The sequence below is a fragment of the Hemiscyllium ocellatum genome, assembly GCF_020745735.1.
Source record: "Hemiscyllium ocellatum isolate sHemOce1 chromosome 27 unlocalized genomic scaffold, sHemOce1.pat.X.cur. SUPER_27_unloc_43, whole genome shotgun sequence".
Lineage (NCBI taxonomy): Eukaryota > Metazoa > Chordata > Chondrichthyes > Orectolobiformes > Hemiscylliidae > Hemiscyllium > Hemiscyllium ocellatum.
This window is the reverse complement of record NW_026867513.1, coordinates 17,802-89,890: the sequence shown is the minus strand read 5'-3', so window position 1 is coordinate 89,890 and position 72,089 is coordinate 17,802. Positions and strand designations below refer to the sequence as shown.

Here is a 72,089-nt window from a genome sequence, read left to right as displayed (position 1 = left end):
CTATAGGATCTCCAAGTAGAAAATGAGGCGTTGGTCTTCAATCAGGGGCTGAACTTTGCTGGAATATTGCTGCATGCCTGAGACAGAGAAGTAGGCCAGGGTACAGAGTGGAGTGTTAAAGTGACAGGCAACCAGAAGCTCAGGGCCTTTTTTTCGGCAGAACCGAGATATTCTGCGAAGCAGTCACCCAGTTTATGCTTCATGCTACTTTGGGGAAACCACACCGTGAGCAACGAATGCAGTGGACTAGTTTGTGACAAATGTGCAGGTAAAGTGCTGCTTCACCTGGAAGGTATGTTCGATCCCTTGGATATTCAGGATGGAGCAGGTAAATGGGCAGGTGTTACACATTCGGCGGTTGCAGGGGCAAGTGCCTTGGGACAATGGGAGGTGGTTGTGGGGTGTGAGAGTGAAGGACGAGTGGACCCGAGGTGTAAGCCCTGCCCATTTTCCTCCTCTCATATATAAATCCGTGAAGTTGAAAGAACACTCCATAGAATGATTCAGTACCACGTGACTCATGAACTAATTCGTATTCATGTTCCGGGGCCAGCACCATTATTGCGTCACAGCAGCTGCAGGCCATCACCGGGGGCTCGCACTATGACGTCATGGTGCGACTGGAAGTCCCCGGGACAGTTTATCAAAGAAACCTCCCTGTGGGTCAGCGCAGCCATGCATCGGGAAGCACTGGGATGGCTAACCACTATCAGTTTACATGGGGAACACATCTCCACATTACACAGCCTCGAGGCAAATTTCCCTTCCTTTGACTTAAAGTTCAAGAGCACTCAAACCGAAATTCCCAAGGTACGTTTGGCAGAATTCCTTCCAGGTGTTCGCTAAATATATCTATGAGCACTTTGTTAAAGTTTGAACATTGCGAGTGTTGAAATTTTGTGCTTTTGAGCGAAATCACAGTTCAGAAAAACAGAATGTGGGAATTTAGACAGAGTTTATACTGGTACAACGGCGATATGTCTGCGGGTGTGTGATGGAAGCATCACCCAGAAGGGAAACCATCTCTCCTATTCAGTCAATGTCGTCTTCAGCAACTTTCCCGTCTAACGGCGCACTGTTCTGCACCTCGCCTTCTCATCTCTTTCACAAAAAACTTCGACATAAATATTTCACATTGATATACTGTCCCAATGTGCACAGTTGAGATGACAGCCTCGCGGAGGTCTGACTGGTCTTCTGTTGTTCTCTGTATCCTGTGTTGAGGAGGGCAATGCTTATCACTGGTCACTCCGGTGTTACAGAAAAGTTTAGAAACAAAATGTTTTAAAATTCTACCAGTAGAGAGGACCCGGGACAAACAGCAGCAGGGAGACAGAATGAGAAGCAGCTGTTCTGGAAACTCTTTGCCGCTTGCAATTCTCAGAGCAATGTCAAATGTATTTCACACCGAGCAAGACTCAGCTGGCTGAAGAGGAACAGCGGGGGGGCTTGCGCAGTCTCGGTGTTGCTCGTTGGTCTCTGGGTATGATTCGCGGTTTGGGCCTTCTATTGTGCAGGCTTGCAGGAGATCCAGGGTTCGAATCTCTGATGAGCCTGCGTTTCCAGGTTTGTGCAAGAGTGCCCGCTTAACTTTCTCAAAACCCACTCTTGCTAAAGTAGGTTGGGCTGCTTGGAGTACAAATTGAGCAGAAAGCCAGGAAGTGAAATGATGGAATATTGCGCTGACGTCAGTGGTGCCGTGTTTAGGGAATGTTAGCGATGAGGGCAGATTGGAAAATTGGGACAGCTCTCCTCGGAGAACAGAAGTTTGAAATCTGGCGTGTTTGAAGTTTTCCAAGTCATGCGGGGTCCAGACAGGGAAAGTAATGCAGTTGAAATGCTCCCACACCTGAAAGGATCGGCAGAGTTTTAAAGTCATCAGGAAAAGAACTAAAAGAGAGATTAGAAAGGTGAGGTTAGGGTCAGCAAATCTTCTGACATTGACAAAGAGGCAGATTCAATAGACGCATAAGGTAATTCGCTGGTCATGTTTAAAGTAACAATGTGCAGAAATACACGGGGAAGGCAAGCGAATGCTACGAATAGAGACACACGTTTACTTACTGTGTCGAATCAGCAGAGGGAAGGTGGGCCGCATGGCCTCCGTCTGCGCTGTGACACATGCTGTGATTCAGAATGAAATCACAGTTCGATCAACACAATGTGGGAAGTGAGAAAAAAGTTTTTATTTACACAGCCTCCATACGTCTGCGCACCAGCATATTACACGACAGCAGCGGAGGTCATTGACATCAGTCTCGAACGTGCATGCCGCGTGCCCGACGAAAGGCTGAAGGGACCTGGGGAAAACAGGAGCGGGTTGGGCCCATAACGCAGAGATCGATGGATTGAAACCATCCTCTGCTGTTGTTCGATGTCTCCTTGAGCAGCTTCCTTTTGTAATGGTGCTGTGCTCTGTTCTGTATCTTGCCTTTGCACCTACTGCCTGAGTGTCTGAATGCCCTGTATCATACCGATACACTCGCGAACCCCACACAGTTCAAGTAACATGCTTTTGGAGGTCTGAGTGGTCTTCTCCTGTTCTTCATCAGTTTCCTATGAACTGATTCGCAAAACCACTTCTCTGAGATGCCAATGAGCTGAAAAAGTTGAAACGCATGCCTTGCGGTTTCGCCCATTCCCTGCAGTAATTCGCCACGCCGGGCCGGACGTGAATGACAAGACGATCAGCATGTCAGAAACTGTATCACCATTCAGACACAGTCCCTTACTATTAGGACAGATATCACTGATTGTGAATCACCTCAGAAAGAGACAAGTGGCAGACAGTCGCGGTGGACTCGATGGACTTAACAGCCTCTGTCGGCGGGAGAATTGCAAGTAGAAACGAAATGGTTCAATTATCCACCAGTGGAGACAGCCTGGTTCCTGGGGACGGAACAAACAGCAGCGTCCTGGGAGCAGGGAGGCAGAATGAGAAGCAGATGTTCTTGAAACTCTCTGCTGCTTGTAATTCTGGGAGCAATGTACAATGTATTTCGGACTGAGCAACTCCCAGTTGCTTCAGGAGCTGGGCGCGCACATGGTTTTTGGCTCATTGGTCTCGGGGTATGATGTCAGTTTTGGGTTTTCTAGCTTATACAGACGGGTGGGAGGTGCCGGGTTCCAATCCCAGGCGAACCCTCATTTCTTAAATTGACCTGAGCAAAGATGCCGGGTCAGTTTTCTCAAAAGCCGCTTTGTTAAATCAGATCGGACTGCCTGAATTAGGGATGGGACAGAGGGACCATTGCAGTGAACACGGCGAAGGGAAACACTTGCTCAAAGTGAGAACAAGTCTTGCAGATTTCTCGCCGGCGCAATCCGAGTCTGAATGAATCCTCCACCTGTATTACGCTCAATTCTGAGGGTGATACTTCAGGAAGCGGGGAAGTGAAGTGATTGCAGACGGCGCTGAACAGGTTGAAGTGAATGGTACCGTGTACGAGGAATGTCAGTCATGAAGGGAGATTGGAAAGTTAGGGCAGTTGTCTTTGCAGAACAGAAGGCTGAAAACTGGCCTGATTGACGTTTTCCACATCATGAGGGTTTTAGACAGAGGAAATAATGCAGTGAAAATGCTCCCAGGCCTGAAAAGATCGAGAACAATTTGGCAGAGATTTAAAGTCATCAGGAAAATAAGCAAAAGTGACATTAGGAAGACCGTTTTCGCACAGGGAGTGGGGTCAGTAAATCCCTGTCTGACAGTGACAAAGAGGCAGATTCAATGGACACAAAAGGGAATTCGGTGGGCATGTTCAATGTAACAATGTGCAGATTTACAGGGAGAAGGCGACAGAATGAGACACTTATTTACATATTGTGTTGAACCAGCAGAGCTAAGGTGGGCTGCATGGCCTCAGTCTGCGCTGTCACACATTTTGTGATTCTGAGTGAAATCGGAGTTAGACCAACAGAACGTAGGAAATTTGACAACGGATATATTCTGCCCAACAGGATACTCCATCACAGCAATGAAAGTGTTTTGACATCATTCTCGAAGGTACATGACACAATGCAGATTCAAAACCGAGTATTCCTTTGAATCACTGAGTAATTTGTTTAGTTATTCAGTTGAGGTGAGCGGAGTTGCGCATTGGGAGCCACTCCAGTTGATCTGTCGAAGCCGTTTTCTCCTGTGTGATAGTCCCACCAGCACTCCAATTTGCTGTGCTTCCAGTCAGTAGATGCAGATTACTGTCCCATACTGATACACGGGCCACGATGACCCAGCTGTGGTGACAAGCTTGTGAAGGTCTGAGTGCTCTTCTCCTGTTCTCTGTCGGCCTGCTATGATCCGAATCATCAAACCTCTCTTCTCCGAGATGGGAATAAACTGATGAAGGTGAAACACATCAGTTGCGGTGTGTTCCATGCGCAGGAGGCCCTGCAGTAATTCCCCACGCTGTCTCACACAGCAGCATCCTCTCGGTGAATTACGCTTGGCAAATAAAAACGATTGAACCAAATCAGTGTCCTCCATTGGATTTTACTGACACCGTTTATACAATTCAGGCTCACCGTTAATGTGGAGAGGGGCCGTCAGACTGTAGTTTCCGCTCCTTCTGTTGAATAAAGATAATTTTAACTGTGTCCAGTGAGAGGAAAGGATTTGCTGTTGGTGGGAAACATTTCTATCTGAACTCGTTTGTCACTCTGCTATGACAGAAGGAGCTGGGACCTCCTGATAGTTTGAAACACAAAGCTGATAATCTCTAGATTATGTTGTAAAAATATCGGTATAATGTTTTTCACACCGCGCTGTCACCAACTGAACGAAACGGCTGTGTGTTTAAATCCCGTGATGAACAGTTTGTCTTTTATTTCTCACATTGGGGGGAGCTGAGCATTTACCCAAACACTGGGCACACCACCTCCCTGATTCAGTGTTCACAAATCAAACTGACAGCAAAGCTTTACTGTGATCGAAAGTTTCCGGAAAGAAGATTTGGCTCAACAGAAAAACGGAGTAAACATCCTCCTTCCTTGGTTTGAAACATAAATGGTCGACTTCAGTGAGCCTGACGTGATTTGAACACGCAACCTTCTGATCTGGAGTCAGACGCGCTACCGTTGCGCCACAAGCTCACGGATGGCCAGTGGTCTCTATTCATGATTAAAGGAAATGATCGCACTTCAATGATTTTACGTTTTGAGTAGCAACGGAGATCAACAGTTCATATCTGTTCTGTTCCTCCCCCCTCTCTTTCTGTCTCTCGAAACAATTTCCAACTCTCTCTCAATAAAAATCTGAAAGAATTGCGGATGCTGTATATCAGAAACAAAAAAAACAGGAGTAGCATGTGACCCTTCCACAGAACTGATGGTGATTGGGAAAATGTCGGTTTATATGCAGGAGATATTGTGGGAGGAAGGCGGAGATCAGGACAGAGCCCAAAGCGAAGGAAGAACTGTTGGACAGATAAAGGAGTTGATAACGATCTGCGTGGGAGGGTGAATAACTGTTAATGGAGACTGTTCGTGGCTAAGTAGTGTGGAATGACAGACGATGTGATAACAAGGCTTGGTGTGTGTGGGAGGGACGAGGATACTATGGAGTTCAGGCCCTAGAATTATTGAATTCGATATTGGGACCGGAGGGATGTATGGTCCCCAAGTGGAATATCCAGTGCTCTTCGTTCTGCTGGTGCTGAGCTTCACTGGAACAATACAGCAAACCTGAGACACAGATGTTGGCCAGGGAACAGGGTGGGGTGTGGAATTGGCAGGCAGCTGGAAGCTCAGGGTCTTTTTTGCAGGCAGAGCGTAGATGTTCTGTTCAGCAGTCACCCAGTTTATGCTTCGGTTCCCCAATATAGATGAGACCACATTGTGAGCAGCAAATGCAGTAGACTGGTTCTGGGAAGTGCAGGTAAAGTACCACTTCACCTGGAAGGTAAGTTTGGGCGCTTAGATAGTGAGGAGGGAACAGGTAAATGGGCTGGCGTCACACATTCGGCAGTTGCAGAGGAAAGTGGCGTTGGACTATTGGGGTAGGAATGGGGGTAGGGTTGATGGGAATGAATGAAGTGTGGACCCAAGGCATAACTCCTGCCCATTTACCTATCTGCCAAAAAGAGGAATATGTTAAGTGTGTACAAGGAAATTTTCTAATTCACAATGTGGATGTACCTACTGGAGAGGGTGCAAAACCTAAGGCCAGCAACCCCAATTCTATTAACATTAGAATCGTGATTGAAAATAATATATCAGATCTAAAAGTTGAAGTTCTAAATTGGAGGAAGATTCAGGTATTAAGCAAGATCCTACAAAAGCTGATTGGGGGCAGATGTTCGCAGGTTGCTGGAAAATGGAAAGCCTTCAGATATGAGATAACAAGAGTCCAGACAAGTATATTTCAGTTAGGGTGAAAGGAAAGGCTGGTATATGTAGGGAATGCTGGATGACTAGAAAAAATGAGATTTTGGTTAAGAAAAACAAGGAAGCATATGTCAGGTATAGACAGAGAGATGGAGTGAATCCTGAGAGTATGAAGGCAGTACAAGCATACTTGAGAGGGGAATCATGAGGGCAAATAGGGGGCATGAGATAGCTATGGCAAATAGAGTTAATGATAATCCAAAGGGTTTTTATAAATACCTTAAGGACAAAAGGAAAAAAGGGAGATAATAGGGCACCTGAAAGATCAGCAAGGCGGCCTTTGTGTGGAATGGCAGTAGATGGGGGGGGGGGGGGGGGGGGGCGGGGGGGCGTGGAATACTGAACGGATATTGTGCATCAGTGTTTACTGTGGAGAAGGGCATGGAAGATATAGAATGTGAGAAAATAGATGCTGACATGTTGAAAAAATGTCCATATTACAGATGAGAAATTGCTGGATATCTTGAAATGCATAAAAGTGGATAAATCCCAAGGACCTGATCAGGAGTACCCTAGAACTCTGTGGGAAACTAGGGAAGTGATTGCTGGGCCTCTCACTGAGATATTTGTATCATCCATAGTCACAGGTGAGGTGTCGGAAGGCTAGAGGGTGGCTACTGTGGTGCCAGTATTTAAGAAAGGTGGCAAGGAAAAGCCAGGGAACTATAGACCGGTGAGCCTGACATCCGTGATGGGCAAGTTGTTGGAGAGAATCCTGAGAGATAGGATTTACATGTATTTGGAAAGGCAAGAATTGACTAGGCATAGTCAGCATGGCTTTAAGCTTGGGAAATCATGTCTCACAATCATGATTGAGTTTTTTGAAGAAGTAACAAAGTGGATTGATAAGGGCAGAGCAATAGACGTGATCTATATGGACTTCGGGAAGGCGTTCATCAAGGGTCCTCATGGGAGACTGGTGAGCAAGGTTTAATCTCATGGAAGCTGAAAATGTGTTGCTGGAAAAGCGCAGCAGGTCAGGCAGGATCCAAGGAGCAGGAGAATCGACGTTTCAGGCATGAGCCCTTCTTCAGGAATTCATGGAATGCAGGGACAACTAGCCATTTGGATACAGAACTGGCTCGAAGGCAGAAGTCAGAGGGTGGTGATGGAGGGTTGCTTTTCAGACTGAAGGCCTGTGACCAATGGTGTGTCAGAAGGATTGATGCTGGGTCAGCTACTTTTTGTGATTTATATAATGATTTGTATGTAAACGGAGGAGGTATAGTTAGTAAGTTTATAGATGACACCAAAATTGGAGGTGTAGTGGACAGCAAAGAAGGTTACCTCAGATTGCAACGGGACCTTGATCATGGGCCAATGGGCTGAGAAGTGGCTTTTGGAGGTTAATGTAGATAAATATGAGGTGCGGCATTTTGGAAAAACAAATCAGAGCAGGACTTTTACACTTAATGGTACGTTCCTTGGAAGTGTTGCTGAACAAAGAGACCTTGGAGTTCAGGTTGATAGTTCCTTAAACGTAGAAACGCAGGTAGATAGGATAGTAAAGAAGGCTTTTGGTGTGCTTTCCTTTGTTGGTCAGAGCATCGAGGATAGATGTTGGGAGCTCATGTTGCCACTGTACAGAACATTGGTCAGGCCACGTTTGGAATATTGCATGTAATTTTGGTCTGCTTCCTATTGGAAAGATGTTGTGAAACTAGAAAAGGTGCAGAAAAGATTTACAAGGATGTTGCCAGTGTTGGAGGGTTGAGCTATAGGGCGAGGTTGAATAGACTGTTTTCTCTGGAGCGTCAGAGGCTAAGGGGTGACCGTATAGAGGTTTATAAAACCATGAGGGATATGGATAGGGCAAATAGACAAGTTCTTTTACCTGGGATGGGGGAGTCCAGGACTAGAGGGCATAGGTTTAGGAAGGGGAGGGGAAAGATATAGAAGGGACATAAGGGGCAACCTTTTCACGCAGAGGGTGATGCATGTACGGCATGAGCTGCTGGAGAAATGATGGAGGCTGGTATAATTACAGCATTTAAAATGCTTCTGGTTGTGTAGATGAATAGGAAGGTTTTATGAGGATTTGGGCCAAGTGCTGTCAAATGGGACTGGATTAGATTAGGATATCTGGGCTGCATGGACGAGTTGGACTGAAAGGTCTGTTTCCGTGCTGTACATCTGTGTCACTCTGTGAGACTCCATGGGATTATCTGCCTAAGAGAGCAGTTGAGACAGCTTCATGAAGTATATTGAAGACACAGTTGGATGGGTTTTTGCATGGTAGGGGAATTAAAGGTAGTCGGGATAATGCAGGTTGGTGGAGCTGTGATCTTAATGAATGACGAAGCAGGCTTGACCAAAAGGTCCTCTCCTCCTGCTTCAGTTACTATGAATCTGCAATACTGCGTTTCCCGCGACAGCAGTTTTCCCACGGCACAAAGGAGGTTTTCTAAAATAAATTTAAACCCATTGCTTTGCTTGAACTCAAACTGCATTGACTTGGAGGAGAGTGGGATTTGCAAAGTGTCCTCCCCTCCACACGTGCCTCAACCTCAGGGCAGCTGTCCGGCCCGCCTCCATTGTTGACGTCACAATGCGGATGCAGCCCCGTCAGTTTCAGAGTGAAACTTCCTCTCTCTGGGCAATATCTGGGAGCAAAGCAATGTCACCCTCTTTCCATATACCATCCTCCAGCAGCGAGGGGGGAGGGGAGGTAGGGGTGGGTGAAACACTGTTCACGTGTAGCAACTGGAGTGAATCCAGGGAGGGGGCAGACACTCCAAAGGTGCTCAAATACTTTCTATCTCTCTTAAAACTATTTTCCTTGTGTATTCACTTAGTTTGGCACGTGTACAGTTTGCACCCTCGAAAAGGATTGCTTCTTTACTCATGTTCACAACTAAAAGGTTAGATTCTCATGGATCTGAGCAGCATTTAAGGGATTGGCACGTGTTAAAAAATTGCAGGCCTGCTGGGGCATGTGGATCGTTGGTCTAGGGGTATGATTCTCGCTTCGGGCCTCCTGCTGCGTGGACGTGCGAGAGATCCCGGGTTCAAATCCCGGACGAGCCCTTGCTTCTTACATTGCCTTGTGCGAAAACGGCCAATCAATTCTCTCAAAAAGCAGCTTCGTTCAACGAGATCCGACTTCCTGAGTCGGGGATGGAGCAGAGCTACCATTACAATGAACGCGGCAAGGGCAACACTTATTCAAAGCGGAAACAAGTTTTACTTCACACAGAGGGTGGTGGGCGGTTGGAACGCATTGCCAGCAGAGGTGGTAGAGGCAGGCACGGTAGATTCATTTAAGATGCGTCTGGATAAATGCATGAATGGGTGGAGTAGAGGGATACAAATACTTAGGAATTGACCAACAGGTTTAGACAGTACATTTCGATCGGCTCAGGCTTGAAGGGCCTGTTCCTGGGCTATAAAACTTCTTTGTTCTTTGTTCTATATGATGTATATCTGATATTGTTGGCTGTTGTAAAAGTTTCTTTGTAATTATTATTCACCTTCTAATGTAGTAATGGAGTTACGTCCTTTTTTGTCATAATTTTTTATTTAATAGGCCAGCAGGAAGTCATTCAGCAATTTTACTGCCTTTCTTTTCTCCAGCAGTCTTAACATTTCATTTTCATATCCTTGATTCAGCTCCATTTCCAGCATCTTTGTAGGCAGTTTGTTCCATGTTATTGTCACTGAAATGAAGTTTTCCTCCATACACACCTAAGCCTATCTGTCTGCAAGATAGGCTGTGGCCTGGATAATATGTGATCAGCAGGCATCTGGCAATCTACAGGAATTGCCACCTTTGTTATGTTCATTTAACTGTACTGACAGTGATCACTTAATTTGTGATTTTTCTTTGCAGGAAGACGTGCAGAAAGAAATCTGAAAGCAAATGATACATCAACTTCTGACAGAGGCACTTGATTCATTGGGTCTTGAATATCAGCACCCATTCCAATCAAGAAGACATGTTTGCTTTTGTTTGCTTGAAAGATTTTGGATACTGGTGTGGCAGGAAGAATACTGAGACGCCGGAGTGAGGGAGATTCATTGCGCTGACTGTGAAAAGTGCTTCAAACCATTTACTCAGCTATAGGGAATCAAAATCTCACCCCTCACTGTGGGAAAGACTATGTCCCCGTTCTGTTTGTAATTTCAAACCCAGAGCAACACAAGGAAAGCTCCCTCAATGGGGGAAGCCGTGGAAATGTGGGGACGGTGGGAAAGGATTCCTTTCCCCATCCCTGCTGGAAACCCACAGACTCATTCACACCGGGAGAGGCCATTCACCTGCTCAGTGTGCAGGAAGGGCTTCAGTCGGATCAGCCATCTGCAGACGCACGAGTGGGTCCACAAGGGAGAGAAGCCATTCACGTGCCCCATGTGCGGGAGAGGGGTCACTCAGACAGCTGCACTGCTGACCCACCAGCGGCTCCACACCGGAGAGAGGCCATTCACCTGCTGTCAGTGCCGGAAAGGATTCACCTGCTCCTCCCACCTGCGGAGGCACCAGTGAGTTCACGCGCCATCGCAGGGGGATTGAAGGAGCGATGGCCGAGTGCCAAGTGCTTATGCACGAAACGCGATTCTCCTGCCCCTTGGATGCTGCCTGACCTGCTGAGCTTTTCCAACACCACGCTCTCGACTCTGATCTCCAGCATCTGCAGTTTTCACTTTCTCCTCGAGGGCAAGGTTGGACTTGTCTTTTATTCACTCATTCACTCCTTACAGCCTCTCCTTTATTGTGGCCTAACTGCACATACATCAATGCAAGTTTCAGAAAGATTTTTGCAGCTTTTGTTTTGGAAAAAAATAACATTCTTCCCGACTTTAACGAAGTTTCTGAATATACGGTTTTAGTTATTCTCAATTTTAAACATCAACTATTTCCCACACGCCGTGTTTCCCAGGTAAAGTCATCACCATCCATTCTCTATCTCCCCTGAGAAAGACTTCATACCGCGATCAAAGAGGGTTGAGGCACGAGAAAGGACGATTGTGGGGGTACAGGGGATGAGGGGGTCGCTGGTGATGGTGGAGAAAGGAGGGAAATGGACAGGGGAACAGAGTGGGGTTCAGAGCGTTGGGGGGAGAATAGAGGGTGCAGTGTGAGGAGAGAGAATGGGCAGGGGGCAGTGAATGGGGAGAAAATGGACAGGGGGGCAGAATGTGAAGAGAGAGACGGCACAAATGCCACCTTCTCCAGGCCTGGTGTCAATGTCCCACGAACTGGAACCCACTTCTCCTACATTTCTTAAAATATGCTTGGCTAAGGCAGTGGAACCATATCATCCCTCCAGGCCATTCACACCGACCTTCCCAACAGCATCCCACTTAGACTCACTCGGTTACGCTACAGCCCTGCAGTTCCCCATGGCTATTTCCTGATGAAGGGTTTTGCCCGAAACGTCAATTCTTCTGGTCCTCCGATGCTGCCTGACCTGCTGTGCTTTTCCAGCTCCACACTGTCGACTCTAATATCCAGCATCTGCAGTCCTCACTTTCGCTCAGTAAGGGGTGAATGTTCTATTCCTAGTCTTTTAGATCTTTTAAAATCTTTCCCCCATATCCTAAGCCTCTACCCTCTAGTTTTGGAATACCTCTACCCTGGGGAAAGGACAGAAACGTTGAACAGACAGACAAAATGCAAAAGAAATAAAATGTAGAGGCACAGGGAAAAAAATCGGCCAAATAAAATAGCGTCGGCATTTGTCTCCCGTATTCGCATTTGGACGCTTAATATTTGTTATGATCGGGAGGTGCCTGTGTTGGACTAAGGTGTACGTGCTCAACGTTGGACTGCTGTGCTGTATCAGAGTTGAATATTGTGGCGCTGGAAAACCACAGTAGGTCAGGCAGCAACTGAGGAGGAGGAGGGTTGACGTTTCAGGCACGAGCCCTACATCAGGAGTGATGTGTGGATAGACAAAGGGGCCTCAGTGTCCTTCTACACCAGTCACTGCCAGTTGTCAGAAAGTGCAACAAGCAATGAACAAAGCAAGTGGTATATCAGCGAGAGGAATTGAGTTCAGAAGTGGGATGTCTTCCTACAGTTAGGTCGGTTATTGAATTTATTCAAGGCCGAGTTCATGTGACTTTGAAGAACGAAGAAGTTATGGGAGGAGGCAAGAAAATGGTTTTAAGACCAGTACAGAACAGTTACAGAGTCATACAGCACAGAAACAGACCATTCAGTCGAACACGTCCATGCTGATGGTGTTCTGAAACTAAACTGGTCCCACCTGCCAATGACTGGCCCATATCCCTCCGAACTTTCCCTATTCATGTACTTATCCAAATGCCTTTTAAACATTGTAACTGCACCTGCATCCAGCAACTCCTCTGGACATTGATTCCGCACACGATCTACTCTTTATCTTTTAGAAAAAAGGTGCCCCTCATGTCTTTTTAAAATATTTCTTTCTTCACCTTCAAAATTTGCTCCCTAATCTTGAAACACCCACACTAGGGAAAGAATACTTGCCGTTCACCTCATTTATACCTCTCATGATTTTATAATCCTCTCTAAGGTCACCTCTCAATCTCTGATGCTCCAGTGAAAAAAGTCTCAGCCTATCCATCTAGATGCAGGTATGTTTATATCCAGTTATGAACTGTTCAATGCTGGTGCCAGCTGGAAATATAAATGACCTATTGCTGCTTCCAATTCTCTCACTGTGTCCAGGACGGCAGGAGACCATACAACATAGGTGCAGAAATTAAGCCATTTAGTCCATCAGATCTGCTCCACCATTCAATCACGGCATATATGTTTCTCAACCCCATTTTGAAATATGGACTTTGGAAAGGCAGATCAGGGCAGGATCTACACATTTAATGGGGAGTGTTGTTGAATAAACATACCTTGGAATGCTGGTTCATATCGGAGTCGCAGGTAGACAGGATAGCAAAAAAGGTATTTGGTATATTTGCTTTTATAGGTCAGTGCATTTCTATATAGATGTTGGGAGGTCATGTTGCGATTGTAAAGGACATTGATTAGGCCACTTTTGGAATACTGCATTCGGTTCCGGTTTCGCTGCTACAGGAAAAGTGTTACAAACTTTTGCAAGGATTTGGAAAAGATTTACAAGGCTATTGCCAAAGTTGGAGGGTTTGATCTATCTGGAGAGGCTGAATCGGCTGGGTTGTTTTCTCTGGATCATTGGGGGCTGAGGGGTTACTTTATAGAAGCTCATAAGGAGCATGGATAGGGTGAATAGCCAAAATCTTTTCCCCAGAGTAGGGGTTTCCAAAACTAGAGGGCATAGGTCTGAGGTGAGAGGGGAAATATTTAAAAGGAACTTTACAGGCACCTTCCTTACGCAGAGGGTGTTGTGTGTATGGAAAGAGCAGCCAGAGGAAGTGGTGGAGGCTGGTATAATTAAAGTATTTTAAAAGGCATCTGGTAATAGGGAGAATTGAGAGAGATATGGGTTATGTGCTGACAAATGAGACTATGTTAATTTGGGATATCTGGTCAGCAGGGACAATTTGGACTGAAGGAAAGCAGAAGTGTCATTGTGAAGACTGGACTTTCAGAGCAGCTTTCAAGGATGTTTCATCCTTACTGGGAGCAGAAGCTACAATGAAATCTTTCATTTGTGAGACAGCAACTGAGTGAGTGAGGACATCCAGAATATTGGTGGAAAGTGGGAATTTGTTTTAATGTGGAGTAAGTGATTCTATGATTTACCGCAGTTGTGTTTGCCATGGACCGCAGCACCAGAAACTCCCACCTTCTGCAAATCGAAAGTCAAGTCCCACCCTGCCCTCTTGTACGTGTGTTATCTAACTGCTTAATCATTTCTAGTGAACACAGCCCACACCTCCCGCTGCTGCCAGTAACCTTTACAATGCTGTTGAGACAATGCAATACCTGCAGTACTGAAAATCGTAAGGCTTCTAACGATACCAGTTACTGATTCACCGCTCCCACTGATGGACAGCATTGGAAATACAATGTTGGAGGCTGAAAGAAATGAGCAGTTTAAAACAAAAACTCACCTAACCCTTCACTAGGCTCCCTGCTCAGCACACTTTACTTCAATCACTTCAACAGCGTGGAAGCAGGCCATTCATCGCATCAAGTCCACACTGACCCATCCAACGAGCATGCCACCCAGACCCACGCTATCTGGTCGTTTCTGCCTGTGAGTGAGACTAGGTCACAAGATTAGGGAGTAGGTTTAAGACAGAGGAGAAGGAACTGCTTTTCCTGGAGAGTGGTGAATCTATGGAAGTCTCTGTCCAAGGAAGCAGTAGAAGCAGCCATATTCAAGACTTAGTTCGATGGGATTTTGTATAGTAGGTGAATTTAGGATAGTCAGGATAATGCAGGTAAGAGGAGCTGAGACGATGGATAGATGAGCCATGATCTTAATGAATGGTGGAGTAGCTCGATGGACCAAATGGCCTACTCCTGCTTCTATTACTGCGAATGTATAAACATGCATTTTTCATGGCCAATCCGAATCAAGGCAGGTGAGCAATGTAGTGATGTGGAAATTGAACATCAGAGAATGATAGAAAGGGACACGGAAAGTAAATGTCCCAGTCCAAAGATGTGCAGGTCAGGTCAAATGACCATGCTAAATTGTCCATAGTGTTAGGTTCATTAATCAGAAAGAAATGGGTCTGGGTGGGTTACTCTTCGGGGTGTCAGTGTGGACTTGTTGGGCCGAAAGGCCTGTTTCCACACTGTAGGGAATCTAATCTAATTAATCAAAACTGGATTCTACAGAACACAGAAATTGAAACTGAAGACCGTATGGCTGCAATGTGTGCTGCAATGTAACAAAACTGAACGAATTGACTGCACACATTGAAGAGAATAATTATGATCTGAGACTCCTTACAGGGACATGGCTTCAGGATGACAAGGATTTGATCTGAATATTGATGGGATACGTGACATTCAAGTTGAATAGGAAGCGAGGTGAAGATAGAGGTTTGGCACTGCTAATCAAAGCACTAATAACATGGTACTCTGGTGTCAGATTAGACTTACAGTATGGAAACAGGCCCTTCGGCCCAACAAGTCCACACCGACCCGCCGAAGCGCAACCCACCCATACCCCTACGTTTACCCCTTACCTAACACTACGGGCAATTTAGCATGGCCAATTCACCTGACCCGCACATCTTTGTGACTGTGGGAGGAAACCGGAGCACCCGGAGGAAACCCACGCAGACACGGGGAGAACGTGCAAACTCCACACAGTCAGTCGCCTGAGTCGGGAATTGAACCCGGGTCTACAGGCGCTGTGAGGCAGCAGTGCGAACCACTGTGCCACCGTGCCGCCCACGGCTCGGCTTTCAGGTCCTGATTTCTCTGTCCTCTTCTCCCTGTTGCCACAGAGTAAGATGTTGTCTGTTCTTGGCTCAGCTGGCTTTCTAATGAAACTTTGAGCCCCTTTTACACCTTCCAGAGCAATAAAACATTCAGTCGATCAAGGCCCAATCCACAATATTCTCAGTCTGATAACCATTCAGACTGAGAGAGTAATCGGAGCAGGGAATAAAACAAGAAACATGAGACAAAATTAGACATAAATGCACATTTGGTGCTTAAAGTATGTTAATTAGATAGTAGAACAGAATTAGGGGTCTCCCAGGATTATTATCATCCCCTACTTGAGGAATTCTCTCTCCCTAAAAATATTTACATCAACAGAAATAAAACATTTGTTATCAAATAGACATAGAGATATACAGCATGGAAATAGACTTTTTGATCCAACACATCTATGCTGACAAGATGTCCTATATAAATCTAGTATCCCATTTGCCAGCATTTGGCCCATATCCCACCAAACCTTTCCTATTCACACACCCATCCAGATGCCTTTTAAAATGTTGTAATTGTACCAGCCTCCACCACTTCCTCTAGCCTATTTACCCTAAACATGCCCCTCAATTTTATAAATGTCCATAAGATCACCCCTCAGCCTCCGACACTCCAGGGACATTCCCCATCCTATTCAGGCTCTCCTTATACCACAAACCCTCCAACCCTGGCGACATCCTTATCAATCTTTTCTGCACACTTTCAAGTTTCACAACATCATTCCTATCCTGTCGTAGGGAGACCAGAATCGAATGCAATAATCCAAAAGTGGCCGAACCAATGTCCTGTACAGCTACAACATGACCTCCCAACTCCTATACCGAATGCATTCAATGAGCCAAATGGCTTATTTCTGCACCGCAGCGATTTAATGATTTGATTTTGTATCAGAGTCAATTTCAGTCACTATCTCTGGTTTATGGTGTGTCAGGGTGGGATCACTGGTACCAGAATTGCATGCAATACTCCAAACGTGGCCTAACCAATGTCTTCTACAGTCGCAACATGACCTCCCGACTCCTGCAGTCGTGCACTGACCAAGAAAGGCAGGCATATCAAACACCTTCTTCACTATCGTGACTATGTGCGACTCCCCTTTCAAGGAACTATGAACTTACCATCGAGCCATACAGCATGATCATGGACCTTTGGTCCAACCAGTCCATGCCAAACATAATCCCAAACTAAATCAGTCTCTCCTGCCTGCTGTTGGCCTGTATCCCTCCAAACCTTTCCTATTCATGTACCAAAATAAATGTATTTTTATTGCACCCGCATCCACCGCTTCCTGAGGAGGTTCATTCCACAGATCAACCACCCTCTCTGTAAAATTAGTATTTGAATGGCAAGGATGAAATGGTTCATTAAAATAAACAGCTTCTACCAAACCCCCTATAGCAGATATTTTAGGAAATCTGGAGTCTCTCAAATCGGTATTTCCATGGAGTGGAGGAGGGAGTAAAGTGTTGGATTCACAGAGGTGGGCGTCTTCTGAGAGTGTAAAGCTAAAATTGCTGGAACTCAAACCGCATTGAGGTGGAGGAGAGCGAAAAGAGTTTGCAAAGTGTCCTCCCCTCCCCACCTGCCTCAGCTGCAGGGCAGCGCAGGCGCAGTGCGTGCCCCCACCCCATTGCGGATGTCACAATGTGGAGGTAGCCCTGTCAATTTCAGAGTGAAACTCCCTCCATCTGGGTAACATCTGGGAGCAAAGCACTGTCTCCCCCTTTCCATTCCTCATGCTGGGAGGGGAAAGAGAGGCGGCGGGTGCGAGGGGAGGGGGTCGAGTGGAGACTGTTCACTTGTAGCAACTGCATGGAGGGAGCAGGCTCTCCAAGGGTACTCAGATGCTCTCTGTCCCTCTCAAAGGTATTTTCCTTGTGTATTCCCTCAGTTTGGCACGTATAGAGTTTGTACCCTGGAAAAGGTTTGCTTCTTACCTCATGTTCAGAATTATAAGGGTAGTTTCTCATGGAACAGAGCAGTATTTAAGGGATTGGCACATTTATTTCAAATGTAGATATATGTTGCTTCATATGGTGTATATCTGATATTGTTGGCTGCCATAAAAACTTTGTGGCTATGATTTTACACCTTCTCATGCAGTAATAGAGTTATGTTCTATATTTCTTGTCTTTTTTATTTACTAGGACAGCAGGAAATCATTCAGTAACTTCACGGGCTCTTTTCCCAAGCAGCCTTGACATTTCATTATCATATTCTTGATTCAGCTCCATTTCCAGCACCTTCGTCGACAGCTTGTTCCAGGTTATTGCGATCTAAATTAAGTTTTCCTCCATACACACTTAAGGCTATCTTGTTGCATGAGGGTTTTCTGTGTCCTGCATAATATATGGTCAGCACTCAACAATTCCTGTAGATTGTTCGATATGTTCATTTAACAGTACTGACAGTGATCACTCAATTTGTGACTTTTTTTGCAGGAAGGCATGCAGAAAGAAATCTGAAAACAAATGATACATCTTCTGACAGAGGCACTTGAGTCAATGGGGCTTGAATATCAGCAGCCATTCAATTCAATAAGAAATGTTTGCTTTTGTCTGTGTGAGAGATTTTGAACACTGGTATGGCAGGAATAATACTGAGACACCCGAGTGAGGGAGATTCAGTACGCTGTCTGTGAAAAATGCGTCAAACAATTTACTCAGCTTGGGGGATCAAAATCTCACCCCTCACAGTGGGGAGAGACTATGTATCCATTCTGTTTTTAATTTCAAACCCAGCACGACACAAAGAATGCTCCCCTCATGGGGAAACCATGGAAATGTGGGGACTGTGGGAAAGGGTTCCCTTCCCCATTGGGGCTAGACACCCACGGATGTATTCTCACTGGGGAGACGCCATTCTCCTGCTCAATATGAAGGAAGGGGTTCAGTTGGCTGTGCAGCCTGCAGACACACCAGCAGGTTCACCAGCAGAAATGACTGGATAGGGCACGGCTTCATCCCCACAGTGCAATGAATCCCCACTTTCCACCAAAATCCCAGATGTACTCACTCACTCAGTTGTTGTCTCACAAATGCAAGATTTCATTGTAACTTCTTCTGTTCCCAGTCAGGGAAAAACATCTTTGAAAGCTGCTCTGAAAGTCCAGTCTTCACAACCACACTTCTGCTTTCTCCAAAGACAATTTGTGTTTGTGTCATATAGCACGGAAACAGATCCTTTGGTCCAATTCGTCCAATCAGATATCCTAAAATAATCTAGTCTCATTTGTCTGCATGTAGCCCATATCCCTCTGAACCCTTCCTATTCATATCCCCATCCAGATGCTTTTTAAATGTTGTAATTGTACCAGCCACAATCACTCCCTCTGGCAGCTCATTCCATACATGCACCACTCTCTGCGTGAAGTTGCCCCTCAGATCCCTTTGAAATCATTCCCCTCTCACCTCAAACGTATGGCCTCGAGCTTTGGACTCCCTTATTCTGGGGAAAAGATCTTGGGTTTTCACCATATCCATGCCTCTTACAAAGATCTGTAAGGTCACCCCTCAGACTCTGATGCTTCAGGTGAGGATCTAAAATTTGAATTTAGGTTATTGTCAGACGCAACAAGTATATGTAGATTTTTACTAAACACAAAATGGCTTTTCAATTTAAAATAATACAACAAAATGGCTGAGAATAATGATTGAACTCTGAACTTGTCCTGCTGTTTTGCAGAATTAAGCTAAAATCCAAAGATAAGAGGACAATGGACTTTTCTTAAAATGAATACTGACACATTAATTGACCATTTGAACTAACCTTAAATTATCATGCCATGGTAGCAGTTCATGTAATTAAGATCCCTTTCCCAGGAAATATCATTGGATTAACCTGCTGTAAATCATGTTATCTTAATTACAAAAGACTAATCAAATGTAATAAGACTGTACTGTCTCAAAAAAAACACAAATAAATAATGTGTAATTTTCTAATGTAATCACACATCGCAATGGAACACAGAAGCTTTAATCATTGCGTTGCTGGACAGAACTGCGTCAAGATGCCTTATTAAACTGATAACCTTGCTTTGTACAGACTGCATTTCATTGATTCTTTTGAGCGATCTCAGACCAAAAGGCCCCTTGAGAGGTCAAGACCTTCACGATGGCTAACTCAGCCTTGCCAATTCACCATACCCGCACATCCCTGAACACTAATTTAGCACAGCCAATCCACACAAACCTGCACCTCCTTGGGCACTATGGTTACTTTAGATGGTCAATCCACCCTAAACTGGACAAAGTTAAAAATCACACAAACCCGGGTTATCGTTCAACAGGTTTATTTGGAAGGAACAGCATTTGGAGTGCTGCTCCTTCATCAGGTGGTTGTGTAGAATAAGGCACAGAATTTATAGAAAAACATTACAGTGTCCTGCCACTGAAGTGATATATTGAACAAACCTGGATTGTTAAGCCTTTCAACTTTCAGAATGGGTTGCAGATATTTCTACTTTGCTCAAAAAGTGCACAAACTGCAGGCAATCAATCCGTGTAATATTTTATAAATCCCTTGTAAATACTTTGAATCAGACTGGTTCTAGTTCCAAGACTGGGATACTGACAGACTCGAATCTCACACTTTTAATGCATTGTCTGGGCTGAGATGTCACTTTTTTTAAAAAAAAACCTAAAGTCATCTCGACAATGTGAATTAATAGTAGTTCTGGGATTCACAGATTAATGAACTGAAACCTGCAACTCATTCTAAAAGGTGAAAGACTTAACAGCAATCTTGGTTTGTTCAATATGTCATTTCAGTTGCATGACCCTGTGATCTTTTGCTATAAAATCTGTGTCTTATGATCCTGCTCCACAGTTACCCGATGAAGGAGCAGTGCTCCAAAAGCTCATACTTCCAAAAAAACCTGTTGGACTATAACCTGGTGTTGTGAGAGTTTTAACTTTATCCAGCCCAGTCCAACATTGGCTCCTCCACATAATTTCTTGCGAACACTGCCCACACCTCCTGATGCTGCCAGGAAACTTTACAACGCCGATGAAATGACACACTCTGCACTCCTGAAAAATTGACAATTTCTCATGATACTGGCTGCTCATTCATGACTCCATCTGATACGCGACTTTGGAAGCTTAGTGCAGGAGGCTGAAAGAAATGAGCAGCTTTAAAACAAAAACCCCCTTGGCGCTCAAAGCTTTCAATGAGAGTCTGAACCCAGCAGCAAGTTCAGGTAACCTTTATTGCAACCCAACTTTGTTACAGCTTCAGATCCCCTCAGCAAAAAGGCAGAGAAAAAGTAGCTTTTTAAACAGCTCAAAGTCAAAGCGCACACTCTTCCCCTCCCACCACTTTCTTTACTATTGGTCACCACTGAGTTGTCCCTTTGTAATTGGATCCTTGGTACAGCCTTAACCTGGAGGAAGTATTGCCTCACTCAGCAATTTCAACCCAGACCCTGTATAGCGCCATCTGCCGCAGTGGGATTCAAATCCGGGAGTCCCTGGAACTGGGTTGATGGTCCAGTCGATAATGGCACTCGGCCGTCGCTCCTTCAATCCCCCTGCGACGGTATGTGAACTCTCTGGTGCCTCCGGAGGTGGGAGGAGCGGGTGAAATACTTTCTGCACAGGGGGCAGCTGAACGGCCTCTCCCTCGTGTGGACCCGCCGGTGGGTCAGCAGGTTGGAGGCCTGGGTAAATCTCTTCCCACACTCGAGGCAGGAGAACGGCCTCTCCCCCGTGTGAATCTGCTGGTGGGTCAGCAGGTGGGAGGAATCGCTGAAGGCCTTCCCGCACTCAGGGCAGGGGAATGGTCTCTCCTTGGTGTGGACCCGCCGGTGCTTCAGCAGGGTGGAGGAATTACTGAAGGCCTTCCCACAGTCGGGGCAACTGAAGGGCCTCTCCCCTGTGTGGACCTGCTGGTGCCTCAGCAGGTGGTAGGAATCGCTGAAGGCCTTCCCGCACTCAGGGCAGCTGAAGGGCCTCTCCCTAGTGTGGACCTGCCGGTGCCTCAACAGGTTGGAGGAAGTGTTGAAGGCCTTCCCACACTCGGGGCAGCTGAAGGGCCTCTCCCCCGTGTGGACCCGCCGGTGGGTCAGTAGGTCGGAGCAATTGCTGAAGGCCTTCTCGCACTCGGGGCAGGGGAATGGCCTCTCCCCGGTGTGAGCCCGCTGGTGCCTCATCAGGGCGGAGGTGTGGGCAAAGCCCTTCCCGCACTCTGGGCAGGAGAATGGTCTCTCCCTTGTGTGGATGCGCCGATGAATCTGCATGGCAGACGGGAAACAGAAGCCATTCCCACCATCACTGCACTTCCACTGTTTCTCCACGGGGCAGGATTCCTCGGGTTTCTCCATGGTCGAAGCTTCAGCTGCACAGAATACCTTTCCAGTCCCTCCCAGCCATCAATTCCTGCTGCTACACGCCCCACACTCGATGTGCTGCATCAGTAGGGTCTCTCATCCAGGAACCAAAACGCTTTGCACCTTCTCACAGACTCACGGTTAAAAATTGTTTCCGGTCCCGCTGGATTGAGTGACTGTCAGACATTGACGTTAAAGTGAGGACTGCAGACGCTGGAGGGTCAGTGTCAAAATGTGTGGTACTGGAAAAGCGCAGGTCAGGCAGCATCCGAAGAGCAGGAGAGTCAACGTTTTGGGCATCAGGACTTCATGCGTCGATTTTGAATCTTCTATCTTCAAATACACTGTTAAAAAGAGATTACAAAGGTCATCACTGTCAGTGCAGGGTAGAAATTCTGTACAAGCAATTCTACTTTCTATGGAATATTCTTGTCTTTTGTTATTCCACAAAATTGAAAGCACCATCCCACTTTCACTCCCCTTCTTTCTCACTCTGATCTAATTCCCCTGAAGTTGCTGATTCAGGGTCTTACAGGGGCAGATGAGCAAAAACAGAAAGACTGACATCTCTCTGAATTTTGGATACCTCCACCTGAAAGTTAATATCTTTCACAACACTGGGATACTGCTGAGAGTGAGCAGGTCTGATTTTAGGAAGCAAAAAAAAAGTATCAATTCAGGGTGAACCTGCAATGACAAAATAGTTAACGACCCGAGAAGGTGGGAGCAAAATGAGATGTCAAGGCATTAACACTAATACACTTCAGTCAAACTCTGCTGCTTCCCAGTCAGGGCAAAACATGCTCTGAAAGTCCAGCCTTCACAACCACACTTCTGCTTTCACTGAAGACAATTAGAGTCACACAGCACAGAAACAGACTCTTTGGCCCAACCTGCCCAGATTTCCTAAATTAATCTAGTCACGTTTGCCATCACTTGGCCCCTATATGGGCTGGGTGCTGGCAGCTGGGACTAAATTGGGTTGGCTATCTTGTCAGCAAGGACGAGTTGGATCGCAGGGTCTGTTTCCATGCTGTACATCTCTATGACTCCAGTCGCATTTGCCACCACTTGGCCCCTCTCCATCTGAACCCTTTGTAATCATCCGCCCATCCAGATGCCTTTTAACTGTAGGAATTGTACCAGCCCCCACCACTTCCTCTGGCAGCTCATTCCATGAACACATCACCCTCTTCATGAAAACGTTGCCCCTTTTACATTTCCCCCACTGCCCTCACCCTGAACCTATGACCCTCCAGTTCAGGACTCCCCATCCCAAGGGAAAGACCTTGTCTATTTATCCTATCCATGCTCATGATTTTATAAAAGTCTATAATGTCACCTCTCAGGCTCTGGAGCAATGGGGAAAACAACCCCTGCCCATCCTTCTGTCCCACCTCACCCGGGTAATTAAGACAAATACCTGAGTTTGCAGCATCTGCTCCCTCCCCGGATTCACTCCAATTGCCACAAGTGAATAGATTTCCCCCCTCTCCCCCTCCCAGGATGAAGAGTTGCCCAAAGAGAGGGAGTTTCACTCAAACTGACAGGGCCACTTCCGCGTTGTGACGCCATCAATAGGTCGAGGGTGGGGGGACGAAACAAAAGGGGCGGGGCAAGGTGCACAGTTTGCAGGAATCCCTTCCCTTCACGGAATCCCCACAGCATGGAAGCAGGCCACTCGGCCCAACAAATCCAAACCAATCCTCGAAGGGGAACCCACCCACACCCATTCCCCTAGACCTGTTGCTCTACTCCCTGACTATCACACCTAACCTGCACATCCCTGGGCACTATGGATAATTTAGCAACCTAACTTGGACAAAGTTAAAAATCACAACACCACATTATAGTCCATCAGGTTTATTTGGAAACTCTAGCTTTTGGAGCGCTGTTCCTTCATCAGTTGGTTGTGGAGAATAAGATAAGACACAGAATTTATAGAAAAACATGACAGTGACCTGCCACTGAAATAATACATTGAACAAACCTGGATTGTTAAGTCTTTCATCTTTTCAAATGGGTTGCAGGTATCATTAATATGCAAATCCCAGTCTTCCTGGAAGGCACCTTCTCCATAAAACTTAAATTTTGATAAAGTGACATTTCTGTTCAGCTCTGCAAATGTAATTCTGCAAATATACATTCACTCCTGTGGACTTGTGTGGGCGCGCGCATGAGAGGGGAATGTCTATTTCCATCCTGCTTATCTCTGTCTATTTGAGAACAGATGTCTTACTTCTGTTGGTGTAAATATTGTTGTAAATCATAGCTGGGTTCTCAGTTAGATGTAAGAGAGAGAGATTTCCTCAAGTAGGACAGTCCCAGAATCCTGGGAGACCCCCATTTCTCCTTTACGTCCGAATGAACAAACATCAAACACGAGCACCTATTTGCTTCAAATTTGGTTTCATTTTTCTTGTGTGATTCCCTGCTATGATTACACTGTGTGTCTGGATGGTTGACAGGCTGGGAGATTGTGGATTGGGGCTTGATTGGCTGAATGCTTTATTGTTCCAGAAGGTGAAAAAAAAGGGGGTCAAAGCTTCAGCAGAAATCCAGCAAAGCTGAGAACAGACCGACATCTTACGCTGTGGGAACAGGGAGATCAACACAGGACCAAGAAATCAGGACCTGAAATCTGAGCTGACACCAAACTACCCTGTGATCAGCGCTTTCATTAGCAGCACCAACCCTCTACCTTTACCTCGCTTCCCATTTGACCGAACCCTCGATATTCAGGATCCAATCCTGGTCATCCTGAAGCCATGTCTCTGTTAGGAGTCTCGGATCATAATTATTCTCTTCAATGCGTGCAATCAATTAATTCATTTTTGGTGACAATACAGATAGATACTGTTTCTGGTTTCAATTTTTATGATCTTCAGAGTCCAGTTTTGATTGCTGGAATATTTACTCTCCTTGTCCTTTTCTATTGTTCTTTGAAATTCATTTCCCACATCAATACACTGCTCACTGGCCTTGATTTGGATTTTTCATGCTAAATTGCCTATAATGTCGAGGTTAGGTGGCATAGCCGTGGGAAATGCAGGGTTGTAGTTTCATATCCAGCCCGCTCCGCCATTCATTAAAATCATGGCTGATCTATCCATTGTCTCAGATCCTCCCCTCCCTGCATTGTCCCAGCTACCCTTAATTCCCCTACCATTGCAAAAACCCATCCAACTATGTCTTGAACATACTTAACGAAGCTGCCTCTACTGCTTCCTTGGGCAGAGAATTCCACAGATTCACTAAACTCCAGCAAAAACGGTTCCTCCTCATCTCTGTCCTAAATCTACTCCTAATCTTGAGATCTGTTTCATTCACCAGCAAAAATGACTGGGTAGGGTAGAGCTTCATCCCCACAGTGCAATGAATTGCCACTTTCCACCAAAATCTCGGATGCTGTCAGTTGCTGTCTCACAAATGCAAGTTTTCATTGTAACGTTTTCTGCTCCAATTAAGGGCCAAACATCTTTGAAAGCTGCTCTGAAACTCTAGCCTTCACAATCACACTTCTGCTTTCACCAAAGAAGATTTGAGTCATACAACACGGAAACAGACTCTTTGGTCCAACTTGTTCGGCCAAACAGATATCCTAAATTAATCTAGTCCAATTTACCTGCATGTGGCCCATATCCCTCTAAACCATATCCCTCTATTCATGTACCCATCCAGATGCCTTTAAAAATTCCCACTCACCTCAAACATATGCCTTCTAGTTTTGGACTCTGCTACATTGGGGAAAAGACCTTGGATATTCACCCTATCCTTACCCCTTATGAACGTCTATAAGGTCACCCCTCAGCCTTCAATGCTCTCGGGAAAATATCCCCAGCCATTTGAGCCTCTCCCTGCCACTCAAACCCTCCAACTCTGACAGCAGCCTTGTAAATCTTTTCCGACACCTTTCAAAGTTTCGCAACATTTTCCCTGTAAAAGGGTGACCAAAAATGAATGCAGTCTTCCAAACGTGGACTAATCAATGTCCTACACAGCCACATTACCTCCCAACTCCTATACTCAATGCACTGACCAATAAAGGAAAGCATACCAATTGCCTCCTTCACTATTCTGTCCACAGGTGACTCCACTTTCAAGGAACTATGAACCTGCACTCCAAGGTCTCTTTGTTCTGCAACACTCCCCTTAACTGTGTCAGTCCTGCCTGGATTGCTTGACCAAAATGCAAACCACATTTCTCTCCATCTACCACACTTTGGCCAATCAGCCCATCTGATCAGTTCTAATTTATAGTGAACTCTCTTTCCTTGCTTATTCTTTAGAAGTTGAAAATCTCTATCCCACACACACTCCCTCCATTCTCAGTTTGCTGAACCTAATCCCTGCTGTAACTCATCCTGAAGGATGTCGTTGACACTGGTTAATATGCCCACAAGCAGGAGGGTTCTAACTGAAACGTTATGAATACTGAACAGCCTGGAAAGAGTGGAAGTTGGGAAAAAAATTCCATTGACTGGAGAAACTAGAACTACTGGGCACAGCCTTAGAGTAAAGGGAAGACCTTTCAGAATGGAGGCAAAGAGAAACTTCTGGCATTTTGGAAACAGAACCAGTCTGACTCAAGATTGGGATACACACAGGCTCTGAGCTCACTCTTTCATTGAATTGTCTGAGCTAAGATGTCACATTTTGTTATAAAGCTTTATGTTTTGTTGAAGGTGCCTTACAGGAAGTTCTGAGATTTAGATTAATGATACCTGTAACCCATTCTAAAAGATGAAAGACTCAACAATCCAGGTTTGTCAAGATATCATTTCAGTGGCAGGACTCCATTATGTTTTTCCATAATTTCTGTGCCTGATGACCTTATTCTCCACAACATCTGATGAAGGAGCAGCACTCCAAATAAACCTGCTGAACTCTAACCCGGTGTTGTATACTTTTTAAACTTAGTCCAGGTGAGGGTGCATTGACCATGTTAAATTACTCATAGTACCCGGGGAAGTGCAGAGTGGATTGGCTGCGCTAAATTACCCATACTGCCCGATTGGGTGTATTAGTTGGGGGTAAATGCCAAGCAATCGGGATAGGGGAACGGGTGTCTGAGAGTTACCCTTTGGTGAGTCAGTGTGGACCCGTTGGGCAGAGTGACCTGCTTCCACAATGTGAGGATTCTCTGAAGGGAAGGGATTTTTGCAAACTCTGCAAGGCAGTGCGGGCCATCCGGCCGGCCATGTGCAGCAGGTGCAGTGTGGGGGCCCGCCTTCAGCTTGGCCCTGCCCCTTCCCAGCACATTACCCAGACACATCGCCCCAACCTCTTGCTCCATTGTTGATGTCACTGTGTGGAAATGGTCTTCTGAGTTTCAGAGTGAAACCTCCTCCTTCTGGGCAACTCTTTTTCCTGGGAGGGAGAGAGGGAAGGTGGGGGTTGGGGGAACCTTATCAAGCAGAGGATGGTGCGTGTATGGAATAAGCTGCCAGAGGAAGTGGAGGAGGCTGGTACAATTACAACCTTTAAAAGGCATCTCGAAGGGGATATGAATAGGAAGGGTTTAAGAGGGACATGTGTCAATTTCTGGCGAATGGGTCACTAGGTTAATTTAGGATATCTGGTTGGCATGGACTGAAGGGTTTGTTTCCATGCTGTACAACGCTATTACTCTATTTCTGCATCGTCAGAACCAATATCACAAGACTAGGAATAGGCCATTCACCCCTTCCAGCCTGTCCTGTGCTGTGGCCTAAGTGCACATACTTCAGTGCAAGTTTCAGAAAGATTCCAGCAGCTCTTAAAAAATTGACCTTGCTTTCAGACTTTAATGATGTTTCTGAGTGTATAATTTTACCTGTTCTCAATTTTAAATATAACCTATTTGTGGCCCCGCCTGTCTTCCGGGTCAACTTGTCAGCATCCATTCTCTCTCTCTTCATCAGCTTGATACACAGCGATCAAAGAGGGCTGGGGGAGGGCGCACAGCAGGGAAAGATAATGGACGGGGTGGGCTGAGGGAGGGGGACAAGAGAGAGAAAATGGACAAGGGTGCAGAGGGTGGCATGACAGAGAGAATGGAGGTGGTGTTGGGGGGGAAGAGATGGAATGGACACAATGCTGTGGTTCATGGAGGGCAGTGGACTGGGGGCACAGTGGGTGGCAGGCGAGAATGCACAGGTCGCCGTGGGTGGTGGTGGTACATTTCATTTCAATGCAGAACATTTCTAACAATAGTTGTGAATTCTGTCTGGGCCCCAATGTCATGTCAGACTTGACATTTTTTGTTAGAAAAGCTCTTCATTTAAATTACATTCTTGAGAATGCTATTTAAAACACGTTCTGGGATTAACAAACCAAAGAGCAGAAATCCATTCTAAAAGATTTAAATCTAGAATTGTTTAATGTATTACATCTGTGACACTGGACTCCTTTGGATATAAGTTATGATCATGATCCTATTCTCCACAACCACCTGATGAAGGAGCAGAGCTCTGAAAGCTAGTACTTCCAAATAAACCTGTTGGACTATAACATTATATTGTATGATTTTTAAGTTTACCCACCCGAGTCCAACACCGGCTCCTCCACATTATTTCTACTGATCACAGCACACGCCTCCCGGTGCTACCAGTAAACTTTACAATGCCAATGAAACGACAAACTCTGCACTCCTGAAAAAATTACATCTGATACACAACATTGGAAACTTAGTGCAGGAGGCAGAAAGAAATTAACAGCTTCAAAATAAAAAGCTTTGTGGTTCAAAGTTTTCAATGAGAGTCTGAGCCCAGCAGTAAGTACAGTTAACCTTTATTGCGATCCAACTTTGTTGCAGCTTCAGATCCTCCCAGCAAAAAGGCAGAGAAAATGTCGCTGCTTCTTAAATAGCTCAAGATCAAACACCCCTTCTCCACCTCCTCCCCACCCACCGAGTACCCGGGGGCTGGAAGGATCGGCAGGGGTGATAAGTCAAAAGAACTACAATTCCTCTATTACAGTCCGACTATTCTAGGGAATAAGACTAAAGAGGCTCTGGAACAGAACAAACTGGGATTATCAAAGCTGCGTCTTTACTCTATGCAGAATCGGTATGCTTTAGACTATACACTCGCCCAGGAAGGTGAGGTCTGCACCACTGTCCAAGATAAATGCATTATTTACATTCCTGATTGCACTGGCAATTACTAAGATACAACATGAGATCCAGGTGCTCCTTGAAGGTACCAGTTGGAGAAAATGGGGATCGGGGTTTTGGTACAATTGGCTTATCAATTTAGCTACATATGTCAGAATAATTTTCTTCTGTTTGTTGGTATTGGTCGGTATTTATTTGCTAGGCTTATGAGGACCTTTAGTGATATAGATTTGCCCCAGAAGATGCTCTGTTTGCAATGCCATGGCTCACCCACTTGTTGATGGCAATGATAAATATGACCAGATGAGCTGCAAAGATGGTGGTGCCACTCTACAGGATATTGAAGGCTGGTCCACCTTGAAGGGCATTTAGAGTCATAGAGACGTATAGCATGGAAAGCGACCCTTCGGTCCAACCCGTCCATGCTGACCAGATATCCCAACCCAATCTAGTCCCACCTGCCAGCAGCTGGCCCATATCCCTCCAAACTCTTCCTATTCACATACCCATCCAAATGCCTCTTAAATGTTGCAATTGCACCAGCCTTCACCACATCCTCTGGCAGTTCATTCCATATACGTACTACCCTCTGCGTGAAAAAACCTGTCCCTTAGGTTTATTTTATATCTTTCCCCTCTCACCCTAAACCTCTGCCCGCTAATTCTGGACTCCCCAGGGAAAAGACTTTGCCTATTTATCCTATCCATGCCCTTCATAATTTTGTAAACCTCTATAAGGTCACCCCTCAGCCTCCGACGCTCCAGGGAAAACAGCCTCAGTCTGTTCAGCCTCTCCCTGTAGCTCAGATCCTCCAACCCTGGCAACATCCTTGTAAATCTTTTCTGAACCCTTTCAAGTTTCACAATATTCTTCTGATAGGAAGGAGACCAGAATTGCATGCAATATTCCAACAGTGGCCTAACCAATGTCCTGTACAGCCGCAACATGCCCTCCCAACTCCTGTACTCAATACTCTGACCAATAAAGGAAAACATCCAAACTATCCTATCTACCCGCGACTCCACTTTCAAGGAGCTATGAACCTGCACTCCAAGGTCTCTTTGTTCAGCAACACTCCCTAGGACCTTATCATTAAGTGTATAAGCCCTGCTAAGATTTGCTTCCCCAAAATGCAGCACCTCGCATTTATCTGAATTAACCTCCATCTGCCACTTCTCAGCCTATTGGCCCATCTGGTCAAGATCCTGTTGTAATCTGAGGTAACCCTCTTCACTGTTCACTACATCTCCAATTTTGGTGTCATCTGTAAACTTACTAAGTGTACCTCTTATGCTCGCATCCAAATCATTTATGTAAATGACAAGAAGTAGAGGGCCCAGCACAAATCCTTGTGGCACTCCACTGGTCACAAGCCTCCAGTCTGAAAAACAACCCTCCACCACCACCCTCTGTCTTCTACCTTTGAGCCAGTTCTGTATCCAACTGGCTAGTTCTCCCTGTATTCCATGAAGCTAACCTTGCTAAACAGTTTCCCATGTCGAACACCTTGCTGAAGTCCATCTCGATCACATCTACTGCTCTGTCCTCAATCTTCTTTGTTACTTCTTCAAAATACTAAATCAAGTTTGTGAGACATGATTTCCGAAGCACAAAGCCATGTTGACTATCCCGAATCGGTCCTTGACTTTCCAAATACATGTACATCCTGTCCCTCAGGATTCCCTCCAACAACTTGCCCACCACCGAGCTCAGGCTCACAGGTCTATAGTTCCCTGGTTTGTTCTTACTACCATTCTTAAACAGTGGCACCATGTTTGCCAACCTCCACTCTTCCAGCACCTCACCTGTGACTATCGATGATACAATTATCTCAGCAAGAGGCCCAGCAATCACTTCTCTACCTTCCCAAAGAGTTCTCGGGTACACCTGATCAGATCCTGAGGATTTATCCACCTTTCACCATTTCAAGACATACAGCATTTCCTCCTCTGTAATCTGGACATTTTTCCAAGATGTCATCATCTATTTCCCTAGTCTATATCTTTTTTATCCTTTTCCACAGTAAATACTGATCCAAAATATTCATTTAGTATCCCCCCATTTTCTGTGGCTCCACACAAAGGCCGCCTTGCTGATCTTTGAGGAGCCCTATTCTCTCTCTAGTTACCCTTTTGTCCTTAATATATTTGTAAAACCCCTTAGGATTCTCTTTAATTCTATTTGCCAAAGCGCTCTCATGTCCCCGTTTTGCCCTCCTGATTTCCCTCTTAAGTATACTCCTACTTTATTTATACTTTTCTAAGGATTCACTCGATCTATCCTGTCTGTACCTGACATATGCTTCCTTCTTTTTCTTAACCAAACCCTCAATTTCTTTAGTCATCTAGCATTCCCTATAGTTACCAGCTTTCCCTTTCACCCTGACAGGAATATACTTGCTCTGGATTCTTGTTATCTCATTTCTGAAGGCTTCCCATTATCCAGCTGTCCCTTTACCTGTGAACATCTGCCTCCGATCAGCTTTTGAAAGTTGTTGCCTAATACCGTCAAAATTGGCCTTTCTCCAATTTAGAACTTCAACTTTTAGATCTGGTCTATTCTTTTCCATCACTATTTTAAAACGAATAGAATTATGGTCACTGGCCCCAAAATGCTCCCCCACTGACACCTCAGTCATCTGCCCTGTCCTATTTCCCAAGAGTAGGTCAAGTTTTCCACCTTCTCTAGTAGGTACATCCACATACTGAATCAGAAAATTGTCTTGTACACACTCTCCTCTCCATCTAAACCTGTAACGCTATGGCAGTCCCAGTTGATGTTTGGAAAGTTAAAATCCCCTACCAAAACCACCCCATCATTCTTACAGATAGCTGAGATCTCCTTACAAGTTTGTTTCTCAATTTCCCTCTGACTATTGAGGGGGGTCTATAATGCAATCATCCCTTTCTTATTTCTCAGTTCTACCCAAATAACTTCCCTGGATACATTTCCAAGAATACCCTCCCTTAGCACAGCTGTAATGCTATCTCTTATGAAAAATGCCACTCCCCCTCCTCTTTTGCCTCCCTTTCTATCCTTCCTATAGCATTTGTATCCTGGAACATTAAGCTGCCAGTCCTGCCCATCCCTGAGCGATGATTCCGTAATTGATATGATATCCCAGTCCCATGTTCCTAACCATGCCCTGAGTTCATCTGCCTTCCCTGTTAGGCCCCTTGCATTGCTATGTTCCCCTGAGAATCCATCACCCCCAACATTTTTCAAAACAGCATACCTGTTTGGAGTCTTTTGTGGATATACCCATTTCAAACAAGTATGCGGTTTTGGAAAATGTAGAGGGTGATGGATTCTCAGGGGAACGTAGCACAACGTAGAACGTAGAGGATTCTGTAGTCCGAGGTACATACAGATGTTTCTGTGGCCAGCAGAGAAAAAGCAGAATGGTGTGTTGTTTCCCTGGTGCCAGGATCAAGGATGTCTCAGAGAGGGTGCAGAATGTTCTCACGGGGGAGGGGGGGCCAGCAGGAGGTCATTGTCCACATTGGAACCAATGACATTGAAGAGAAAAGGTTGAGACTCTGAAGGGAGATTACAGAGAGTTAGGTAGAAATTTAAAAAGGAGGTAATATCTGGATTACTCCCAATGCTACAAGCTAGTGAGGGCAGGAATAGGAGGATAGAGCAGATGAATGCATGGCTGAGGAGCTGGTGTATGGGAGAAAGATTCACATTTTTGGATCATTGGAATCTCTTTTGGGGTAGAAGTGACCAGCACAAGGAGGACAGATTGCACCTAAGTTGAAAGGAGACTAATATGCTGGCAGGGAAATTTGCTAGAACTGCTTGGGAGGATTTAAACTGCTTGGGGAGGGGGGGGGGTGGGACTCAGGGAGATAGCGAGGAAAAAGAGATCGATCTGAGACGGGTACAGTCAAGAACAGAAATGAGTCACACAGTCAGGGCAGGCAGGGACAAGGTAGGACTAATAAGTTAAACTGCATTTATTTCAATGCCAGGGGCCTAACAAGGAAGGCAGATGAACTCAGGGCATGGTTAGGAACATGGGACTGGGATATCATAGCAATTACAGAAACATGGTTCAGGGATGGGCAGGACTGGCAGCTTAATGTTCCAGGATACAAATGCTACAGGAGGGATAGAAAGGGAGGCAAAAGAGGAGGGGCGAGTGGCATTTTTGATAAGGGATAGCATTACAGCTGTGCTAAGGGAGGATATTCCTGGAAATACATCCAGGGAAGTTTTTTGGGTGGAACTGAGAAATAAGAAAGGGATGATCACCTAATTGGAATTGTATTATAGATTTGTTTGGATTAGCCTTCCCTTTCCATGATCACGGTGCGATCAAAGGGAGAAATGAGGGTGTGGGCATCTGGGAGGTAGGACAAAATGGCTGAAACAGCTGCACAAAACGGCTTCTGCTTGGCTAATTCAGTTGGAACTGAGTCAGGCAGATACTCATGACTCAGAACAAATATGAAACCATAGACTGACGTAAATCCGGTGAAAAAAAATTGCAACTGCAAAAGCAACAATGTGAACCTAACCACTAATTGCAGAAGTAACAGCTTAGCCCTAATCACCAGACAAGACAAATACAATTCCAAGAACGGACTGCTTACAAGAAATTATGATAGACTCAGTCAAAAGTGGACAAGGACTTTGTGGGATCTGATTGGTTGTTAATATGTGATCATGTTGCATGTCTGACTATAAACAATGTACACAATGCAAAATCTGTAAAAGTCAGCGGATTCTTTTGGCGGTCTAGGAGTTCTCATCCTTCTGGGCTGATCAGAGTCTACCGACCCGGCCGTATCAAAGAAAAGACAATTGCTTGTGTGATTGACAAAGAGTCATTTCCAGGTGTGCTTATTGACAGGATCTGGGGAGCAAAATGAGACATCATGGTGTGGAAAATAAGAAATGTAGCTTGCTGCAGACGATATAGAAAGGTAGTTGTTGAAAGTGCTAGTTGAGTGTAATTTCTGTAGATGGGGGAGGGGTGGGACGTTATACAAACGGTCATGGAATTCTTGTAGTATGTAGTATACTTAAGGCTAAGACTTTAATGAATATATGGGGTCTTTTAAAGAAGTAGTTCAAAAAAATATAGTTTTAAGCTAGGAAATAACTATGGGGTGTTGTAGCTGACCACAAAATAAGGGTATTTTTACAATAAAACTTATAGTAACAAGACAAAGAATGCAGTCATCCAAGGGCAGCCTGGTACAGAGATAAGGAAAGCGAAAAACAAGTGAAGTAATTGTCTTAAGGTTAGTCCCAAATAAGGGAATGAAATGAACTAAATGATTATGATAGGGTAAGAATAGGGAAAGGGGTGTGAGCATGCAACACACAAAGTGTATAAAAATGATTGCATAACTGATATCTTTGCACTCTTTGCCAGGCTAGCAGGGTGTCTGGACTTGCAAGTTTGCAATAAATTGTCCTTGTTTCCATGGCTTTGTCTCCGGCTGATTTATAAGTGAGCTTTGTTTCTAACAATGGCATTTACACTAACAGCAGAGAGAAACTGAGCATACAGACATGACAAACATTAGTGGCAAGCCAGAATCACAGATGTACAGTATAGAAACAGTCCCTTCAGTCCAACTTGTTCATGGCGACCAGATATCCTAAATCAATCTAGTCCCATTTGCCAGCACTTGGCCCATGTCTCTCTATCCCTTCCTATTCATATACCCATCCAGATGCCTTTCAAATGCTGTATTTGTACCAGCCATCACCACTTCCTCTGGCAGCTCATTCCTTGCACGCACCACCTGCTGAATATATGAGTTGCCCCTTTTAAATGTCACCCTTACTCTGAAGCTATGACCTATCCAGGGAAAAGATCTTGTCTATTTACCTTATCCATGTCCCTCCTAATTTTGTAAAAGTTTGTAGGGTCACCCCTCAGCTTCTGGCGCTCGAGAGAAAACAGCCCCAGCCTGTTCAACTGAAACGATTGACAAGTTTCACAACATTCTTCCTCTAGCAGAGAGACCAGAACTGCACACAACATTTCAAAAGTGGCCTAACCAATATCTGGTGCAGCTACAACATAACTTCCCAATTCTTATAATTAGAGGATTGGGAAAGTTTTCAAAACCCACAAAAAAGAATGGAGGGACAAACTAATCTTTTGAGGGTCAGCTTGGACATCAGGGCGGGGGGATGGGAATGAGGGAAGGAAACTGAATGCGCTGGAGCCAAGGCGTAGGAAGAACAGAGGATACAAAACCGGCTTGAAGCTGCAATGAGGAATATTGCATGTGCTGTACTTGCAGCTGTTGCAGTTACTGGTGGGAATCGGGTGCATTTTAAACATAAAAACAAAAAAGCTATCTACCCCTCCGCCATCCCAACGTCGATTCTTCAGTTCCTCTTCACCTGGGTAACTAAGACACATACCTCAGTTTGCGGAGTCTGCTCCCTCCCTGGATTCACTCCAGTTGCTACCAGTGAACAGTTTCCCCTCCTCCCATCTCTGTTTCCCTCCCAGGATGAAGAGTTGCCCAAAGGTAGGGAGGTTCACTTTGACATGGCGACTTCCGCGTTGTGACGTCACTAAAGGAACGAGGGGCGGGGCGAGACCGTCAGCGGACCACCGCACTGCGCATGCGCTGCCCTGCAGGTTGGGGAGGACGACACTTTCCATAAACCCCTCACTTCAGAGAATTCCCAGAGTGCGGAAACAGGCCCCTCGGCCTCACCGCCCCGACCCTCCCAAGGGTGACTCACCCACACCCACTCCCCGATCCCCACTGCTCGACATTTAACCCTGAGTCATGCACATTACGCCGAATTTAGCATGGCCAATCCACCCGAACCTGCACATCCCTGGGCACGATGGAGAATTTAGCATGGCCAATCCACTTTATCCTGGATAAGCGTTAAAATTACACAACTCCAGCTTGTGGTCCAACAGGCTTCTTTGGAAGCAGTAACTTTTGGAGTGTCATAGAGATGTACAGCATGGAAACAGACCCTTCGGTCAACCTGTCCATGCCGACCAGATATCCCAACCCAATCTAGTCCCACCTGCCAGCACCCAGCCCATATCCCTGCAAACCTTTCCTATTCATATACCCATCCAAATGCCTCTTAAATGTTGTAATTGTATCAACCTCCACCACATCCTCTGGCAGCTCATTCCATACATGTACTGTCCTCTGCGTGAACAAGTTGCCCTTTACGTCTCTTTTATATCTTTCCCCTCTCACCCTAAACTTATGTCCTCTAGTTCTGGACTCCCCGACCCTAGGGAAAAGACTTGGTCTATTTTTGGAAGCAGTAACGTTTGGAGTGATTTGGGTTCAATTCTGTTTCGGGCAACTGCCTGTGTAGCATTTGCACATTCTCCCAGTGTCTGAGCGGGTTTACTCCCACAATCCAAAGATGTGCAGGTTAGGTGAATTTGCCATACTTAATTGCCCTGTCGTGTTAGGTGCATTCGTCAGGGGTGAGTGTAGGGGAATGGGTCTGGGTCGGTTGCTCTTCGGAGCGTCGGTGTGGACTTTTTAGGTTGAAGGGCCGTTTCCACACCGGAGGGAATAATTATTTATATAAAATGCCCCCGATCCATTAGAGTGCCCAACATTAGTTTTAATTGGGTAGTAGAAATCTGAAGTATAATTGTTCGCTTCAGGACATTCAGACTTGAATGAATTTGGCACCGGACACATTGGGAAAGCATTAAAGACTCCGTTGTATTTCACCGGGTTGTGGACTCATGCAGAGACACGAACAACTTACTTTGAAAACAGTGTTTGAGTTGCAAATGGGACGGCTGACAGATATTGAGAGTTTGCACACTTGGTTAAGCAGCTATGTGTCATAGCCAGGACTTAGGAGGCTCATCTCCCTAATTTGGACTGTTCTGGAAAGCGTGTGCTTCGTTAGCCTTGAAAGGAAGGAATAAACAAAAGCTGACAAACTGAGATATGAAGAAAGTTGCAAAATGTTACAGAGATACACACACAGGCAGAAGTTTGCAGAAAAGTTAACACTACATAATCTGGTTTCAATGCACATTACCCTGGGTATGGTACTGATATCGCAAGGGCCTCAAAGGGTACTCCCTCAATACACAAACCAAAATGTGGGTGACCCTTGCTGAACTGGTTTGTGTTCATTTTTTGCTGCTGCCTATTGCCTAGTCCCTCCTACCTACCTTTTATCTTAGCTTGCTTGGCACACCCTCCTCATTCCTGAAGAAGGGCTTCTGCCTGAAACGTCAATTCTCCTTCTCCTCTGATGCTGCCTGACCTGCTGCGCTTTTCCAGCAACACATTTTTAGGCTGCTGCCTACTTCAGTTGATGATGTACATTATTGTTAACACTCACAAACCTGGTAGCACCCAGATTTTCAGAAAGCAGCTAGGAAAAGATCTGAAGCCTGTTTAATTTGTAAACAAACAAGATGCATACTCTAAGAGGGATGCCCTGGGTTTGTTAACCACCTCCTGGCCTGGTTGGCCTTTTTTACTTGGCTACAAATTGCTCATATAGTATCACCTCCCATACATTGTCATGAATATTGTCTAATAAGAGTAGATTTATTTAGTAGATGAATCAAAACCATCTCAATGACTGAAACAGCTGACGCTGGATTGTTGGACAAGTGGGAAATATTTGCATCGGTTAACCAAAACACTTCAAAGCTTACAGTCATGGGTATGTCAAGTCGAAGAGTTAGGACCGGGGCATTTTGGAGCCTGCTTCCTCGGTCAGAGAATTCCACAGATACACGACTCTCTGGGAAAAGCAGCAGCCCTCACTTCCTCCTCCTCATCTCTGTCCTAAATCTACTCCCCCAAAGCTTGGGGCCTAGTCTCAGCCACCAGCAGAAATGATGGGATAGGGTAGGGCTTCACCCTCAAAGTGCAATGAATTCCCACTTTCTCCCAAATTCCCAGATGTACTCACTTAGTTGCTTGCTGTCTCACAAATGAAAGATTTCCTTGTATCTTCTTCCGGTCCCAGTCAGGGCAAAACATCTTTGAAGGCTGCTCTGAAAGCCCGGTCTTCAAAACCACACTTCTGCTTTCACTGAAGACAGTTAGAGTCATACACCACAGAAACAGATCCTTCCACCCAACTCCTGTATGCCAACTATATATCCGAAATCAATCTATTCCAGTTGCCAGCATGTGGCCCATATTCCTCAAAACCCTTCCTCTTCATGTACCCATCCAGATGCTTCTTAAATATTGTAATTGTACAAGCCTCCACCACTTCCTGTCAGCTCGTTCCATATATGCAAAACCCTCTAAGATAAAGTGGTCCCTCAGGTCCCTTTTAAATCTTTGCCCCCTCAGCCCAAATCTCTACCTTCTTGTTTTGGACTCTCCTACCCGGAGGAAAAGACCTTGGCTTTTCACCCCTATCCATGCCCCTTATAAACTTCTATGATGTCACCCCTCAGCCTCCAACACTAAGGGAAAACAGCCTCAGCCTATTCAGCCTCTCCCTCTCTCTCAAACTCTCCAACTCTGACACCAGCCTTATAAACCTTTTCCAAACCCTTTCAAGTTTCACAATATCCTTCCATAGGATGGAGATCAGAATTACACACAATATTCCTCAAGTGGCCTAACCAATGTCCTGTGAAGCTGCAATATGACCTCCCAACTCCTTCACTCAATGCTCTGACCAATAGAGAAAGCATACCAAACATCATCGTCACTATCCTGTCTACCTGCGACTCCACTTACAAGGAACTATGAACATGCAATCCAAGGTCTCTTTCTTCTGCAACACTCCCCGTGTCTAAGTCCTGCCCGCTTGCTTGACCAAAATGCAACACATCACATTTCTCTAAGTTCAACTCCATCTGCCCCTCCTTAGCCTATCAGCCCATCCAATCAATTCTAATTTAAAGTGAACTCTTTCCTCTCTTATTCCTTAGAAGCTGAAGATCTCCATCCCACACACACTCCCTCCATTTTCAATTTGCTGAACCTAATCCCTGCTGTACCTCATCCTGAAGGGTCTGGTTCATGCTGATTAACAGGCCCACACTCAGGGGAGATCTAATTGAAACATACAGAATACTGAACAGCCTAGACAGAGTGGATGTTGGGAAGATGTTTCCATTGATAGGAGAAACTAAGACCCGAGGGCACAGCTTTAGAGCAATGGGAAGACTTTTTAGAATGGAGATAAAGAGAAACTTCTTCAGTCAGAATGGTGAATCTATGGAATTCATTGGCATAGAAGACTGCAGAGGCCAGGTCACTGAGGATATTTAGACTGAGATAGCTAAGTTCTTGAGTATTGAAGGAAATCGAGGGTGACAGGGAGAAAGCAGCAGAATGGCGCTGAGAAACTGATCAGCCACAATTGAATGGTATGAGCAGACCTGATGGGCTGAATAGCCTACTTTCTGCTCCTATGTCTTATAGTCTCTTGCTGTCCAAGACACAGAATTGGGAGCAGGAGTCAGCCATTTGGTCTTTTAAGCCTGCACCAGCATTGAACAGATCACAAATGGATATGGATCTCCCTACATCGAGATGCAGAAGCTGAAACTTTTTTCACTGGAGCATCGGAGGTTAAGAGATGTCCTTAGAGAGGTTTAAAAAGTCATGAGGGGTATAGGTGAGGTGAATGGCAGGTGTCATTTCAAGATTAGGGAGAAAACTTTTAAAGTGAGAGTAGAACTAGTCTAAAGACATGAGGAGCACTTTCTTTTTTAAAAAAAAGAGTGGTTGGTGTGTGGAATGAATAGTTACAATGTCTAAAATACATTTTGATCAGTAAGTGAATAGGAAAGGTTCGGAGGGATATGGGCCAAACACAGGCAGGTGGGGTTAGTTTAATTTGTGAATATAGTCAGCATGGATTAGTTGACCTGAAGGGTGTGTTTCTATGCTGTATGACTGTCACTGTTCTGTACTAGCCTTAAAACTATTTTCTTGCCTTCCCCAATAACCATCCACTTCTCAGTTGTTCAAAAATGATATGAATTCAGCCTTGAATATATTCCATGACCCCCTAACTGCAGGAAGGCATCCCCACCATTAACCTAAATTCCTATTGCTAATATATCACTTGCCTTGCTGATAGCTTGCTGCACCTGTCTGACAACTGGCAGTGACTGGTGTAGGAGGACGCTGAGACCCCTTTGCATATTCACACATCTTTCCTGATGAAGGGCTCGTATCTGAAATGTCAACTTTCCTACTCCTTGGATGCTGTCTGACCTGCTGTGCTTTTCCAGCGCCACATATTTTGACTCTGATCTCCAGCATTTTCAGTCCTCACTTTCTCCACTTCCCAATATGTCACCATTTAAACAATACACCTCATTTGTGATGTTTTTTCCACAGCAAAGGCTATAACTTCACACTGTGGTACTGCACATGTCAGGTGTTTGAGGCACAGACTTGGACCAGCTTTTCCAGAGTCTGGCCTCTTTCTGGATTCACTCCCTTTCTTTTCAGTTGCTGCAAGTCAACAATTGGATCGCAGCATGAAAATAAAAGAAATAGAAAAGGGAGTGAGAGAAGAGAGTGCAGTTGGACAGAGGAAGGAAATTACAATCTTGGATGAATCTCAATCTTCATTCAGAGAGAGAGGGATGAGCGGCAGCAGCAGCTTCAGAAGCTCATGGGTCAAGATTAGAGTGGTGCTGGAAAACCACAGGTCAGGCAGCATCCGAGGAGCAGGAAAATCGACGTCTCAGATTCAGACAATAGGGCTGTTCTGAATGGTAGGAGGACCAGGCTTCTCCTTCCGGTGTTCCAGTGCTCCTCATTGGTCCGACAAATGAAATTCATGCACCATTTTTACAGACAGACAGAAGCATGTGCAGTTTTTTTGCAGACACTGGTGAACATGCGCAGTGCTTGCTGACACCGAGGAGCACGCACAGTAGGCTCTGTAGATATACTGGTGTAACTGACACATTCAACTGGCCAAATGCCAAAAGGAGGAAAAAAGGATAGAGCCACAATTTTGTTTCACCTTCCCACCCCACGGCTCGACATAACCGCGCATGCCCCTTGCTATTCTCCTTACCCTCACCCCTGATGATTTTTCAAATCTCAATAAGGTCATCCCTCAACCTCCTCCATTCCAGTGAAAAAGTCCCAGCCTCTCCCTATAACTAAAACCCTCCAGTCCTGGCAACATCCAAGTAAATCTTTACCGAACCCTCTCCAATAGCATTCTTCCTATTACAGGGTGACCAGAACTGTACTCAGGACTCCAAAAATATGGCCTCACCAACATCCTGTACAACCTCAACATAGAACAAAGAAAATTTACAATCCAGAAACAGGCCCTTCAGCCCTTCAAACCTAAGCCAATCCAAATCCCCTGTCTAAACCTATCGCGCAATTCCTGAATCTGTATCCCGCTGCTCTCCACCTACTCGTGCATCTAGACAGATGCACCTTTTCTTTTTATAGATATTTTTTATTGAAAATTTAACATGTTTTTACAAGTTTACAAATAAAAAAACACAAGTACAAACACTAATATACAATTAAATCTTAAATAAAATAGCCAAAACCTGTCAAACAAAAAGAGATAGAGAAAAAAAAGAAAAAAAACAAAACTCAACTAACTACTAACCTAACCTATAACTAACCAGAGTGTATGATCAAATATCTTACATTATTCAAAAGAAAAAAGGATAACATAGTAATTAAGTAGTGAAGTACACGCTCATAATGAGTTAACATAAGTCGCAATAAAACCGTAATCATGCGGGATTCCTCTCCCAAGGGGCCCCAGACCAGCCAGAACTGCTACCTCAACTAGATGAAAGCCCTTCAAAGAATGGCCGAAATATCTGTATTGATGGAATTTAAAAAGGGCTGCCATATTTTATAGAATAATTCAATTTTTTGGTGCACCATATTTGTAAGGAAGTCAAGGGGAATACATTCCATGATTAATCTGTGCCAATTCGGAAGTCCTAGAGGGCCCTCTGCCACCCAGTTTACTAAGATATTTTTCCTTGCATAGAAGGAGAGAATGGAAAATAATTTCCTCCTGTGCACAGCCAGAGAAGGTCAGCTCAAGAAGCCCAGAAGAGGAGATACTGGATCTACTGTAATTTCCGTTCAAGATTTCTGTCAGGGTGTTTACTACTATGGTCCAGTATTTGCAGATCTTATGGCATGTCCATAAACGGTGTGTAAGAACGCCCACCTGTTTTACATTTGGGATACATGGGAGATGCTCCTGCCCTAAATTTTGCCAATCCTTCCGGTGCCACATGGCCCCTCTGAAGTATCTTTAACTGAATGGCCGGGGTTCTGTTACAAATGGAGATTTTTTTTTGGCATTTTCCCAGATGTCATTCCACATTTCTGTAGAAATTTCCAGCCCCAAATCCTGATCCCATGTTCTAAGCAGACAGTCCATATCTTCCGACACTTCATCACGTAATAAATGATAAAGAGTTCTGACCGAGGGTACACCCATTGGCCACAACACTCTACGTTCTCTATCTGATTTATAGAGAACATCTAATAACGTAGTCGTCTTCTGTATGTAGTCTAGAATGCAAAAGTATCGAAAGAGGTCTCCATTAGGTAATCCAAATTTCTGATGCAGCTGTTCAAAAGACATCAGGACCCCCTTCTCAGGCAGATCCCCTAAACAGGAGAGCCCCCTGGATCTGGATGTGGCATCTGTAAGCCCCGGTTGAAAACCCCATGCCCCCACTATAGGAGTATAGGGGGATGTTTTATGTGAATTACCCTCGTTTTGCTGCATTATATTTCAAGCTTTAATTGTATTTAGTACTGTAGGGTTTCTACAGTGGTCCGTAGTGATTTTCATCTGATCTAAAAATAAGAGGTTAATAATAGGGCACTGTACTTGAGAAGCCTCGATGTCCATCCAGATTGATTGCGGTTCAGATGTGACCCAATCGGCTATGTAGCTTAACAAGGAACTTAACTGATACATCCTGAAGTATGGAAAATCCAGCCCTTCCCTCTTGCCTGTGAAAGCTGTAGCTTCCTTAGCTTAATGAGGGGCTGTCTAGGATTCCAGATGAAAGAACCCAGCCAACCATACAATCTGCGCAGTGCCGGCCTCGGCAGCACCACCGGAAGCATTCTCATAGGGTATAAGAGATGAGGCAAGACATTCATTTTAATTAGGGCTATTCTACCTAGCCAGGAAATTGGAAGGTCGTCCCAACATTGAAGGCCCTGTCTTACCCTTTCCAATAGATGCACAAAATTGATACTGGAGTGATAAAAATGCCTAAGTATAAGAAACCCTCCAGAGACCACCGAAAGGGGAAGTGGGATCCATCCAATAAGTGGGACATACTAGTGAGGCATGGCCTCCGACTTTGAAAAATTAATTTTGTAGCCTGAAAATGCACTAACTGTATTAATAACTTGGATTAAGTGAGGCACGGACATCAGAGGATTACTAAGAAAAAGGAGATCATCATCTGCATATAGGGTAATTTTATGTTTTCCTGTACCAACCCTCGAGGCCTTTATATTAGAGTCAGCCTGTATCGCTTTCGCCAGTGGCTCAATTATTAGCGTGAATAGCAAAGGTGAGAGGGGACATCCCTGACAGCAGCCCCTACCCATAATGAAGCTATCTGAGCCTAATTCATTGGTGATCACAACTGCTTTGGGATCATTATACAGTGTTGAGATCCATTTGGCAAATACATTTCCAACACCAAACCTTTCCAATGTATAGAACAGGTATGACCATTCAACCCTGTCGAATGCCTTCTCCGCGTCCAATCAGACTACTATTCTAATATTACCAGATGATCTACGGCCCTTAATAAACCCAGTCTGCTCCTCTTTTATGATATATGGCAGTACCCTCTCTAACCTCAATGCTAATGTTTGAGAGAGAACTTTAAAATCTACAGTTAGCGAGATGCACAATCTTCTGGATCCATTCCTTTTTTGAGAATAAGGGAGATATTCACTCTTTCAGTGAAGGCAGGAGGCAGCCCTGACTATTTGTGTAGTTACATGCGTCCATAAGTGGGCCAGCTAATACTTCTGTGAACTCTTTGTAAAATTCAACCTGAAAGCCCTCTGGGTCAGGTGCCTTACCACTCTGAAATTGCCTGATTGCATCAAGTATTTCCTGGGTTGTTAGGGGAGCATTCAGGACCAATACCTATTCCGGGGTTAAGTCCGGAAAGGCCAGGCTTTTAAAAAAGGACTGCATCCTCCTGGCTCTATCTTCACAATCCTGCAATCAGAATAAAACTTTCTGAAGATTGTGTTGATCCTTTTAGGATCATGAGTCAGAGAACCACCATTTTCCCTGATAGCCGTGATAGCTTGAAGGGCCCTTTTCTTCCTTGCGAGAAATGCTAAGCATCTACCAAGTTTAATCGCCAAATTCATATAATCTTTGTTTTGCAAATATTTCCCGTTTGGGTGAGCATGGTATTCAGAGCTGTCCCAAGGGCCGTAATTCTTTGTAATTTGGCAACAAAAGGTTGGTCAGCGTATGCTGTTTCAGCTGCTTTTAAGCGAGCCTCAAGTAGACGCTGTTGTTCTCCCTTTCCAATGTATGAAATGGTCAGACCTCGCGCATAAGCTTCAATAGTCTCCCACGTCATTGACGGATTACTAGCCGTACCTGAATTGATTTCAAAGAAAGCTTTAAATTCAAGAAAAATATTTTGCAAATTTACTATCCTTCATTAAGAAGGAATCCATATGCCAATGTCAGGGGGATGCCTCACTGTTCGTAGCCTTGATTTCCACGTACACAGCAGCGTGATCAGAAATTATCATATCACCTATTTTACAGGATGATATGGAATTTAAAGAAGTCAAGGGGGCAAAAAAATGTCAATTCTAGTGTGACATTTATGTGGATTAGAGTAAAAAGAGAAATCTCTGCCTTGTGGGTGGAGGCACCTCCACACATCTACTAATCCTAATTCTTGATTCAAATCCGCCAATTGTCTATATCGGGGGGATCCACCCGCAGTACTCTTGGGAATCCTGTCTATTTCTGGCTCCATAATGCAATTAAAGTCTCCCCCTATAATTGTATGACGAACACCGAGAGCCATCAGTATGGAGAAGACTTCCGTTATAAATTTGAAATGATGCGCCGGGAGACAATACTGGTTTAAAATCCCATATTCCTCTCCATTTATAAGGGTTTCAATTAGTATATATCGTCCAGATTCATCTTTTATCTGACTTCGGATTTTGAAAGGAAGATTCTTCCAAATAAGAATGACTACTCCCCTACATTTTGAGCTGAAGGAAGAAAAGAAGGCCTGATCAAATCCACTCTGTTGTAATTTCAAATGTCCTCTATCCAATAAATGGATCTCCTGTAGAAGAGCTATATCAACCCTTTCTTTTTTGAGGTTTGATAATATTTTCTTCCTTTTGATTGGAGAATTACTCCCCTTGACATTCCAGGTGCACCATTTAATCGAATGACTCACCATAATCGTCCAGGCAAGTCCGAGACCCCCCGGAGGAGAAACACCATCCAAAACACCCCAAGAATGGTCCATAGAAAATTCACAAAAATAGAGATTCTTTATTACACTCACACTAATATAATAAAAAAACTATTTCAAAATAAAAAAAAACATAACATTTAAACGGAGATTTTCCCCCTCGTGTCCGGGGAAATCACTTCCTTTCTGAAAACCCATCATATCCTCTCCCGACCAGTGCCCCACCTTCGACCCAGGCACCCCATAATAAAGCGAAGAAAATTCAAGTGTACGACCAAGCTAAAGTTAACAGTGAGTAACCTACCCTCCTCTCCCCACCCACCCACCCCAATACCTAGATGTATTTGGTGATGTTAATACCAGGTATAAACATATAAAACTATAAAATTACAGTCTCAGCAGATAATAATTAATTATGGTAATACAAAATGACAGGGGGAAATAACCCAGCTTTAAAAGAGAAAAAAATAAGACAAAGCAGAGACCCCACCTCACCTAAATCTACTAGACCACCCGGCCTATATATACTTACAAAAAAAAAGGGGAAAATCGCTGAGTGGAGAACAAATAAGCCACACACCCCCCACTCCCTGGAGATAATATTAAACAATAAAGTTATAAAAGAAAAAAAAGGGTGAACCGGAGAAGGGGGAGGGCAGAACAACATCATTCACCACACTAGTTAACTCTTACAATTTATCTAAGAGAGTCCAAAACTTCCTTGGCCTTCTCCAGTGATCCAAAGTTATACACTGACCCTTCACGGCTAAAACGTAGCGCCGCTGGTTAGCGCAGGGAGTACTGAATGTTTAAATCCCTTAAACGCCCTCCTCTTCTGGAGCAGAGCTGGGGAAAAGTCCTGAAACAGCATAATCTTGGGTCCTTTGTAAATCAAGGCTTGGGGATCTTTCCCAAGATTTCTGGAAGCTTCCAGGAGCATCTGCTTCTCCTTAAAGCATTGCAGTTGGAACCGGACCAGGTGGGGGCGCTGGTCCAAGCCAGGCTTGTGTATTGCAACCCGGTGGGCCCATTCTACCCTGACCTGGCCTGATCCAGCCTCCAGATTCTATAACTGCGGAAGCCACTGCTCCAGAAACATTGTAAGCTGGCCTTCCTCTTCCCGTTCGGGAAGGCCCAGCAAACAAATATTTTTACGTTGACATGATCTTCCAAGGCCCGGACTTGCTGTTCGAGAGTCCGGACCCGACCCACGGCTGATTCTGCAGCAGCCTCGGAAGTCGCGGCCTTTGGCTCCGCCTCTCAAACTCGACGTTCGATTCTTTTAATATCTCAGTCGTGCTTCTGCAGCGCGACCGAGAGCGACTCCCACCTGTTCCTGGACTCTTCTATGAAGGGGTCGATCTTCTCTTCAAACTTAGAAATCACTGCAACAAGGTTCGCCACCATAGTTAAGTCCCCTGGGGCAGCTGCAGACGCCTCTGCTGCAGCTGGGGAGCGGTTCCTATGTACTGCGAGCATTGTTTCCTTTAGTCATTTTAACGGGGCATGAAACTGCTCAAGTTTGGTGCAAAATAACTAGCTGTATTTAAATGAAAGCTATTTAAATAATTTGGCAGGTGTGGTGGAGGCAGACAGCCCACTTTGCCTGAGGCTTGGGAAGAGCACTACAGACTCAGACTTGCTGGGTCGCTGCCATCTTGGATATCTCCCCCCCACGCACCCCCCAAGATGCACCTTAAATGAATCTACCGTCCGGGTCTCTACTTCTGCTGGCAATGCATTCCTGACATCTATCACCCTCTGAGTAAAGTACTTTCTGTGTGCATCTCCAACATGATGTCCCAACCCCTGTACTCAGCAGGTGAACAATGAATTCTGGATTAGTGGTGCTGGAGGAGCACAGCAGTTCAGGCAGCATCTGAGGAGCTGAGTAAAATCAACATTTCGGACAAAAGCCCTTCATCAGGAATAAAGGCAGAGAGCCTGAAGCTAGAGGAGGGTGGAGATGGGGAGAAAGTAGCATAGAGTATAATAGGTGAGTGGGGGAGGGGATGAAGGTGATAGGTCGGGACGGTGGGGGGAGACGGTGGAGTGGATAGGTGGAAAAGAAGATAGGCAGGTAGGACAAGTCATGGGGACAGTGATGAGATGGAAGTTTGGAACTAAGGTGAGGTGGCAGAAGGGGAAATGAGGAAACTGTTGAAGCTCACATTAATGCCCTGGGGTTGAAGTGTCCCGAGGCAGAAGATGAGGCGTTCTTCGTCCAGGCATCTGGTGGTGAGGGAGCGGCGGTGAAGGAGGCCCAGGACCTCCATGTCCTCGGTAGAGTGGGAGGGGGAGTTGAAATGTTGGGCCACGGGCGGTGTGGTTGGTTGGTGCGGGTGTCCCAGAAATGTTCCCTAAAGTGCTGTGCTAGGAGGCATCCAGTCTCCCCAATGTAGAGGAGACTGCCTTGAGAGCAACGGATACAATAAATAATATTGGTGGATGTGCAGGGAAAACTTTGATGGATGTGGAAGGCTCCTTTAGGGCCTTGGATGGAGGTGAGGGAGGAGGTGTGGGCGCAGGCTTTGCAGTTCCTGCGGTGGCAGGGGAAGGTGCCAGGATGGGAGGGTGGGTTGTAAGGGGGGGGTGGGGGGTGGACCTGACCAGGTAGTCATGGAGGGAACAGTCTTTGCGGAAGGCGGGGAGGGAAATATATCCCTGGTGGTGGGGTCTTTTTGGAGGTGGCAGAAATGTCAGCGGATGATTTGGTTTATGTGAAGGTTGGTAGGGTGGAAGGTGAGCACCAGGGGCGTTCTGTCCTTATTACGGTTGGAGGGGTGGGGTCTGAGGGCAGAGGTACGGGACGTGGACGAGATGCGTTGGAGGGCATCTTTAACCACATGGGAAGGGAAATTGCGTTCTCTAAAGGAGGAGGCCATCTGGTGTGTTCTGTGGTGGAACTGGTCCTCCTGGGAGCAGATACGGCGGAGGAATTGGGAATATGGGATGGCATTTTTGCAAGAGGTAGGTTTTACTTATGTGAACAATGAAGGCAAGCGTGCAAAACACCTTCTTCACCCCCGTCTATCAATGATGTAACTTTCAAGAACAATGAACCCGAACACCCCTAGGTCTCTGTTCTACAACACGACCCAGGCTCTAACATTACCTGTACAAGTCTTGCCCTCCTTTATTTTAGTAAAATGCAACCCCTCCATCATACACACGCTCTCTCTCAGACATACACATACACCATCCTCTCAACACACACACCCTCTCGAAGGCTCATTCTCCATCGCAATCACACGTTATCAAGCATGTACACATGCAAATACACACTCATTGATGCACAGTCTTATACACAAACTCACACACACGTTTTCTTGATGAAAAGCTTTTCCCCAAAAACGTTGATTTTCCTGCTCCTGGGATGCTGCCTGACTTGCTGCAACACCACACTCTCGATCCTAAACTTATTATCCTCTAGTTCTGTGCTCCCCCATCCAAAGGAAAATACTATGTCTATTTACCCTATCCATGTCCCTCATGACGATATAAAAGTGTATAAGGTCACTCCTCAGACTCTGGCACGCTATGGGAAACAGTCCCAGCCTGTCCTAATGTCCCTCCTCACCTGGGTAACCAAAGTACATACCTGAGGTCGCAAAGTCTGCTCCCTCCCTGGATTCACTCCAGTTGCTACAAGTGAGCCTGCTCCGCAATCATGAAGACCATGGCTGATCTATCCATCGTCTCATCTCCTCCTCCCTACACCATCACAAGGAACCCCTTAATTCCACTGCCAGGCAAAAACCCACCTAACTGGGTCTTGAATGTACTTAATGAAGCTACCTCTATTGCTTCCTTTGGCCAGAGTATTCCATAGATTTTGATGAAGGCCTTTTGTCCAAAATATCGATCTTCCTGCTCCTCGGATGATGCCTGACTTGCTGTGCTTTTCCAGCACCACTAATCTAGACTATTCCATAGATTCACGACCCTCTGGGAAAAGCAGTTAAGCTACTCCCTCTAACCTGGAGGCCTAGTCTCTCTTACCAGCAGAAATTACCGGACAGGGTAGGGCTTCATCCCCACAGTGCAATGACATTGGGAAGATGATGTTTCCATTGGTAGGAGAGACTAGGACCAGAGAGCACAGCTTTAAGAATAAAGGGAAGACCTTTAGGAACAGAAATAAGTGATGCTGCCTTTTCTGCTGATAGCGAGGAGCATGGATAATGTGTTGGTGACACCAGCAGGCAGGTGCGCTGTTGTTCACACCAAGGAGCAGACACAATATGCTCTGCGGCAATGCTGGTGTTATTGACAGATGTTAAGAATTCAAATACCGAGAGGAGAAATAAAGGGTAGAGCCACAGTTCTTTTTCCCCCATGTGGCCCAACATTTTATAGCTTTTGCATTTTGTCTGGCTACTCACTTTTTTTTGAAAATGTCTTTTCGTCAGTGTAGGGGTGAGGTTCACAACTAGAGGGCATAGGTTTAGGGTGAGAGCAGAAAGATATTAAAGGTACCCATGGGGCAACTTTTCCATGCAGAGGGTGGTGCATGTATGAAATGAACTGCCAGAGGAAATAATGGAAGCCAGTATAATTGCAGCATTTAAAACACATCTGAATGGGTACATGAATAGGAAGGGATTAGTGGGATATGAGCTAAGTGTTGGCAAATGGGACTAGATTAATTTAGGATATCTGGTTGGCTTGGACCAAATGGGTCTGTTTCTGTGCTGTACATCTCTATGACTCTAAATAAAAAGTATATTCTTCCAAATAACAAACCAAATCCATGTTAACAAGGCTGAGTGCAGCATATGCTTTACTAACCATTTTCAACAGGTCCTGCCCCTTGAATGACTAAGGAACACATACATGCTGGTGCATAGTATCCTTCACTAGTATTTACACACTACCCTCAGCAATTGCACAAGTAACAACAAAGGGTAAACAGCACAAGGATTAAAACAAACAGTGAGGGGTAAACAGCACAAGGATTAAAACAAACAGTGAGGGGTAAACAGCACAAGCGCCAGTAAAAGCAGATGGAAAGTGAGTGTAAAATGTGACTATGACAGGACAGGCCCCACATTCCTTCCCCTCCGTCCCCCCCACAACCTGCCTCACCTTTCACCTCCCGGGCCCAGTACCTTCCAGGTGGCCCCATAGTTGACACAGGGGCCGCCCCACGACCAGTAGAACTCCACCACCCAGGCGGCCGACCAGTTCCCAAACAGGCCCTTAACCCCATCCGCCTCCAGAATGGTCACCGGCTCCTGCCTGCTGTACAGCCGGCCGGTGTGGCCGTGACACAGCAGCTGCACCAGGAAGGCGGCGGTGACCAGTGACGGGGGTCTGCCCCGGGCCGCACGGCGCCATTTTCCTAACGGCCGCCGCTTCCCCGCTCGAGCGACTTCTCCTCCCAACCGCCTTCACCCCCGCGTGACGTCTGCACGGGGGGATGGGCGGGGCCGGGGGAGCCTCACCGTCACCAAGCAACAGCCACCTCGCGCTACAACTGCTCATTCACAAAAACAAACTCTCCTGTCTCGCTCTGCAGCTGCAGGGGGGACACTGCCACGTTTCGAGGAGCCCTGTCTACATTGGGAAAGCTCACGGCTCCATTTAAACAGATATTCCGACATCTAACGGAACGGCCTCATATCTAAAGGGGGCAATCTGCATTTTAAAGGGACATGGACATTTTAACGGGTATTTCCGCAAATACAGGGATGTAAATGGACAAGATTACATTTCAAAGGGATGTGGCACATTCAAAGGGATGTCTTAATATGTAAAGTGACGCAGTTATATCTAAATGAATCTACATTTCGAAGAGACGTTACTCTATTTATAAGTAGAGACAATAGGTGTGAATTCTGTCTGTGTTCCAATGTTGAGTCAAACTGACATTTTTCTTAGAAAAACTCTGCATTTAAATTACATTCTTGAGAAGGTAATTTACAGATTAGAGTGTAGGTTAGGGAGAATTGGCCGTGCTAAATTACCCATAGTGACCAGGAATATACAGGTTAGGGTGGATTGGCCATGGAAAATACGGCGTAAGGGGTTGGATATAGGTGGGATACTGTTCAGAGGCCAGAGTGAAATAGATGGGCTGAATGGTCCACTTCCACATTGTCGGGATTCTGTGACCCTCCCCACAAAGGGGCATTTTATCTGCATCTATCCTGTCAAGCCCCTTTCAGAATTTGACTGGTTTCAATAGAGGTATACAGCACAGAAACAGACACTTCGGTCTAATTCGTCCATGCCGACCAGGATTCCAAACTGAACCAGTCCTACTTGCCTGCATTTGGCTCATATCCCTCTAAACCTTTCTATTCATGTACCCATCCAAATGCTGTTTCAATGTTGTCACTGTACCTGCATCGACCACATCCTCAGCAAGTTCATTCCACATGCAAATCACCCTCTTTCAAAATGTTGCCCCTCCGGTTCCTTTTAAATCTCTCTCCTCACATTAAAAAAAAGTCCCCCGAGTTTTGAGTTTTCCTACGCTAAACAAGAGCCATTTGCTATTCACTTGCCTCCACTCCTCATGAATTTATCAACCTCAATGAGGTCACCCCCAACTTCCTGTGCTCCAGTGAATAAAGTCTCCTTATAATTCAACCCTCCAGTCCTTACAACATCCTGGTAAATCTTTATTAAACCCTCTCTAATAGTATTCTCCTATTACAGGGCCACCAGAACTGTACTCAGTACTCTGAAAGTGACCTCACCAACATCCTGTACAACCTCAATATGATGTCCCAATCCCTATACTCAATGGTGTGAACAATGAAGGGAATGTTGCGAAATGCCGCCTTAACCACTCTGTCGAGCAGTGATGCAACTTCCACAGAACTATGTACCTGAACACCACGACCCCCCACCTCCCCCATGTCTGTCTGCTCTCTAACACGATTCATGGCCCGATCATTATCTGTACAAGTCCTTGTTTTAGCAAAAATGCAACCCCTTGCTTTGATTAAGCATCTCTCTCACACACATACTCTATCTCAGACAGACAGACAGACACACACACACCCCTCAACACACTCTCAGCCTCATACTCCCTCACACTTCCCTTTCCCAAGCATGCACACGCACACTTCTGCGCACACTCACACAAACTCACATGCACACTCTCTCATGCACTCACACACAACTCTTTGGGGTGAATTTGTATTGGCAGAATTATATTTGCAGATACATTCAATTTTGTTCAAAAAGCGCACAATCTAATATTTTACAAATTCCGACTTTGGAAACAAAACCAGTCTGATTCAAGGTTGGAATACTGACAGGTTCAAATCTCACACCTTTAATGCATTGTCTGAGCGGAGATGTCTTTTTTTTTATAAAACCTTAAGTCAACTCAAGAACATTGTTACATATTAATGAACCAAAGCCCGCACCCATTCTAAGAGATGAAGACTATCTAAGTTTGTTCAATATATTCTATTAATTGCATGACATTTGATATTTTGATATAAGTTCTGTATCTTATGATGCTGTTCCATGAGGCTTATGTGTTGATGAGGCAAGATGGTACAGATGAAGCGATAGAGAATTACAGATCACCGAGGAAGGATTGAAAGAGAGGGTTAAGAAGAGCAAAGAGAGGACACGAGCAATCTTTAGCAAATAGAATAAAGGAGAACCCGAAAGCTTTCTATAGGTATGTGAGGAATAAAAGGATGATTAGGGTAGGAATAGGGCCAGTCAAAGACAGAAGTGGGAAGTGGAGTGTGGACCCTGTAGAGATCAGAGAGGTGCTAAATGAACATTTCTCATCGGTGTTCACTCAGGAAAAGAATGAGGTACGAGATATTAGACTCGAAAGGATCAAGGTTAGTTACGCACAGGTGTTATCAATTCGAGAAGGAGTGAAAGTAGACAAGTCCCCTGGGCTGGATGGGATATATCCGAGGATTCTCTGGGAAGCTAGGGAGGAGATAGCAGAGCCTTTGGCTTTGATATTTGAGTCGTCATTATCGACGGATTTAGTATCTGAGGACTGGAGGATTGCAAATGTTGTGCCCTTATTCAAGAGAGGGCATAACTACAAATTGAGGGGTGATAGCTTTAAGACAGATGTCAGAGGTAAGTTCTTTACACAGAGAGTGGTAAGGGCGTGGAATGCCCTACCTGCTAAGGTAGTCAACTCAGCCTCATTAGGGAGATTTAAACAATCCTTAGATAAGCGCATGGATGATTTTGGGATAGTGTCGGGGAATGAGCTGAGAATAGCTCACAGGTTGGCGCAACATCGAGGGCCGAAGGGCCTGTTCTGCGCTGGATTGTTCTATGTTCTAAACTTAGTACAGGAGGCTGAAAGAAATGAGCAGCTTTAAAACAAAAACCTCTTGGAGCTCAAAGCTTTCAATGAGAGTCTGAGCCAGGGGGTAAGTTCAGGTAACCTTTATTGCAACCCAACTTTCTTACAGCTTCAGATCCCTCCCAGCAAAAAGACAAAGAAAAAGTAGTTGCTTTTTGAACAGCTCAAGGTGAAAGTGCACACACCACACCTCCCCTGTCCCTACCCCCCCGCCCCTCACTGTCTTTACTATTGATCAGCACCAAGTTGTCCCTTTGTAACTGGATCCTTAGTACAGCCGTAACCCGGAGGAAGTATTGCCTCACTCAGCAATTTCAACCCATACCCTGTCTCCAAGTAAGTTTCTCCCCGCTCCTTTGCCAGTGGGGGGAGGGCAGTGTAGAGTCAACCAGACTGCTGTGGGTCTGGAGTCACGTGTAGGCCAGACCGGGTAAAGGATGCAGCTGGAACGATTGAGTGTATTCTTTCCCACAATGGCAGTTCCCTTCCCTAACAAGGGAGAGAGTGAATCAGATGGGGGTTTTCTCCCCCCGCACCACCCCCTCCCTGAAACGGTCTCATTGTTAGATTCCGAACTCCACATTTCTGACCGAATACCAATTCTGCCATCTGTCATGGGGGGATTCAAACCCGGGAGTCCCCGGAACCGGGTTGATAGTCCAATCGATAATGGTACTCGACCGTCACTCCTTCAATCCCCCTGCGAAGGCACGTGAACTCGCTGGTGGCTCCGCAGGTTGGAGGAGTAGGTGAAGCCCTTCCCGCACTGAGAGCAGGTGTACGGTCTCTCCCCAGTGTAGACACTGTTAGGACAGGGGTCCCGTCCTTGCGTGTTCGTTTAGGAGGAGAGACCACAGACGCTCAATTGTTTGGCTCAAGCAGGCTTTATTGCAGAATCGTAGCTGATACAGTGAATCACCATGCATTCACTGGAGAAGGCGCACATTCTGCCTTCCCCCTACAAAATCGCCCTTGATATACTTTTCTAAGCAAAGCTACGTGATCTCTCGCATACAAAGCGTTTCTTGTGACAGGGCCCATTTGGCCTTGGCAGCTATCCACAAGACGGTCTCAGTCTCGTAAACAACAGTCCAGCCGCCTGTTATTGAGCTCGTTTGGCCTCGGCAGCTGCGCTGAGCAGAGCCTGTTATTGAGCTCACTCGGCCTTGGAGTGGACGGTTTCAGTCTTGTAAACAGCAGCCCAGCTGCACAGGCAGTTTCGGTCAGCAGTCCAAACAACAGCTTCGCAGCGCCCCCCCGATTCCCCAAGCAACAACTACAGTTCTACCCTCCCGAGACCTATATTCATCCCAACACCTCCCAGGATTAAGCAAGTCCCGCAGATTCTGCAGATCACTTTATTGGTCAGAGCACTGAGTATAGGGGTTGGGGTCTGGACAGGACGTTGCTTAGGCCACTTTTGGAATACACAGGAACCTCGATTATCCAAAGGACACATGCAGGGTGTATTTCAGTCGCTTGACGATTAGATCCCTTACAGTGTGGAAACAGGCCCAACCAGTCCACACTGACCCTCCGAAGAGTAACCCACCCAGACCCATTTCCCTCTGACCAATGTACCTAACACTACGGGCAATTTAGCATGGCCAATTCACCCTGACCTGCACATCTTTGGACTGTGGGACGGAACCGGAGCACTAGGAGGAAACCCACGCAGACGCGGGGAGAATGTGCAAACTCCACACAGTCTGTCGCCTGAGGCAGGAATGAAACCTGGGTCCCTGGTACTGTGAGGTAGCAGCGCTAACCACTGAGCCACCGTGCTGGTTCATCTAATTCTGGATAATCGAAGTTCCTTTGTATTATGTGTACTTCTGGTCTATCGGAAGGATGTTGCAAAACTTGAAAGGGTTCAGAAAGATTGACAAGGATGTTGCCAGGGTTGGAGGGTTTGAGCTACAGGGAGAGGCTGAACAGGCTGGGGTTGTCTTCCCTGGAACGTCGGAGGCTGAGGGTTGACTTTAAGAGAGGTTTATAAAATCATGAGGGGCATGGATAGGGATAGACAAAGTCTTTTGCCAGAACTAGAGGGCATAGGTTTAGGGTGAGAGGGGAAAGATTTAAAAAGGGTCCTAAGGGGCAACATTTTTCACACAGAGGGTGGTGTGTGCGCGTGTGGAATGAGCTGCCAGAGGAAGTGGTGGAGGCTGGTACAATTGCAACATTTAAAAGGCATCCACTTGGGTATCTGTGTAAGGAGGGGTTTGGAGGGATAGGGCCAATTGCTGGCAAATGGGACTTGATTAGTTGAGGATATGGAGGAGTTGGAGCGAAGGGTCTGTTTCTGTGTTGTACATCTCTACTTCAGGAGGAAATGCGCAGTCGCAGGCTCGCAGAGCCACTGGATGCCAAGGGGATGAGAGCACAGCAACTGCAGTGACCCTCCCCCATCCCACCCAGGGTTCAGCCCTGGGCGGTGACTCACAGCGGCTGGCCCCGTCACTTGTGCCCCTGCTGGTGCCGCAGCAGGTGGTGGGAGTGAGCGAAGCCCCTCCCGCAGACAGGGCAGGTGAAGGGCCGCTCCCCGGTGTGAAGCCGCTGGTGCTGCAGCAGGTTGGACGACTGGGTAAAGCTCTTGCCGCAGACCGAGCAGCTGAACGGCCTCTCCCCGGTGTGGACCCGCTGGTGGGTTAGCAGGTTGGACGAGCGGGTGAAGCCCTTGCCGCAGACAGAGCAGGTGAAGGGCCGCTCCCTGATGTGGAGCCGCTGGTGGGTCAGCAGGTTGGACGAGCGAGAGAAGCTCTTGCCGCAGACGGAGCAGGTGAAGGGCCGCTCCCCAGTGTGAAGCCGCTGGTGCTGCAGCAGGGTGGACGAGCGGGTGAAGCTCTTGCCGCAGACCGAGCAGCTGAACGGCCTCTCCCCGGTGTGGACCCGCTGGTGGGTTAGCAGGTCGGGCGAGCGGGTGAAGCCCTTGCCGCAGACGGAGCAGCTGAACGGCCGCTCCCCGGTGTGGACCCGCTGGTGGGTTAGCAGGTCGGACGAGCAGGTGAAGCCCTTGCCGCAGACCGAGCATCTGAACGGCCGCTCCCCGGTGTGGACCCGCTGGTGGGTTAGCAGGTCGGACGAGCGGGTGAAGCCCTTGCCGCAGACGGAGCAGGTGAAGGGCCACTCCCCGGTGTGGACCTGCTGGTGGGTCAGCAGGTGGGAGGAGTCGGTGAAGCCCTTGCCGCAGACGGAGCAGGTGAAGGGCCGCTCCCTGGTGTGGACCCGCCGGTGGGTCAGCAGGGTGGACGACTGGGTGAAGCACTTGCCACAGACGGAGCAGGTGAAGGGCCTCTCCCCGGTGTGGAAACGCTGGTGGGTCAGCAGGATAGACAGCTGGGTGAAGCCCTTGCCGCACACCGAGCAGCTGAACGGCCTCTCCCCAGTGTGGACACGGCGGTGGATCTCCAGCACGGAGGGGGAGCGGAATCCTTTCCCGCAATCCCCACACTTCCACGGTTTCTCCATGGCGCGCGGAATGCCTCCTGAGACTTCCTTTCCCCACAGTGGGCAAACTGGCTCAGGCACGTGCCCCTGTGGTTCAGGTAAAGACGGTGTGCACCTGCTGGTGCCGCAGCAGGGTGGACGAGTGAGAGAAGCCCTTGCTGCAGACGGAGCAGGTGAAGGACGCTCCGCGGTGTGGACCTGCTGGTGCCGCAGCAGGGTGGACGAGTAAGGGAAGCCCTTGCCGCAGATGGAGCAGGTGAAGGGCCGCTCCCCGGTGTGGACCCGCTGGTGATTGTGCAGGCTGGACGAGTGAGAGAAGCTCTTGCCACAGACGGAGCAGCTGAACGGCCTCTCCCCGGTGTGGAGCCGCTGGTGGGTCAGCAGGTGCGACGAGCGGGTGAAGCCCTTGCCGCAGACGGTGCAGGTGAAGGGCCGCTCCCCAGTGTGGACACGGCGGTGGATCTCCAGCATGGAGGGGTAGCCGAATCCTTTGCCGCAATCCCCACACTTCCACGGTTTCTCCATGGCGCGCGGAATGCCTCCTGAGACTTCCTTTCCCCACAGTGGGCAAACTGGCTCAGGCACGTGCCCCTGTGGTTCAGGTAAAGATGATACTTTAAGAGCCTACTGAAGCAGACAAAAACGTTCAAAGAATTTTCCCCTTCTGGACTGAAAGAGGGACGTCTCTCCTGTCCCACGAATCAAGGGGCTCTGTCAGACCTTCACATGGTACTCAGTTGGGGAGCTCTACCTGCAAAGCTGCTCTTCTCATATCCTGTGAAAAGGGGATTACAAAAGTCATTGCTGCCTGCACATGACAGGAATTCAGAACAGATCATTCTAGTTTCTGTAGAACTTACCTAAAAAAAAATCAAGTTACAATATGCAGATGCCAGTGTTGGGCTGGGGTGTACAAAGGTAAAAAAATCACACATCACTAGGTTGTAGTCCATTAGATTTGTTTAGAAGTTCGAGCTTTCAGAGCTCTGCACCTTCATCAGGTAGCTAGTAAAACCTCCAGGCGAAAAAGACAGCAGATGCTGGAGATCAGAGTGATGCTGGAAAAGCTCAGCAGGTCAGGCAGCATCCGAGGAGCAGGGAAAAAAAAAATCGACGTTTCGGGCAAAAGCTCTTCATCAGGAATGAGGAAAGAATGAGGACACTTTCCTCATTCCTGAAGAAGGGCTCATGCCCGAAACGTCGAATCTCCTGTTCCTCGGATGCTGCCTGACCTGCTGCGCTTTTCCAGCAACACATTTTCAGCTCTGATCTCCACCCGACACACACACATTTCTTCAATTCTCACTCTGCTGTTTCTGATATTACCCATCCCCCAGTATTGTCCAGAAAGGGACTGATTACCTAAAAAAGCTGTAAATCTCCATCCTACACACTCTTTAACTCTTGCTGTACCTAATATCCCACCTCCCCCCATGCTCCAGCAGGATCTGACTGATGCTCATTGACTGAGCCACACTCACCTCTTCCTGGACACAGGGACCCTCCAGACCAACACAACATCAGCTCCCCTTAACCCCCCCCGCAACGGCGCATCTGCAGGAGCAACCGGTCACGTGAATGGAGGGACCGCCGTCGTCACAGAGGCCGCGCGTTGATTTGACGGACCGCCCGCCCGCCCGTGCGGCGTTCCAGCCTTTCCCATTGGTCCACCGCGCCGCGCGTCACGCGGCGGCACTGGTCTTTGTGAGGCCCAGGCGACCTCTCTCCTCCACTACCTTCACGTGCCCCTCCCTTAACCGTGACACGGGGAGGCATGACCAATGGGGAGCCTTGGAGGACCGGAAGGAAGGCTGGTCCTCCTACCAATCAGAGCATCCCCTCATTGTCTGAATGCGGAAGTTGGATCATGAGCTCCTGCTGCTCTCTCTCTCTCTCAATGAAGATTGAGTGTTACCCCAGACTGCACCAACCTCTGTGAGTACAGCACCCTCTCTTCTCACCCCTCCTATTCCATTTCTTTTCTCATTTTGGGATTAAACTGTTGGTTTGTAGGAAGTGAAGTGAAAGGAGGTGAACTCAGGAAAGGTGCAGATGCTGGATGCATTGGTCTAGATCGCTGTCTCTGTGTGTGTCTGTGTCTCTCTCGTGTCCTTCATCAGGAATTGCGGAGGGGGGGTGGAAAGGGTGCTGAGAGATAAATAGGAAGGTGGGAGTGGGGCTGGGGGTAAGGTAGATGCAGGTTGGGGGGGTTGATGGCGACAGGGTGGAGCAGATTGGTGGGAAGGAAGATGGACAGGTGGGACAGTTCAAGAGGGTGGTGCTGAGTTGGAGGGTTGGAGCTGGGGTGGGAGGGGGGAGGGAATGTGAGGAAACTGGTGAAATCGATGTTGATGCCATGTGGTTGCAGGGTCCTAGGCCACCTGATACCTGGAGGAAGAATGCCTCTGCATTGGGACCCTCCAACCATACAGGATCAATATTGATTTCACCAGTTTCCTCATTTCCACCCCCCCCCCCCGCCCCCCCCGCCCAATCCCAGATACAACCCTCGAACTTGGGACTGCTCTTTTGAACTGTCCCACCTGTCCATCTGCCTTCCCATCTATCTGCTCCACCCTCCTCTCTGACCTGTCACCTCCTTCCCCTGCTTTCATCTACCCATAGCATTCTCAGCTCCCTTCCCCCAGTCCCACCTCCCTCCCATTTATCTCTCAGTCCCTTTGGGCCCACCCCACATTCCTAATCAAGGGGTTATGCCCAAAACGTCAAACCTCCTGCTCCTCAGATGCTGGCTGACCTGCTGTACTCTTGCAGCACCAGACATTTTGGTGCTTATTTGTCTGGATGTTCTGATGTGACCCCTTCGCAGATGTGAAGTCACATTCGAGAAAAACTCCTTCATGGAATGTGGGCTTTTTTTTTTGGCAAGGCCTACAACGTTTTCGTAACTAACTACCCTTCAAACAAGAGGATTGCCAGACTTTAGGGGGCATTTTAAAACTCAAGCATGTGAGCCATCATATGCAGGCAGCACCAAGTTAATGCTAGCGGGTTTCCTTCCCTGAAGAGCTTTATTGAATGAAATAGGTTTTCAGAAAAGTTTCATTCTCTCAATGACTGAGACTAGTTTTCAATTCAGATTTTTAAAAAAATTTAAAGTTAATTTCCCCAAGGTTTGTTTTTACTGGTATTTGAACCCATGAGCCCAGATCATTTGCCTGGGGCCTCTGGATTGCTGGTCCAGTGTTGTTGTTATAACACCGCTGACCCGCCTGGACAGCATTGAGAGTCATACAGATGTATAGCACACAAAGGCACCCTATGTGCAACTGGTGCATGCCGAGCACATAGCCAAAATTGATCTAGTCCGATGTGCCAGCATGTCCCTCCAAACCCTTCCCATTCATATTCCCATCCAGATGCCTTTTAAATGTTGCAATTGTCCCAGCCTCCACCACTTCCTCTGGCAGCTCATTCCACACACGCACCACCCTCTGACTGACAAAGTTGACCCTTAGGTCCTTTTTATGTCTTTTCCCCTCTCACCTCTAGTTCTGGACTCTCCCACCCCAGGGAAAAGACCTTGTCTATTCACCCTATCCATGCCCCTCATCATTTTATAAACCTCAATAAGGTCACCCCTCAGCCTCCGATGCTCCAGGGAAAACAGCCCCAGCTTACTTAGCCACTCCCTATAGCTCAAACCCTGGCAACATCTTTGTAAACATTTTCTGAACCCTTTCAAGTTTTGTTTAACTGAACAGTAAAAGTCATACTGGACAGGGATATATCATAGTGTTACTATGCAATATGTATTTATTTACGGCTGTATAAATTTGATTTATAATTATTTCTAGTTATATCATAGTGTTGTAGCCATGTTATGTATTCAAAGTTTGTGAGAAGATTTGTAGCTCGGGTGCTCGTTGTTGTGGTTCTGTTCGCCGAGCTGGGAATTTGTGTTGCAGACGTTTCGTCCCCTGTCTAGGTGACATCCTCAGTGCTTGGGAGTCTCCTGTGAAGCGCTTCTGTGACCTTTTCCCCGGCATTTATAGTGGTTTGTCTCTGCCGCTTCCGATTGTCAGTTCCAGCTGTCCGCTGCAGTGGTCGGTATATTGGGTCCAGGTCGATGTGCTTATTGATTGAATGTGTGGATCAGTGCCATGCCTCTAGGAATTCCCTGGCTGTTCTCGGTTTGGCTTGTCCTATAATAGTAGTGTTGTCCCAGTCAAATTCATTTTGGTTGTCATCTGCGTGTGTGGCTACTAAGGATAGCTGGTCGTGTCGTTTCGTGGCTAGTTGGTGTTCATGGATGCGGATCGTTAGCTGTCTTCCTGTTTGTCCTATGTAGTGTTTTGTGTAGTCCTTATTGTGTACAAAATCCCATACCGAAGGAAAGATCACAGAAGGGCTTCACAGGAGGCTCCCAAGCACTGAGGATGTCACCTAGACAGGGGACGAAACGTCTGCAACACAAATTCCCAGCTCGACGAACAGAACCACAACATGTCATGTATTTCCAGTCATACCCGTTACAGGACAGGAGAATACTGGGCTCAATGCTGACTGTGTGGATGAATCTAGTCAGACTCATTCCTCTCCATATCTACAGAGTCCTGTAAGTGTATTCCTCTATAGGGTCCCTCCAGTCTCACTTGGGTATTGATCGACTCCACTACAGTCATCCTCAGAGCGAGCACGTTCTAGGTCTTGTTACCAAAGCAAAGTTCTTGCTCTGATTCTTTTTCCCCTCCCCCCACATCTTGGTCTGTTAATATGGTAGAAAGAGAGGGGTGGGGGGCAGATAACTAGGTTAGCAAACTGCATGAGGGTGGCATGATGGCTCAGTAGGTAGCACCGATGCCTCATAGTGCCAGGGACCTGGGTTCGATTCCAGCCTCGGGCGACTCTCCGTGTGGGTTTCCCCCGAGTGCACCGGTTTCCTCCCCCAGTCCAACCTTGTGCAGGTGAGGGCGGGTTGGCCGTGCTGAATTGTCCAGAGGGTTCAGGGATGTGGAGCTGAGGTGCACCTATCAGGGGCAAATATAGGGGAATGGGTCTGGGTGGGATACTCATCACAGGGTCGGTCTGGACTTGTCGGGCCGAAGGGCCTGTTTCCACAATGTAGGGGTTCTAATTCTTAACTTTTCTCGGTGCTAGATCTGCCAAATGTCAGGAATCAGAAAAATTGGGAGAGAGCGTATGAGATACGGCAGTAGGGAGAGTGTGTGGGATGGAGACTCACAGGTTTTGGGTTATGGGCGTGGAATGAATATTCCGTGAAATCGATCTGTTAAACTCTGAGATTCTACGTGATACTGACAGCGATGACTTTCTAATTGACAGGCTTTCACAGGAGGATTTACCTGCATATCTTGAACTAATTGCCTCAGCCAGCTTGACTCATTGGGACTGGAATTTTATCGATCTTTTGAGTGGAGAAGGAGGATTGTCCCGCCTGCTTCCAGAGATCTGACTGGTAAAGCACTGAGATGCCGCTGTTCGAGGGTGGAGGGAGCTTTACCGGAGCGGAGAGTTAGCCAGCCGGCCCCCCGCAGCAGAGTGGGACGTCAGAGGGAGCGTCGAACCTGGAGGGAGCCCGCGCTGTGGGGAAACCGTGGAAGTGTGGGGAATGCGGGAAGGGGTTTCGAGTCCCCTCTGAGCTGGAGATCCACCGGCGCGGTCACACCGGGGAGAGGCCGTTCTCCTGCCCCAAGTCCGGCAAGGCCTTCATTGGGTCCTCCAAGCTGCTGAGGCACCGGCGGGTCCACACCGGGGACAGGCCGTACCCCTGCCCCGAGTGTGGCAAGGCCCTTCACCCAGCTGTCCCACCTGCAGACGCACCGGCGCCTCCACACACCAGGGAGAGGCCTCTCACCTGCCCCGGGGGCGGCAAGGCCTTCAATCGATCGCCGACCCTGCGGACGCACAGGCGCCTTCCCAACGTGATCGCACGGAGTTGAAGTCTGCAGCGAATCCCACCCAGGACTGGGGGGATCGTGCCCGTGGGGGGATTGTGCCCCGTTCGAAGACAGTGGGTGAAGCGGGAAGGGAGCGAGGCTTCCTTTCTGCCGGACTGGCCGCTCTCGCTCCCTTTGCTTCCCGTGGGACCGATGCTGTTTGAGGCTGGGACTGCACGTTCCCCGGGCCAAAGATCTGCAGGAGCTGAGGAAGTGCACTCCTTTCACACCGGATGGTAAATCATGTTTGTCCCATCTATTTCAGTCTTAAATACCCTCCGTGACCTGGCCTCCCAGCCTCCTGTGGCAGTGAATTCCCCAGATTCCCCACTCTCTGTCTGAAGAGGTTTCTCCTTATCTCCGTTCTCAAAGGTCTAAGGCTGTGCCCTCGGCTCCTGGTCTCTCCTACCAATGGAAACATCTTCCCAATGGCCACAGATAGATCAAAGTCAAATACAATAGCCTCTATTCCATTGAGTGTCCAGCACACTTTATAACACTTTGTAAAATCAGGAGGGCCATTGATGAGGTGAGTGGCAGGTGTCTTTTCCCGATAGAATAAAGAATATTCCAGCACAGGAACAGGCCCTTCGGCCCTCCAAGCCTGCACCGATCCAGATCCTCTATCTAAACCTGCTGCCTATTTTCTCAGGATCTGTATCCCTCTGCTCCCTGCCCTTTCATGTATCTGTTGAGATACATCTTAAATGACGCCATTGTTCCCGTCCCTACCGTCTCCGCTGGCAACACATTCCAGGTACCCAGCACCCTCTGCGTAAAGAACTTTCCATACATATCTTAAATCTTTCCCCTCTCACTTTGAACTCATGACCCCAGATAACTGAGTCCTCCACTCTGGGGAAAAACATTTCTTGCTATCCACCCTGTCTATACCTCATGATTTTGTTGGCCTCAATCTGGTCCCCCCTCAACCTCCGTCTTTCCAATGAAAATAATCCTGATCTATTCAAACTCTCTTCATAGTTAGCATCCTCCATACCAGGTACATCCTGGTGAACCTCCTGTGCACCCTCTCCAAAGCATCCACATCCATTTGGTAATGTGGCGACCAGAACTGTACGTGGTATTCCAAATCTGGCCGAAACAAAGTCTTGTATAACTGTAACATGACCTGCCAACTCTTGTACACAATACTCTGTCCGATGAAGGAAAGTGTGCCATATGCCACCTTGACCACTCTACTGACCTGCATTGCCATCTTCAGGGAACAATGGGCCTGAACACACAGATCTCTCTCTTCATCAGTTTTCCCCAGGACTTTTCCCATATTACCTCACTGCTCGAGTCCTTCATAGTACCCTCCTTCAGCACAGCTGTGATAGCTTCTCTGACCAGTAATACAACTCCTCCACCTCTTTTACCTCCCTCTCTATCCCACCTGAAGCATCGATATCCTGGGATATTTAGTTGCCAATCTTGTTCTTCCCTTAACCAAGTCTCAGTATTAGCAATAACATCATCCTCCCAGGTACGACTCCAAGCCCTAAGTTCATCTGCCTTACCTACTACACTTATTGCATTAAAACAAATGCACCTCAGACCACCTGTCCCTTTGTGTTCATCATCTGTTCCCTGTGACTCTTCCCCTTTGTCACACTGACTTTATTATCTCGCTCCTTACAGGCTTTAGTTACTACCTCCTTCCTGACCATGAACCTCCTCATTTGTTTCCCATCCCCCGCCACATTAGTTTAAACCCTCCCCAGCAGCGATAGCAAAAGCACCCCCAAGGATATTGGTTCCAGTCTGGCCCGGGTGTAGCTCATCTGATTTGTAATAGTCCCTCCACCCCCAGAACTGGCCCCAATGTCCCAACAATCTGAACCCATCCCTCCTGGAATTTTATCGGTTCCCATGCGATTCCCCATCATTCTGTTCAAACCTATTGAATTCATTGCCAATCGACTTGATCCCTCCTGATCCATGAATCCTCTCCTCTCAGGAATCAATTTGATGAACATTTGTTATCTTCCGTGTATTGAAGAACTTCTCTTTTCAATCCTCCCACTTCCTCCAAACTAAAGGAGTTGCCATGGGCACCCGCATGGGCCCCAGCTATGCCTGTCTCTTCGTAGGATATGTGGAACAGTCCATCTTCCGCAACTACACTGGCACCACCCCCCACCTTTTCCTCCGCTACATCGATGACTGTATCGGCGCTGCCTCGTGCTCCCACGAGGAGGTTGAACAGTTCATCAACTTTACTAACACCTTCCATCCCGACCTCAAATTCACCTGGACTGTCTCAGACTCCTCCCTCCCCTTCCTAGACCTTTCCATCTCTATCTCGGGCGACCGACTCAACACAGACATCTACTATAAACCGACTGACTCCCACAGCTACCTGGACTACACCTCCTCCCACCCTGCCCCCTGTAAAAACTCCATCCCATATTCCCAATTCCTTCGTCTCCGCCGCATCTGCTCCCAGGAGGACCAGTTCCAAACCGCACAGCCCAGATGGCCTCCTTCTTCAAGGACCGTAGATTCCCCCAAGACGTGATTGACGATGCCCTCCACCGCATCTCCTCCACTTCCTGCTCCTCCGCCCTTGAGCCCCGCTCCTCCAACCGCCACCAAAACAGAACCCCACTGGTTCTCACCTACCACCCCACCAACCTCCGCATACAACGTATCATCCGCCGTCATTTCCGCCACCTCCAAACGGACCCCACCACCAGGGATATATTTCCCTCCCCTCCCCTATCAGCGTTCCGCAAGGACCACTCCCTTCGTGACTCCCTCGTCAGGTCCACACCCCCCACCAACCCAACCTCCACTCCCGGCACCTTCCCCTGCAAGCGCAGGAAATGTAAAACTTGCGCCCACACCTCCACACTCACTTCCCTCCAAGGCCCCAAGGGATCCTTCCACATCCGCCACAAGTTCACCTGTACCTCCACACACATCATCTATTGCATCCGCTGCACCCGATGTGGCCTCCTCTATATTGGGGAGACAGGCCGCTTACTTGCTGAACGCTTCAGAGAACACCTCTGGGACGCCCGGACCAACCAACCCAACCACCCCGTGGCTCAACACTTTAACTCTCCCTCCCACTCCACCGAGGACATGCAGGTCCTTGGACTCCTGCACCGGCAGAACATAACAACACGACGGCTGGAGGAGGAGCGCCTCATCTTCCGCCTGGGAACCCTCCAACCACAAGGAATGAACTCAGATTTCTCCAGTTTCCTCATTTCCCCTCCCCCCACCTTGTCTCAGTCGGTTCCCTCAACTCAGCACCGCCCTCCTAACCTGCAATCTCCTTCCTGACCTCTCCGCCCCCACCCCACTCCGGCCTATCACCCTCACCTTGACCTCCTTCCACCTATCACATCTCCATCGCCCCTCCCCCAAGTCCCTCCTCCCTACCTTTTATCTTAGCCTGCTTGGCAAACTCGCCTCATTCCTGATGAAGGGCTTATGCTCGAAACGTCGAATTTCCTATTCCTTAGATGCTGCCTAACCTGCTGTGCTTTAACCAGCAACACATTTTCAGCAGAGCTCAGAAATACGAAGGGTGCAGTAACAATGTTGGGGCTATACTACAGGCCTCCCAATAGTGAGCGTGAGATAGTGGTACAAATATGTAAACAGATCATGGAAAGATGTAGGATAGGTGGTGGTGAGAGGAGATTTTAATTTTCCCAACATTGACTGGGATTCACTTACTGTTAGAGGAGCAGAATTTGTAAGGAGAATCCAGGAGGGTTTCCAGAGTAGTATGTAAATAGTTCAACTCGGGAAGGGGCCATATTGGACCTGGTGTTGGGGAATGAACCCGGCCAGGTGGGTGAAGTTTCAGGTGGGGATTACGTTGGGGATGGGGATCACAATTCCGTAAGGTTTAGAATACTCATGGACAAAGACGAGAGTGGTCCGAAAGGAAGAGTGCTTATTGGGGAAAGGCCAACTATACCCAAATTCAGCAGGAGCTGGGGAAGTGTGGATTGGGAGCAGCTTTTTGAAGGAAAATCCATATTCAATATTTGGGAGGCTCTTAAAGAGAATTGATTCGAGTTCAGGAGAGAGATGTCTCTGTGAAAATGAGGGATGGAATTGGCAAGATTAGGGAACCATGGATGACAGGTGAAATTGTGAGACTTGCTGAGAGGAAAAAGGAAGCATACATAAGGTCTAGGCGACTGAAGACAGACAAAGCTTTGGAAGAATAACGGGAAAGTAGGACCAATCTGAAATGAGGAATTAAGAGGGTTAAAAGGGGCGATGAGATATCCTTAGCGAGCAAGGTTAAGGACAACCCCAAAGCCTTTTATTCATATAGAAGGAGCAAGAGGGTAACTAGAGAAAGGGTGGGCCCACTCAGGACGAAGGAGGAAAGATGTGTGTGGAGTCAGAGAAAATGGGCAAGATTCTTAATGAGTACTTTGTGTCAGGTTTAACTGAGGAGAGGGACATGGTGGATGTTGAGGTTAGGGATAGATCTTTGAATACTCTAGGGCAAGTCGGCATAAGGAGGAGGAAGTGATGTGTATTCTAAAAAGGTCAAAGTCCCCAGGTCCTGATGGGATCTATCCCAGGTTACTGAGGGAAGCAAGAGAGGAAATAGCTTGGGCCTTAACAGATATCTTTGCAGCTTCCTTGAACACAGGTGAGGTCCCAGAGGACTGGAGAATTGATAATGTTTTCCCCTTGTTTCAGAAGGGTCGCAGGGATAATCCAGGTAATTACAGACCTGTGAGCTGGATGTCAGTGGTAGGGAAGCTGCTGGAGAAGATACTGAGGGATAAGATCTGTTTACATTTGGAAGAAAATGAGCTTATGAGTGATAGGCAGCATGGTTTTGTTCAGGGAAGGTCATGTCTTAGCAACTTAATAGAATTCTACGAGGAAATGACACAATTGATTGATGATGGAAGGGCTGCAGATGTCATAGACATGGACTTTACTTGGGCATTTGACAAGGTTCCCATGGTAGGCTGATGGAAAAGGTGAAATCACATGGGGTCCAGGGTATTCTAGCTAGATGGATAGAGAACTGGTTGGGAAACAGGAGACAGGGAGTAGTATTGGAAGGGAGTTTCTCAAAACTGAGACGGTGACCAGTGGTGTTCCACAGGGCTCCGTGCTGGGAGCACTGTTGTTTGTGATATATCTAAATGATTTGGAGGAAGGTGTAGGTTGCCTCATTAGCAAGTTTGCAGTTGACACTAAGATTGGTGGAGTAGCAGATAGTGAAGAGGACGGTCAGAGAATACAGCAGAATGGAGAATAGACTGGAGAGTTGGGCAGAGAAATGGCAGATGGAGTTCAATCCGGACAAATGTGAGGTGATGCATTTTGGAAGATCCAATTCAAGAGCAAACTATACAGTAAATGGAAAAGTCCTGGGGAAAACTGATGTAGAGAGAGATCTGTGTGTTCAGGCCCATTGTTCCCTGAAGATGGCAATGCAGGTCAGTAGAGTGGTCAAGGCGGCATATGGCACTTTCCTTCATCGGACAGAGTATTGAGTACAAGAGTTGGCAGGTCATGTTACAGTTAGATAAGACTTTGTTTCGGCCAGATTTGGAATACCACGTACAGTTCTGGTCGCCACATTCCCAAATGGATGTGGATGCTTTGGAGAGGGTGCAGAGGAGGTTCACCAGGATGTTACCTGGTATGGAGGATGCTAACTATGAAGAGAGGTTGAATAGATCAGGATTATTTTCATTGGAAAGACGGAGGTTGAGGTGGGACCTGATTGAGGCCAACAAAATCATGAGAGGTATAGACAGGGTGGATAGCAAGAAATGTTTTTCCCCAGAGTGGAGGACTCAGTTACCTGGGGTCATGAGTTCAAAGTGAGAGGGGAAAGATTTAAGATATGTATGGAAAGTTCTTTACGCAGAGGGTGCTGGGTACCTGGAATGTGTTGCCAGCGGAGATGGTAGGGACGGGAACAATGGCGTCATTTAAGATGTATCTCAACAGATACATGAAAGGGCAGGGAGCAGAGGGATACAGATCCTGAGAAAATAGGCAGCAGGTTTAGATAGAGGATCTGGATCGGTGTAGGCTTGGAGGGCCGAAGGGCCTGTTCCTGTGCTGGAATATTCTTTATTCTATCGGGAAAAGACACCTGCCACTCACCTCATCAATGGCCCTCCTGATTTTACAAAGTGTTATAAAGTGTGCTGGACACTCAATGGAATAGAGGCTATTGTATTTGACTTTGATCTATCTGTGGCCATTGGGAAGATGTTTCCATTGGTAGGAGAGACCAGGAGCCGAGGGCACAGCCTTAGACCTTTTAGAACGGAGATAAGGAGAAACCTCTTCAGACAGAGAGTGGGGAATCTGTGGAATTCACTGCCACAGGAGGCTGGGAGGCCAGGTCACGGAGGGTATTTAAGACTGAAATAGATGGGACAAACATGATTTACCATCCGGTGTGAAAGGAGTGCACTTCCTCAGCTCCTGCAGATCTTTGGCCCGGGGAACGTGCAGTCCCAGCCTCAAACAGCATCGGTCCCACGGGAAGCAAAGGGAGCGAGAGCGGCCAGTCCGGCAGAAAGGAAGCCTCGCTCCCTTCCCGCTTCACCCACTGTCTTCGAACGGGGCACAATCCCCCCACGGGCACGATCCCCCCAGTCCTGGGTGGGATTCGCTGCAGACTTCAACTCCGTGCGATCACGTTGGGAAGGCGCCTGTGCGTCCGCAGGGTCGGCGATCGATTGAAGGCCTTGCCGCCCCCGGGGCAGGTGAGAGGCCTCTCCCTGGTGTGTGGAGGCGCCGGTGCGTCTGCAGGTGGGACAGCTGGGTGAAGGGTCTTGCCACACTCTGGGCAGGGGTACGGCCTGTCCCCGGTGTGGACCCGCCGGTGCCTCAGCAGCTTGGAGGACCCAATGAAGGCCTTGCCGGACTCGGGGCAGGAGAACGGCCTCTCCCCGGTGTGACCGCGCCGGTGGATCTCCAGCTCAGAGGGGACTTGAAACCCCTTCCCGCATTCCCCACACTTCCACGGTTTCCCCACGGCGCGGCCTCCCTCCAGGTTCGACGCTCCCTCTGACGTCCCACTCTGCTGCGGGTGGCCGGCTGGCTAACTCTCCGCTCCGGTAAAGCTCCCTCCACCCTCGAACAGCGGCATCTCAGTGCTTTACCAGTCAGATCTCTGGAAGCAGGCGGGACAATCCTCCTTCTCCACTCAAAAGATCGATAAAATTCCAGTCCCAATGAGTCAAGCTGGCTGAGGCAATTAGTTCAAGATATGCAGGTAAATCCTCCTGTGAAAGCCTGTCAATTAGAAAGTCATCGCTGTCAGTATCACGTAGAATCTCAGAGTTTAACAGATCGATTTCACGGAATATTCATTCCACGCCCATAACCCAAAACCTGAGAGTCTCCATCCCACACACTCCCCCTACTGCCGTACCTAATACGCTCCCTCCCAATTTTTCTGATTCCTGACATTTGGCAGATCTAGCTCCAAGAAAAGTTAAGAATTAGAACCCCTACAGTGTGGAAACAGGCCCTTCGACCCAACAAGTCCAGACCGACCCTGTGATGAGTATCCCACCCAGACCCATTCCCCTATATTTACCCCTGACACGTGCACCTAAGCTACACATCCCTGAACACTCTGGGCAATTTAGCACGGCCAACCCACCCTCACCTGCACAAGGTTGGACTGTGGGAGGAAACCGGAGCACTCGGGGGAAACCCACACGGAGAGTCGCCCGAGGCTGGAATTGAACCCAGGTCCCTGGCACTATGGGGCATCGGTGCTACCTACTGAGCCACCATGCCACCCTCATGCAGTTTGCTAACCTAGTTATCTGCCCCCCTACTCTCTTTCTACCATATTGACAGACCAAGATGGGGGGGGGGGGGGGGGAAAGAGAATCAGAGCAAGAACTTTGCTTTGGTAACAAGACCTAGAACATGCTCGCTCTGAGGATGACTGTAGTGGAGTCGATCAATACCCAAGTGAGACTGGAGGGACCCTATAGAGGAATACACTTACAGGACTCTGTGGATATAGAGAGGAATGAGTCTGACTAGATTCATCCACAGAGTCAGCATTGAGCCCAGTATTCTCCTGTCCTGTAACGGGTATGACTGGAAATACATGACATGTTGTGGTTCTGTTCGCCGAGCTGGGAGTTTGTATTGCAGACGTTTCGTCCCCTGTCTAGGTGACATCCTCAGTGCTTGGGAGCCTCCTGTGAAGCGCTTCTGTGATCTTTCCTCCGGCGTTTATAGTGGTTTCTCTCTGCCCGCTTCCGGTTGTCAGTTCCAGCTGTCCGCTGCAGTGGTCGGTATATTGGGTCCAGGTCGATGTGCTTATTGATTGAATCTGTGGATGAGTGCCATGCCTCTAGGAATTCCCTGGCTGTTCTCGGTTTGGCTTGTCCTATAATAGTAGTGTTGTCCCAGTCGAATTCATGTTGCTTGTTATCTGCGTGTATGGCTACCAAGGATAGCTGGTCGTGTCGTTTCGTGGCTAGTTGGTGTTCATGGATGCGGATCGTTAGCTGTCTTCCTGTTTGTCCTATGTAATGTTTTGTGCAGGCCTTGCATGGGATTTTGTACACAATAAGGACTGCACAAAACACTACATAGGACAAACAGGAAGACAGCTAATGATCCGCATCCATAACACTACTATTACAGGACAAGCCAAACAGAGAACAGCCAGGGAATTCCTAGAGGCATGGCACTCACCCACCCACAGATTCAATCAATAAACACATCGACCTGGACCCAATATACTGGCCACTGCAGCGGACAGCTGGAACTGACAATCGGAAGCGGCAGAGACAAACCACTATAAATGCCGGAGGAAACACCACAGAAGTGCTTCACAGGAGACTCCCAAGCACTGAGG

General features: G+C 47.0%; 1 protein-coding gene and 1 non-coding gene across 4 annotated transcripts; both read right to left on the bottom strand.

The window, feature by feature from the left end:
• Positions 1-5,016: 5,016 nt before the first annotated feature.
• On the bottom strand, positions 5,017-5,088 carry trnaw-cca (transfer RNA tryptophan (anticodon CCA)). The gene has a single exon. It is a non-coding gene; the product is annotated as a tRNA-Trp (tRNA).
• Positions 5,089-17,878: 12,790 nt separating this feature from the next.
• On the bottom strand, positions 17,879-50,765 carry LOC132808348 (gastrula zinc finger protein XlCGF49.1-like). 3 transcript variants are annotated; one of them, XR_009642068.1, is made up of 3 exons: positions 35,518-35,664; positions 19,108-19,236; positions 17,879-18,158 (listed from the first exon to the last, which is right to left on the bottom strand). XR_009642068.1 is itself a non-coding variant. In XM_060822103.1 (2 exons), exon 2 carries the CDS (start codon positions 22,017-22,019, stop codon positions 21,219-21,221), a length of 801 nt encoding a protein of 266 aa, XP_060678086.1. In that variant the 5' UTR covers positions 22,020-22,369; positions 50,642-50,765; the 3' UTR covers positions 20,863-21,218. The 3 variants fall into 3 exon arrangements, 2 of the variants coding, with proteins under 2 accessions (XP_060678086.1, XP_060678085.1); XM_060822103.1 differs by lacking the exons at positions 17,879-18,158; positions 19,108-19,236; positions 35,518-35,664 and adding exons at positions 20,863-22,369; positions 50,642-50,765; XM_060822102.1 differs by lacking the exons at positions 17,879-18,158; positions 19,108-19,236 and adding an exon at positions 20,863-22,369.
• Positions 50,766-72,089: the final 21,324 nt, after the last annotated feature.

Excerpts from the sequence above, each read along its gene's own strand:
- LOC132808348 (XM_060822103.1), bottom strand. The coding sequence starts at position 22,019 with ATGGAGAAACCCGAGGAATCCTGCCCCGTGGAGAAACAGTGGAAGTGC.